A 72089-nucleotide genomic window follows, 5' to 3' on the forward strand; every position below is an offset into this window, starting at 1 on the left:
AGGCGAAATGATGAAGAAGAAGAACCTCAAGAAGAAGAAGAATCTCAAGAAGAACCAGAGGAGCAGACAAGAATAGAAGAGAAGACTCCATCCAGATATGTCCAAAAGAATCATCCAGAAACTCAGATTGTGGGGCAGAAAGAAGCAGGAGTACAAACAAGAAGGACACTTGCAGAAGCTTCAAGCTACTTGGCTCTACTTTCCTCCATTGAACCACAAAATGTGAAAGAAGCATGCAAAGATGAATGTTGGGTCAAAGCAATGGATGAAGAACTTGAGCAAATCGAAAGGAACAACACTTGGGAATTGGTTCCTAGACCAAAAGATAAGAATGTAATAGGAACAAAATGGGTCTTCAAGAATAAGTTAAATGAAAATGGAGAAGTAATTAGAAACAAGGCCAGACTTGTTTGTAAAGGGTATGCACAGCAAGAAGGAATAGATTTTGAAGAGACCTTTGCTCCTGTGGCAAGACTAGAGGCCATCCGAATGTTCCTTGCTCTCTCAAGCTTTCAAAACTTCAAGGTATTTCAAATGGACGTGAAATCAGCCTTCCTGAATGGAGACTTAGAAGAAGAAGTATATATTGAGCAGCCAGATGGGTTCATTCTTGGGAATGATCCAAACCTTGTATGCAGATTGAAAAAGGCTCTTTATGGGCTCAAACAAGCCCCAAGGGCTTGGTACTATCGGTTGGACAAATATCTTCACCAACAAGGCTTTTCAAAAGGATCAGCAGATAGCAATCTCTATATAAAAATTGAAAATAACAAATTGCTAATTCTTGTTGTTTATGTAGATGATATTATTTTTGGCAGCAATGAAGAGACTATGAGTCAAAACTTTGCCTTGGTTATGCAGAAAGAATTCGAAATGTCACTTCTTGGAGAATTGACATATTTTCTTGGATTGCAAATCCAACAAAATGAAGGAGGTATCTTCTTGTCTCAAACCAAATACCTCAAGCAGATCTTGAAGAAGTATGGCATGGAAGAGTCAAAACCAGTATGTACACCCATGGTTACAGGATGCAGCCTCAGTGCAAATGATGAATCAGCAGCAGTCCACCAACCCACTTATAGATCCATGATTGGGAGTTTGCTTTATTTGACAGGTACTCGACCAGATATTACACATGCAGTAGGAATGGTTGGAAGATTTCAAGCCAACCCAAAGGAAACTCATCTTCAGGCAGTCAAAAGAATCTTCAAATATCTTCAAGGGACCCAAAACTATGGCTTATGGTATCCTAGAAATACTGATCTCACTCTTCATGCTTACACAGATGCAGATTGGGCTGGAAGTGTGGATGATAGGAAAAGCACAAGTGGAGGTGCTTTCTTCATGGGTTCCAGATTAGTATCTTGGTTCAGCAAGAAACAAAGTTCGATTGCCTTATCTACAGCTGAAGCAGAATATGTAGCTGCAGCATCTTGTTGTACACAACTTCTTTGGATGATGCAGACCTTGCAGGACTTTCAAATCACTTGCACTCCACCTGTCTCTATCTTATGTGATAATACAAGTGCAATCAGCATTTCAAAGAATCCAGTCATGCACACAAAGACCAAGCACATACCAATCAAGTACCATTTTCTTCGGGAACAAGTGCTTGAACAGAAGGTCAAGTTGGAGTATGTTCCTTCTAAGGAACAAGTTGCTGATATTCTCACAAAACCACTGCCCAGGGAAACTTTTGAATATCTCAGACAAAAGCTGGGAGTAGTTAATGCTTCATCCTGTTGTTGAAATTTGTTTGTTCTACAGAAAAGTTGGTATACGCAGGTTACGGGAGTAATAGGAGCGTATACACGCGGATTCATGGTGGGAAAGTCGCGTGTATGCTGGACGCTTGTTGCAGAAAGAATATCCGCGTACATACGCTGTTTTATACAGGAGAAAACGCGTATGAAAAGTTCTGAACAGCAAGGGAAAACTCTGAAGTTCTGAACAGCAATAGGAATGTCAGAATTATTCAGGCACAGTTTCAGGGAGTGCAACAGGCACAGGTTCAGGGGGAGCAGCTCAAAAGTCTCATAAAGCATTGTTGGCATTCAGATGTTTTTGGTTGTTGGTTTCAGGAGAAGGAGCTCAGAAAGAAATTCTAGTTGCTGATCTAACAAGATGTTTATCAGATGCTGCTGATGTCTTTCCTAAGTCTTGGTCTAGATCTGTTGTCTCTATGTCATGTATCTCTCTTGTCTCTTTTATGGTGTCAAGGTCATGTAACGACCTTTGTTGGTTTCCCCACTATGCCTGGGATGAATGATGAAATGTTCATGTATTATCACGGTTAGGTGGATGAGTCAATATTGATGTATCCCCACTTGGTTGGGTGGATGAGTCATTTTTTTGTATATCCTCACTTAGTTGAGAAATGGATGTATGTATGAGTCTTTGGTGATAGTGACACTTGGTGTGGTGTGTGGTGGTTGCCATCAAGTCCAAAGGGGGAGATTGTTGGCATTATGGTTCAAGTGTTGTCCTTGATGGCAACTCACTCAATGGATGGTACAGGTGCTCAAAGGATAGTACAGGTGATGGCAACTCAATCAGAAGACAGATCTCAGTACAGCATGGCAAGAAAGCTCATACACGCTCTTTCGTTAAGCCCAAGTCGCGTGTACACGCAAGTTAGATTCAGAAAAAGCGCGTGTATGTGGAAAGGTTCCTTTGGTTCATGGTGGTTAGACCTTGGAAGTTGTGCCTATGATTTCGGACCATTATGTCTCGACGGGCGTGTCGATCCCTAGTTTTAAAGTTGATGGTATTGTGTTACTATGGTTTTGGCTCTTGGTATTGAGAAAGGCCTAAGGCTATATAAGGAGAAGAAGATCATTAGGCAAACATCCTTTTTCGACAAGGCATGAATATCTAAGAGAGAAAGAGATCTGATATGCAGGTTCTGAGTTGGTTGATCTGAGCTAAGGAGAGATCTCATCGGGTGATGGTGAACTAGATCTAAGGAGAGATCGGGATCAAATGGTTTGAAATGCACTATCATGTTGATTATGCGTATTTCTAGATCTGCATATTGTCGCAATGTTACGTTCTGAGTCTAACTAATATCTGGTACAGCTGCAAGTTGAGAAAGTTCATTTTTAGATCTGTACGCAGGTTGGCTTCGGTAAAAGCGCGTGTATACGCGGTTTCTGCTCATTAAAGTAGCGTATATCTTTTGAAGCTTGATTTGGGTTTACAGTGGGATCTGACTGTTATTACAGAGTTCTGTAGTCTGCTCTGTGTTCTGGTAACTGGTGATTGACAGGGTTCAGTGGTTCAGTGATTCAAAGTTGGTTGTTTTATGCTTCAATGATCTGTTGTGAAAATTGAATGAATTGTGGTCTTCAGATTGTAATGTTGTGCTTCAGGAATATCCAAGTCTGAAAATGTATGAAAAGTGATACCTGGAAGAAGTAAGATTGTAGGTCAGCACCTACATACTAGTATTTTGGCTAGTACAAAAGAAAAGGGGGTTGGAGCTCCCTTCCAAGGAAGTTTGGAGAACGAGAGAAGGTTGAAGCCTTCTGCAGGTTGTAGCCTGCGTACTGGTATAAGGCTGCACCAGTACAAAAGATTGTAAACTGAAGTTTCATATTAAGAAAGATAGAGACAACTTGCAGCAGGTGGTTTTCACCCACATTGGGTTTCCACCTTATATCTTGGTGTTCATGTGTGTGGCTTTTTATCTGTTCTGTTATACTGCACATGTTTACTGTTAATATGATGAATAATGTCCTGATGCACTTAATTGAAGAATAAGCCAACTAAATTGTGAGTTTTCTGCTTATACGCTGTTTTACTTCGTCACAGTAGCGTGTACACGCTGGTTCACTTAGCTGAAGTAGCGTATATGTTTTGGGCATTTGAAAAGTTTGATTAATCTGATAATACTGATTCACCCCCCCTCTCAGTATTATTTCCAACAGTATGGGAAGCACAAGGGGTCACAGACGACAACATTAAGAAGGCTACATTGGTGAGCGCGCTACATGATCATGCATTGAAATGGTATATCAAGCACTCCAATGATTACCCAAATGCAGGAATAGCAGAGATCTGGAATGCGTTTAACATAGAGTTTAGCCGGGCGAAATCAGAGACATAGTCAATCATCAGATTTAAAGAGATCACGATGCTTCCAAGCGAGACCCCCTAGGATCTAGATCAACGAGTGAAGAGTACAATTTGCGAGGCTAACATGACGCTCATAGACACATAGAATCACACATGGTTTGTGGTGTCTCTAACATGGCACTTGAGGATGGCGCTGTCACAACAAAAAATTTCTACCCAAGCCGAAGCATTGGAAATGGCGATGAGGTTTCATGAAACACCAATACAGTATCTGGGGCTGGGAGTTCAACAAATCCACGTACAACTACAGAATCTCTGCTTGGAAATGCAGAGCTTGAAGAAGGATAGGGCACCGCGACCAGAGGCCGCGAGGAATTGTGGTGCATAAAATCAAAAGGCTAGGGCCATGACAAGGACCACTGTCCAGTATTCATGAACTACTTGGCAAGAGGGGGACCAATGCCGTTGAGACTAGAGGCACAGGAAAGGCCGAGTGCAACACCCATGTTATGGTGCACGATCTATCAGATAGGAGGAAAACACACGATGAATAATTGTCATTTGTTGCAGAAGTATACGCAGACTCCCCAATAGTTGTTTTGTAATTTTTGTAGGTCGGTGGGCCACAACGAGCGTACTTGTCGTAGCTATGAGTTAATGATGGATCGGACCCTCGCCTGTCGGATGCAGACAGAAACACGAGCCCTCGACCCATCGGCGGGGATGGCACACACTAGATTTCAGTGGCGAGGTCGTGGACAAGGAGGAATGGGGCCGTGAACAGTTAATTTTTTACAATTGCAGAGGACCAGGACACTACGCCTGTGATTGTACCAACTAGATGAGAGTATCCTGTTCATATTGTGCTCAGTTTGATCTTGAAATGGTAGATTGTGCTACGTTGATTACACAAATGCGTGAGAAAGGGATACTCTGGCCTCCTCTAACTCAAAATATTCAAATGATGAGGTCTGAACCGCATGAAGAAGACCCAAATGTGAACATGGTGCTTAGAAGCAGTGCAACCATAGGGGAGGATGAGGGGAAGCAGCCCAAGGAAGATATATGGGTTCACAAGGCTCCTACAAAGGACCCTGATTTTGACTTAGAATGCACAAAGGAGACATTCATGGAAGATAAGAAGAGCTTTGCGGAGGCCTCCACTTCAGGTAGTAAGGATAAACCAGAGCTAGGGATGGATCCTTATATGCTTACTACCTTTTTGGAGACATGCATGAAACTGTTGCGCGAAAATAAGGCAGTTAAGGGACTACCAGGAGTTGAACACCAGGCGCGCAGGGTCAAGAGAACCGTGCATAGTCCAAAAATTGGGAAAGCATACATTGCACACCGGAAGGGAAATGAGATTGATAGCACAGATTGGCGAGTATGAAATGGATCAGGTAATCCTAGACCTAGGTTCTGATGTGAATGTATTACCAAAGCAGACATGGGAACGCATGGGCAGGCCCGCATTATAGTGGTCCCCTATTCAATTACAAATAGCGAACCAACAGAAGATTTTTCCCATGGGGAGGTGTTGTGGTCACCAACAACCCCCCTCTTTGTTTGATATTAGCAATAACTTCAAGCAAAGGGCGACCCTTAACAAAAAATCCCAAAAATATTTTTATCAAAATTTTTGTATTTAACTCCCTCAAAGCTATATCGCATCGCAAAGAGAGAGTGAAGCGTTTTCCTATGCGCATAAATAACCTGCAAAGAAGCGATGCGAAATTCATCGCATCTTATATTTTGAAAGCACCCTTAAAAGAAAACAAAAAAGAATCGCCGATGGCCGATATGCGACGTTGCATATCGCAACATCGCATAAGCAGCGCACAGTGATCAAATGAAAAATGCGATATTACGATCTGTGATATTATGACCTGCGATCTTGCGATTTGCGATCTGCGATGAATGAGACTATTAATTGCTGCGATGCGAATCGCAGAAACCACTCATCGCAAAGTTTCTTTGGCATGATCTGTAAACCCAAAATTGAGCACGCACCTTAAGGGAAATTAATGATTACACGCCTGAGTATCCAAGGATGAACGTGTTGCATTTTTCGAAGAGTCAAGTCATTATGAGTGTCATGATTATGCATTCATTAGAACTTAAAGTTTTCATGTCAATCTTTTCGTCATTTCTCTTTTCCTTTGCGTAAACTGCAAGGCAGCAACTAATATAAATCTATATGCAGGAAACATCCAAGGAAAAGGGGAAAGCGCCAATACTAGAAGAACAGAGAGGAGATGCCTTCGCAGATGGATGCCACATGCAGCAGGGCCACGGATTCCAGAGTATCACTCAACATACACTGATGAAAATAGACTATCCAAGACTCAGAGTCAAAGGCGCACAAAAGCAGCATGTTTGCAAAAGATCCTGAAGCTCAGACTGGGTAAAGCAAAAAGAAAAACGCTAAAGAGGGAGGACGCTCCAGAAAATCCTGGAACAAAGAATGGAAGATTGTTCAGGCAACGAAATCCCTAACTCATTGAGTCATTCACACGGCCGGAAACCGAAATAGCAACAACACAATCAGTTTGAAAGAAATCTGGGTTATACTAAGTATACACACAGCAAATACACCCAGCCAGAGGAAGATTTTCAAAAATATCTTCTAGTTTGTCAGAAAGAGGTGCCAGCTTTTGTTATTTCTAATTTTATCGCTCGAGCAAAAGAAAAAGACAACCAGCCGACTCTTTCCTGACGAACCTTGCATTGCTTACGACACTAAGGAGCAGATACAGAAATGGTTAGAAATTAGATTCAATTTTTAGAAATAAATTTGTTTTAGTAAAAGGGCGGTCATTTGAAGTCGTTTCCTAAATTTATGTAATTAAGATTAGTTAGTTAGTAGTATTTAACCCTTCTCATGGCATTTGGAGAAGGGTCCGGAAATTTGTCAAAAAACTTGTCCTCAGAACATGCACTTTTGCACCCTCGGAGGGGGTTTTTGATGAATGGATGGATCGAGATTTATTTATGTTTGCATTTTAATGTCTGCTACTGATGTTGCACTTCTGTACTCTTAGTAGATGTTAGAAGTAAGTAGAGATAAATCGTTATTGCTTGAAGTTTGTGAGTGAAATCAGTCATAAATGGTACTTTTATCTCTTGATTAATTTCTGCTCATATTCTTAGAGTGATATACAGCTGATTTTTTTATATGTTAATGTATGAATATGTGGATTACCATTTGGCACTTTTGTACATGGAGTCATTTGTTTGTGTTTGACATATGAATAAACTGTTATGCGATATGCTGTTCACAACTGTTTTGCCTAACTTCTTATGCAGAATGGTTTATCTTAATTGATTTATATTCTTATGATAGCTCAATGATCTTTATTACCAGTTATTGTTATGAAATCTTTTTAGATCGCATAATGAAAGAATTCTACCCCGGGTTAGTATAGATTAGATGTGTTTTTTTTGTTAGATTACTGTAGTATAGAGTCAGTTTAGAGTTTAGAATTAAATTAGCTTAAAAATTACCTCTAAATTAGCATCATCAAAATATACACACACACGCACATCCTTTAGATTGGGAAGCTGGACCCATTATCCCCAGTCGGACCCGCTACACCAAACGGGCAAGGAGCCGCCAACCAAGTTCCGGATTGGGTGGGTATCCCCCTTGTTGTTGACCCGATTTCTGGGCCCTCAACATATTTGGCACTAGAAGGAGGGCACGAACTATGAATGGCAACTAAGTCAAAATCTAAATGCCATTCTGAGAGTAAATCACCCTCATCAACTCCCCCGACTTCTCCAGTACGGTTAAACCCGGAGTTAGAAGTCGCTCGAGTATCCACCGCTACTACCTACCCTAATATATCAGACCAACTTATCATTGAACCCCCGAAAATTCAAACTTTGATTCGTAAACTCCAGGGATTCTCTATTTTTTCTCAGAAGTCTGATAAATCTCACAGCAGCATGACTTCGCAGTACAATCCTGCTCATCCCCTGACCAGATTGAAGAGTGAGAAATTTGGTATTCAACCAAGTCAACTCCCTCTCCCTACTAGGAAAAGAGCAAGGAAAACACCACCAGAGTCTGACCGTGAGACTCTTTCATCTACTTCGTCCATTTCAACACCCTCACCGCGAAGTCAACCACCCACATCCTCATCCCAAATCACTCATCCATCTTCCACAACACTTCCTCTTCAATCATCAAAGATCATAATACCTTCATCTTCTCAGCATCAGGGATCGTCTTCTGCACTCTCATTAACTAGCGGCTCAACGATGGCCCAGTCTCCATGGAACAATCCTGGGGCGGTTTTAATGCCTCCACCCCTGAGCCCAATACCGGCCCATCCTGAGAAATGGCTACCTAAGTTCAATCCAAAAACATGCATGCTAGCTGAAGAGCATATCAATAATTTCATGCTTTCTGTTAATCTCAACGGAGTTACCAACGAGGATGCTGTTGTCCGGCTTTTTCCTTATACAATGCAAGGAACAGCCGGGTCATGGTACTTTTCGTTACCTTCCGGGTCCATCACAAGTTGGGACACTTTTCAAAGTCAATTCCTCACCAAGTTTGGCGATGACAGATCAACAACGACATTGATCATTGACCTATCTAATCTTAAAGCTGAGGCTAGAGAACCCATTAAAGATTTCAATTTACGGTTCAATAAGATCCTCAACAAAATTCCCACTGCTTCTCAACCCAACGAAGAAGTAAGATGTGAATGGTACATCACGGCCTTACCATCAAACTTGGCTATCTTCGTAGATAGGGCAAACAAGACGACCTTAGTTGAAAACTTAACTGAGGCGTTAGCAGTAGAAAAACGCGTAGTTTCCCTAGAAAAGAGATCTGCAATAGAAGAACGCAAATCTAAGAAAATCTCTTTCAAAGAAGACACCAAGAAGAAGCAAACGAAAGATCCTTTCGATATGGAAGGATTAAAAAAGGTGTTAAAGGCCATGTCCAATGAGATGATTGACATAAGAAAACAAGTAGCAGAAACTTCTTCAAAAAAGCCCTACAGATCTTTTAAAAGAAATCCTCCCATGGAGGTGAAACCACCCAATGCTGTCTCAAACGTCGAATCTGAAGAAGAAGAAGAAGAAGAGAATACCACTGAAGGGCAGACCGATGATGAAGAAGTTGCGGAACTACAAGGAATGTGGGATTTCATCCTCCCACAAGAAGAGGATCAAGAAGCATTTCCTGTTAGCACACGAAGCAAAAATCAACTTGATCCTCCCCAAACTACCCCTAAACAGAAAGGCGCAAGCCCTGCAACAAAAGATAAGGTCGCATCAAAGAAAACAACTGCTAGGGCGACCCAATTTAGTCGAGTCCAATCAGATCAAGCACCTCCATCAAGAACACTGATAGTGTCGGATGAAATGGAGTATAACATTATCGATGACATGAAAAATACTAGGGCTAATATCACTCTTTACGAATTGAGCAAATTGAAACATCAACAGAAAATAATGATGAAAGAATTACATGCCGTGCCTACTACATCTTTACCTATAGCTGTAGCTTCCCACAACATGGGAAGACATCCAACCAACATGATCAATAAGATTGATCCAAATGACATTGCCTTGATTGGAGGAAGGTCAAGATCCCATACTCCTCCTTTTCTTCTCACTTATGAAATTTTCAATAAAAACGTGCACAATTGCCTGGTTGATTCTGGTGCTTCAACGAATATTCTACCTAGATCAATATGTGATAAATTGAATGTTCAGCCACAAAAATCCGCAGTGCGCATAGTTCAACTTGATCGATCTCAAGTCGAAGTGATTGTTGAACTTAACCAGGTGACCATAAGATTGTCGTCTAACCCGAAAGTATGCCAGGTTATCGACATTCTAGTAGCTGATATCCCTGAATTTTATGGTTTAATTCTTAGCAGGGATTGGTCCGAAAAACTCCACGGATATTTCTCAACCGACTGGTCGCACATGTGGTTACCCTACTGTTAACACCCAGGTTGTTCCCTATGACTCCCAAGGGAATACGGCCGGGGTAACCACTAACCAATCTTTGGATTACTGTGCCTAGCCACACTGTAATCAGAGAGGGCTCTCTCTTTATAATTTGTCTCTGTTTTGAAATGATTTTAGGCTAGTTATTATGCTCAGGTTTTTGGTTTATGTTTTGGTTGAGGGATATCTTTCTGTACTTGGAGTGTGCAATCTGCAGATAAGTTTATTTCATTGGGCAATGGAGTCTGTGGCTATAAGTGTTTAGAAACCTTGAGGTGATTTACTGAGATTACAGGGCCAATTGAATATTTCATATAACAAAGTTAGATTATGATGGTGACATGTAAACAACCAGTGAAAAGCATTTAAGAATTTTCCACTAAAGTTGGGGTGTGGGGAAGAGATAGATGCCTCAGGAGCAAACTTGAATTCCTGAAAATATTTATCACAGTGAGAGATATAGCTTGAAAGTGTAGCAATTAAGAATTACACCTTATTTACTCTATCTGGAAGAAAACATTTATAACAGCTTAGATTGAGTTCAGGGTAATCTGTGATTAAATCCTGGAACTATTCTTTTACTTTGCCATCAAGTGTAAAGACTCAGAAACATGAAAGAAAATAAAAGACTAGAAAACATATAACACAAAGGTTAAAAGAAGACTTATTGTGCTATGAAACATGCAGGAATCCTATAACATTCAGCCAGCCACCACAGTGCATCAAGGAACACAGAGCTTTAGAAATTCCATCCACCTTTTGTATTATTTCTCTGAGAGTTGTACAACATCAGAAGTATAGAAATGAAATCAACAACAACCCCTTGCAAACTCATGCGAAGGGGACTTTATAGAAATGTTTATACAAAATATCTCAGGCATTGAGTCATCTGAGAGAGAAATATCTTCATTACTTCGTACAGAAAAAGTAGAAAAGAAGTTATTACAGCTTTGAATGCAGCATAACTGCTCTTTAAGTTTGTCAGAGGATATTTTGACCTTTGGAGGTCAGTGAGTCGGTTGAACCGCTTTGCTTTAATGCTGGAAAATGTGTCTTTACATTTGCTGCGCTGTATTTTCTCGGCCCTGCCACCTGTGACTGTGCTTACTGCTGTGGTGACCGAATAGCCCTGCTGAGTTGGCTCAGCCTTTAATCTTTCCTCTGTATGCTTATCTACCAAAATTTTCCCTGTGTATGATCACTTATAAATTGAACGAAACATAACATTACAGGTTCTGGCTTGATAATATTATCTGTGTCAATTTATTCCAGACTTCCTGTGTGGGCAATTGGTGCTTGACAATTGCCTCTATGGTTTCATCTGCTTCTGTATATTTATAGAAATTTGGAGGCACATCGAACAGATGATTGATCTCGTTCATGATAAAAAATAGGTTTTCCACCCTATTATATAGAGTCTGCCTTGATGCTGGCCCTGATTCTGCTGAAGTGCTGGGCTGTCCTGCAATTTGACTTGCAGCAAAGGCATTGACCCATTTAGCATAGTTTTCATGGGTAAGCAATCTTCCCACACTTCTTAGTAGGCTGGGGAGGCCTCTGTTTTGCAATACCTGAAACCTGTCCATGAACTTGTTGATTTCGGTCTGCATGTCTTGGGTTCTCCTTTCTAATGTTCCAACCAGGTTTCTTAATGTCAGGACCCTTTTAACCATTGAGATTGTCTCAGTCCTGTGAGCAATTCCCATGGTGGTCAGTTGAGAGCTTGTCCTGTTATTCAATATGTTGATCATCCTATTGGCAGCATCAGGCATGTTGGCAAGGCTTGCTCTTGCTCTGTGTATTTCCCTATTTGCCTTTGTAATGAGTACTGACTGTTCATCTATGGTCTCAATGAACTGCCACTGATCAGTAATGGACTGGCCAATATTGGCCCAAAGGACTGTTTTGAGCTCTGCTGTCACCTTATCTAGTGTGATCTCTTTCTCAAGCTCAGTTATTCTCTTTTTGAGGGCTCTTATATCTCTTTCCTTCTCAGCCACATTCTGTTTGCTTTTGTCATATCTTTCATTTAGTTTAGCCAAAGATTCTTTGGCTTGATTAAGCTCTAACATTTGAGCTTCCAGGACTTGAATTTCGTTTTGAAGCTTCTGCATATCCAGACTATGAGTCTGCTCTGTTGTTGGTGCAGCTGTCGATGTAGTTGGTGCTGTAGGTTCTGTTTGCTGAGGAGGAGGGGCAGTAGTTGGAGCAGCTTCCTCAAGGTTGATCACTTCAGGAGGAGGCTTGGAGGTTTGCCCTTCTTCTCTTTGTTTCAAGGCTGCCTGTAGTGCTGCTTTTGCAGCCTCCGATTCTCCCAGCTTTTCTTGAGTTTGGATTAGCTGCTTATACAGAGATATCAACAAGGTTGTGGCCTCTTGATCATGTCTTTGCTGGGCAACATCATCTGTTTGAGGGTGAATTGTGGCTGGGAGTTTGATCTTTCTCCTCAAGGCTGCCATGTCTGCATCCCTCAATTTTAATATCTCTTGTATGCCCTTGATATCGTTGGGATCATGCCCAATCTCTATGATGATGTCCTCTAAGGACCTTATTCTGTTGTCCTTTGCCTGGGATGACGCTCTCTCCAACTCTAGCTGAGAGGCTGTATTGTTAAGGCTATTTTGTAGCCTGTAGTTATCCAATGTTTGGTCTGCCAAGGAAGCATAGACCATCTCACCCGTTTGTTTATGCAGTTCTATCTTGTCCATTGGGTGGATATCCCTGGCAAGGACTTCCAGGTTATTCCTCAAGTAGTCAGAGGCAGATTGGGGCTGCACTGCTGTTGGCATAAAATGACTCATGATCATTTTGCCTTCCTGCACATCATATGCAGACATGAGTCTTTGTTGATTGGTGGGAGCCATATTTAACAGATGGTTATACAACTGTATTTTGATGGGCTCATTTCTCCTCTTAATGTCAATGAACTGTTGTTTAATGCTGGGTCCACCTTCCCTTTGCTGATTCGAGGAACTCACTTCTCCTCCCATTGCTCTATCCTGTTCCTGTTGAAAGGAACTTGCTGATGCCTCCCTGCTGGGTGGGACCATACCAAAAGACTGTCCTATTGGCATTTCTTCCTCTGAGAAGGGATTGATTCTCTGTCTTTTCTCCCCATGAGTTGCTGATGTTGTAAGGGGAGTCTCTCTGTCCCTTTTCCTGCTTGTATCCTCCTTTTGTGGAGTTTGGAGGATTGATGCCTCAGCTGAAGTTTCTTGCCTTGGAGGCACAGTTTGTTCAGTGGATTTAGGGGCTTCCACTGTTTTCTCTTGCTGGACAGGCTGTTCCTGCCTTTGTTCTTCCTGTTGTTGCTGCACTTCTCCCTGCTGCACTAGTGTTTCCATTTGCTCTTCAGTCATTGGAGGTGGCTGTTCCACCTGCTTTTCTTTGCCTTTGCTGGATGTCTGTGGAGTATTCATGGTAGCTTGCTGATGTGTTGTTGAGGATGAGGCAGCTGCTCCAAGTTGTCTTTTATATGAGAGGGGGACCTGTCCACAAGTTTCTAAGTCAGCTTCTTTTTGAATATTTCTAGCCTCTCTTTCTAGCAGCTCTTCACTAGTAATTTCCTCTTCTAGGGTACCCTTTTCCCAGCTCAATGCATTGGCATACTGCTCAATCTCAGGCAGCCTCATATGTGAATAGGTACCCAATTTGTATCTTATCCTCCTGAGGGAAACAAAATGATTGGGGTCATAGGGTATCCACTCAAAGCTAGTTTGCAGTTTGAGGGCCTCTAGGATACTATTTGCCTCTTTCCATCCCTCCTCTTTTTTGTTATATAGGAAAGGGCCCAGCTGGCTCCTTACCTTCAACTGTGCCTTCTTGTTCTTACTTTGGAAGTGGAGGTAGTCGGCATTCCCAAATTGCCTGAAATATTCTAGGGCAAAAATTCTCATAGGGACATACCTTGGCAGCCTGTAAGGCTTCAACTCACAGCCATATACTCTGATGACTGTGTGGTCTTGGTAAAAGTACCAATTACCAATGCTGTAGGTTTTGTTTAGATGTAGAATTCTCCTCATGTCATCAGTTAACCTTGGAGGAGAAACACCATACAATAATGTCATAGCTGGATGAATGAACAAGTCTATGAACTCACAGTATGTGTATGGTGATACAGAGGTGCAATGAAAAATAGAGGTCCAAAACACAACTGACCTGGATTCCCCTGGGCATTAACTTGTTTCAGGGGAATGAGGAAGCTTCCTGGTTGATAAAACAAGAATAGATGGTAAATGTACGAAGTGTATCTGAATAGTCTTTCCCTTTGCAGATTCATTAGCTGGTCATGGATCCTATCTGCAACATATGTGGCATAGTCATAATGTACAGCTGGAGGCTTTCCAGGAGAGAATATAGACAACATTGCCATTATACTATCATCCACATCCTCCACTCCCTTGAACCCTAGGACATAGCTGATCAAATCCACTAGCATTCTGCCCAATTCATTTAAGTATGCATATCCAATAGGAGGAGTTCTGATGGCTTCAGAGCCTGGTTGTATAAACAGCTGGTTGATTTTGATGACCTGGTCATTTGACAACTTAGTCCCCTTCTTTATCAAGTTCTGCATGTAGAGGGGGGTCAATGGTTTTGCAGTGTGGAAATGCAGCATCTCATTTATGCTCTCTGGGGTGATATGGAACAGAATTGAGCCTGTGGGGCTGAGGACAGCTCTTTGGCATGGATCATAGCACTCCTGGCATCTGTGGATCAATTCTGGCATAGGATTTACCTGGGGGAGGTTGTAGATGGGCAAGTTTGAGTCCCAAATCCCTAGGATGTCAGCTCCACTAAGGTGCTGGGATTTCAACTCATTTAGCAAATGAATATTATATTTAGAGCCTATTGGAAACCAATCTAACATTTGATAATCCATATCTCCCAGAGCTTTCCATTCTAACTCCCTATGAGGGGTATTGAGAGGCTTGATGTTCAGTGCAATTGGAGTTTCCATGGTCTATTAAGCTTCTGTTTTGCAGGTGAACTGGTTGAAGTAAGCAGAACAACACAGAGGTGATTCCTTATAATGAAAGTGTGAATTTCAGGGACCAGAGGGTGAATTGAGCACACAGCAATTGAAATACTGTTTAACAGATTGATAAAGATAAATAGCAGGGCTGACCAGAACTTTTCTATGGTGAATTTAGCCAGCAGAGGTTTCTAGCTCACGGTTGCGCGAGCTACCTGTGAATTCCGGTTGTTTTAGTCAAATGCAGGTTTTGTAAACTGTTGGTTGTCTTGTCAAAGGGAAACAGGTGCAGGTTACTGGATACTAGACGGTAAATTCAGAGTTTCAACACTCCCTTAACAGTTTGTTCGAAGAAATTTGGACAAAAACCAAGTGCAGAGAATAATTTCGAGAAATACCTTGCGGTTTGTCACTGATGGTTGCAAATGCAGGTACGGCGGAGGCGCCCGTGGTTTCAGAGTTGAACGGTGCAGGTTGGCACTGGTATGGTCGTCAAATTCATGCAGCAATAACAACAGTCTCTTTCGGCAGAAGTAGAAAAAACGCAAAATTTTGGCTTAAAATAGATTTTTGGCAATATTGGCGCGCTTTTGGGATGACGTCAGCATGACGTCATCAGGTGGGGTCGGAGTCGGATGACGTCAGCATGACGTCACCGGGTGATGTGGCAGGTCCTGGTTGGTCCATGGATGAGCTGAAGTGGCGGACATGTCAGCGTAGGGACGGACGAATGAGGTGATGCGACGGCGGGGTGGCGGCGACGTGGCTCTGACGTAGGCATGACGTGGGACCAGCAAACTGGGCGGTAATTGCAATAGTGGTTACGGTTTTTCTCGGACCGCTTACGATACGGCCCCGGTTTTGTCAGAGGCCGCTTCGAGAGACTCGAGAGGGTGACGCGTGGCCGAGGACTGACGTAACCCTTCGTCATTTTCTCGGGCGCTAACTGTCGGGCGTGGGGGCTGCTCCGATATCAATGAGGGCCGTCGGATCATATGGGCCCGATCCGACGGTTGACGGAAGGGTGATGTGATCGAATAATACGGAGGGGGGGCGAGTTTAATTTATTATTTGTTTTGGAATATGCGCCCGGCGGAAAACATTAGGATATGGGTTTCTGTAAGGTTTTCAATGGATTTTGGAAAATCAAATATATGCGCCGAAACTTTGGAAAAAGCGGTAAAAGGTGGGTTTTGGGTTTTTTCATAATTTCAAAGGGGTTATGGGTAGGAGGGGTTTTTACAAGGTTTTTTCTTTACAATCAAAGGCTTAATGGGTGGAATGACTTCAAAGAAGGGAGAGGGGTAAGGTTTTAGGTTCATCAAAGTGACCAGATGCCAATTTGATCCCTGACAGAGGATTTATTGGCTATAATGCCAAGGGGAGGGATATTTATACAAAATTTGGGGTTTATACACCATGGTGTTAATACTAGTAGGGGAAAGGTAACATAGGGGATTTACATAGTAGAGTTAGAGTTAATATGGGGGAAAATGTGAATGAAGGGGAAAATCACTAAGTTTATTTGAAACTTACTTAGTTTAGGGAGTAGATCAAAATGAAAAGAGTTTTAGACAAGGAATGTGGCTTCTGAAAAGATTAAGAACCACCATGAAACCATAATCTCTCCCATGAATCTCAGCTGATGAAGGAGTGTTAGTAATGAAATGGAAAGGGGAAGAAGGGAGGTTAGACATGCTTCTTGCTTGCTGCAACTTGATGAAGGATGACACCTTCTCAATTCATTGATTTTGCTTTGGTAAACAAAGTTAGCACACATGCAACTTATAAGAAATGACCCTTCTGCAACCCCAACTGCCTACCCATCTATTTGCCTAGCATTTTTTATTTCTTCTTGGAGGGTGCACTTGGACTTGCAGACCCTTACTTGCCTTTTCTTTTCTTTGGCTTTTTCTTTTGTTTTTCTATCTACTTCTACCCTTATTTCTTCCAAGGTCCCAGATTAAGCTGTTGGGAGCCTTTTTTCTCTACCTAAACTACTTGTCTGCCAAGATTAAACAGTTTGGACAGACTCCTTTCTCTATTCTACAACTGAAAATTTAAAACATGACATGATCCAAATTAGACTGTTGGACCATCCATCAAAATTTGAGTCCATACAAAGCTATAAGCACATATTGGATTCTCTTGGAAATATGTGATCTTTGAATCATCAAAGCAGAGCATATTTGGACCTTTTCATAGCCAATCATGAAATATGAAACCTATTGGTATAGGTAGCTAACAGTGGCTCCACATGGGGGTGGTGTTTCATTTTGAAAGACCAAGAACAGCAGGTCAGATTGCCTTGCTCCTTGACTGCTCTTGCCAATCTTGAAGTTTGCTGTTTTGAAATGCCAAAATTGTGTGCTTCTCTTCTTGGTAGACCTCTGATTCTATTCACCTTTCGCTGGTAGTTTAAGAAACTTTGAGAAATTGCATTTTTATATGTTGACAGAAAATAATATATACATCTGGATATGTACAAGAAAAACTCAGGGTGTACTTATGGGTGATATTCAAAATAGTGCTTCAACATCCTGCCATTCACAGGGCCTTCATCCAAATCAGTTTCATTGAGACTCCTAAGGAAATAAGTGTTGTTTCCTTGTACTGCTTGGACAGCAAATGGTCCTCTCCAAAGGGAATCAAATTTTCCATGTTTTCCCTTATCCTCTCTTCTTGAATCCCACTTGAGGACTTTGTCACCAATGTTGAAATCTTCTGCCTTAGTTCTTCTATCAAAGGCCTTCTTTAATTTTTCTTGTAGAACTTGAACTCTTCTGAAAACTTGGTCTCTAGTTTGCTGTAAACATATGATTTGATTGATTCTTCTTTGCATATCATTTGGTTCAGCTTGGCTTTCTTGAAGAAGTTTCATAACAGGCACTCCTAGTGATGAAGGAAATTTGGCCTCTAATCCATAAACCAACTCATATGGGCTAGTCCCAATTGATCTTTTGGTTGTTAGTCTATCTGCCCATAGGGCATTCACAAGCTTCTTATGCCAATTCTTTTTGTTCTCTTCTAGTACTTTCTTTATGATGTTTACCAGACTTTTATTTGATGACTCAGCAAGGCCATTACCTTGGGGATAGTATGCAGTAGAATGGCCCAAGGTGATGTGAAATTTATGGCAGAAGTTCACCATTTTCTTGGATCTGAAAGCAGCAGCATTGTCTGTTATTATTTTATCAGGACAGTCAAATCTAGCCAATATGTTGTTCTCCAAGAACTGAATGATAGTGGAATCATTTGCTTGTCTGCATGGAACAGCTTCAATCCACTTGGTGAAGTAGTCTGTGGCTGTCAAGATCCATCTATGTTGGCCTGAGGATGAGGGGTGAATTTCCCCAATGAAATCCAAGCCCCATTGTTGAAAAGGTCTCTCTGTTGCAATAGGCCATAAGGGAAGTGGCAGCAACTGTCTCTTTCCCTCAAACACTTGACATTTATGACATGAGGTGGTGAATTTCTTGACATCAGAGAACATGGTGGGCCAGTAGTACCCAGCCCTTAGTATTTTATCCACAGTGGACTTCCAGTACAAGTGTCCACCACAGTCACCTGCATGAAATTCCTTTATGATATTGTCAGTTTCATTCTCAATTAGGCAGTTTAGCAATATTCCTTCATGGTTTTTCCACAATAAATTTCCATCCATAACACAAAATTTAGAAGCTTTCATTTTTAAAAACCTACATTTAGTTCTGGACAATCCTGGGGGAGCACACAGGTTTTGCAATACATAACATATATCAGAGTACCAAGGGGATTGTTCAAAGGCTACATTGATCTTTGGAGTCGCCAGCTCCGGTTCACTGTCCAGCTGGTTAATGTCTAAGGCTTGGAAATTTGCTTCTGTCATTAATTTGGCCAAGCCTTGCCCTTTTATTAGTTTTGTAGGTTTTATCTCAATGTCAAATTCCAAGATGTTGGCAATCCACTTTCCTCTTCTGCCCTCTAAATTTTCTTGGGTGAGAATGTCTTTGACAATAGGACTTGGCACATATGCTATAACATGGGAGGAAAGGATATAAATCCTAAAGTCTTTAATGGCTTTGACCAAAGCATAAGCTTGCTTTTCCATGATTTGATACTTTAAAGGTGCATCTCTAAGAGCTTTGCTAAAGAAAGCAATTGGCTTCTCATTTCCTTGGTCATCTTTTTGCAATAAAACAACAGCAATAGTATGCTGGGAGGCAAAAGAGAAAATGATGAATTCTCTGTCAAATCGAGGATTAGTCAGCACTGGTGTTTGGGTAAGGGCCAGTTTTATACTTTCAAAGGCTTGATTGGCTTCAACAGTCCACTTGACTTTTGAATCCTTTTTTAGCATGTTATTTAATAATCTGATTAGTTCTGCTAAGTTTGGGATAAACCTTCTTAAGAAATTGATTTTTCCCAAGAATCCTTGCAACTCTTTGACATTTCTTGGGTGGGGCATTTGTAGGATAGCCTGTATCCTATCTGGGTCAATTCTAATGCCATCTTTAGAAATGATGTGGCCCAACAGCTTACCTTCCTTTAAACCAAACAGGGATTTCTTGGGATTTAAGGAAATTCCATATTTTCTGCATTTTAGGAAGATCTGTCTCAAATGTTTTATATGTTCTTGGTCTGATTTTGAGAAAGGTGTAAGGTCATCTAGGTAAATGACTAAAAAGTCATGAATCTCTTTGGAAAAAGCAATATCCATTGCTCTTTGAAAAGTTGCCCCTGCATTTTTCAATCCAAAAGGCATCTTTACATATTTGAAAGTTCCCCATGGGGTAGTGAATGCTGTTTTATCTTGATCATCAGGGTGCACCAGGATTTGATTGAAGCCTGAAAATCCATCCAGTAATGAGATCCTTGAGGCCCCTACCACCCTTTGGAGAATGTGATCCATCTTGGGTAAGGGATAGTTGTCTTTGAGGGATACTTGGTTCAGATTCCTTAAGTCCACACACAGCCTAATTTCACCAGTCTTCTTTCTTGTAGGGACTAAGTTGGAGATCCATTCAGAGAATCTGATTGGTGCTATGATGCCAGCCTTGAACATTTTCTGTACCTCTTGTTCCATTGCTGGGAGAAGCATAGGATTGATTCTCCTCAATTTTTGTTTAAAGGTCTTTTGATCAGGTTTGAGAGGGATTGTATGCTGGATAACAGAGGTGTCATAGGACTTCAAGTCCTCATAACTCCATGCAAAGACATCCTGGAACTCTTTAAAGAGGTCAATGTATTTAGGCCTTTGGTCAGGAGGTAAAGAAGCAGACAATTTAATTATTTTGGGTTTGTCAATTGTGCCTATGTTGCATTCTTCAATGGCTGCATTTAAGGGCTGTATTTTTGGTTTTCTGGGGATATAATTTGAATCAAAGATATCCTCTAGTGGGGTTAGGCCTGCTGGTAGAAAATTATCTTTCAGCTCTATGATTTCAGTTTCAGCATTGGCCACTTCCTCACCATTGATTGATTGAATTTGCTGAATGTTGTCTTCGTTGAAAATAGTTGGATTTAGCATTTGTTTTGCTGTTCTAGGTGATATTGGGTGAGTAATCTGTTGAAACTGTATTTGTGATGGACTTGCTCCATCAAGTATTTGTGATTGACTTGCTGTATCAGTGTCAATATTTAATCCTGCAAATTCTTGCTGTAGGGTTAAAAAATGGTTTATTTGCTTGTCATCCTCAAATACTTGCCAATCATTAACATTGTTTGGAATGGAGGGTCTGTGTTTTACCTCAGCTGTAAAACAATGATGAGGCTCAAAAGGCAGCTTGCAGGTACTTGCAAAGGTGGCTAAACTATGAGCATGTAGATTGTGGGTTCTAGGAATTTTAGTGATTTGGAATTCAGAGAAAGAGTTTAGTACCTCAGCAACAGCAGACCTATAAGTCCTTAGTCTTTTGTCATTGGTGACAAAATTTCCCTTAACTTGTTGGATAACTAAATCTGAATCACCCATGATTGAAACCCTGGCAGCTTGTAAGAACTTTACTAACTTGAGGCCTAGTAAAAGAGCTTCATATTCTGCCATGTTATTAGTACATCTGAAGCTCAATCTATAGGCTCTGCCTTCTGCATGACTATTTTCTTTATTGTGTACCCAAACTCCAGCTCCTGCCCCTAATTTGTTGACTGAGCCATCAAATTCAAGGAACCATAGAATATCCTGTTGGGAAGGAGATTTAATGATCTGTTCATGGGCTGGCAATGTGAGTAAAAGTTGTGGTTTTTCACCTAGCTTGTCTTCTAGGACAGTTTCATCATTTGATTGGGTATGCTTGATATTTAGAACAGCAGCAGTATCTAGTGTTTGATTGACTGTTGTTTCATGGGTGGTAATTCTTTTATTTAAGTCTTCCTCCTGTATGAGTATCTTGGTTTCAACCTCACCTTTTGAGGGAGTTGTGGTGCCATTGAAGAGAATGTATGAGTCTATGTCTGAATGGACAGCATATATAGGAAAGTTTTGAGGCTTTTCTTCACTGCTGACCATGTATTTCATGAGTGTTTCTCTGTACAGTCTTTTTGGTTGCCCAAAAACAGAGATGGTGGCATATGACATGTCTAATTGCAGGGAACCTTGGAGTTTAGCTCCCCAAGATCTCGATAACAACATCCCATACTTAGGTGGAATATCAGCAACTACCACATCCATTAGGATTGTCTTGTTTGGGTATTGAACCAGAGACACACATAAATCTTTTATGAGACCTAGACACTTGACTTGGCTGGAGTCAAAGGAAAACAGGTCCTTGTATGGTCTTGTTATGTCTAGATTCAATCTTTCCATGACTGCTTTTGGCATGAGATTGTGAGAGGCACCTGAGTCAAACATTGCATTATTTTATATTTTATCATGAATATGTAAACTGACATAGAAAGGTAATACCCCTGTGACTACCGTTTTTCCATCCACTTCTGGGCCAAACAGTAGTTCAGGGGTGTCATCCAGCACATTGACATCATCTTTGTTGCTAGTGAGTTGAAGGGACTTCTTGATCTGTAGTTTATAGATGTCATGCTTGGCTAGTTCTGAAAGCGGGATTGCTACTTTTAGTTTGCCAATTTCAGTTTCTAGGTCAAAAGGTTTTTCAGATTGGGTCTTGGGGTTATGGATAACAGTCCCTTCCTTGTTCATTAGATCTTTTTCTTGATTTTTATCTTGACTTTGGGACTTGCCTCTTTTACTCATCTCTTGGGGAGTAACATTTAAATTAGGATGAGAAGGTGAAGTGACCACGGGCTGCTGTTTTGAGGACAGTGGTTCAGTGATCTCTTCAATAATCACTTCTTCTTCAGGTGAATTTGTTTTGTCATTAGGTTCTATGACTATAAATCTTTCAAGCTACTGATTATCCTTTATCTTTTCAGGCTGGTTTACATTCACAGTTCTGCTCCTCAGCTTGTATTGTTTATGGACTTCATAAACAGCAGTATCATAGCCTTGTTTGAAGTCAAAGGATTCACCTGATTTAGTTTGGAACAGTTTGATTTCATCATCCTCATGATCTTCTTGTGTTAAGAAAACTTGACTTTCACCATCTAGACCCATTAAATTAATCTCAGGATCTTCATTGGGCTCTATTGATGTGGAAGTTTCTGCATAATTTTCTTGGAAAGGGGGTCTTATGTCTTGGTCAGCACTGGTCTTGCCAACATTTGGGTTTTGAGTTCTCCTAAAATTTGGATTCCTAGGAGGGTTGTTTTGTGGTGGTTCCCATGATGATTTTCTTTCAACTGATTCCACTCTGTCCCCTAATCTTTTCATTCCATTGAGTATTGCATCCAGCTTTTGATCAAAGGCAGAGGGTTCCTCTTTGAAAGCAGTCCTCTTTTCCAACCTTGCCCTGTTTCTTTTGGCAATTAGGTTGGCTTCCACTGTGACAACAACCCTTTGGGCCTCTGCAAGGGATTGAGGATCTCTTTCCTTCAACTGATAGGCCATGTCAGGGTCAAAACCATCAGGGAATTTGTACAAGGCTAAATCAGGAGGAGGTCTTAAGTTTTGTGGAATCGCGTTATATACATTGTTGAATCTTGCACAATACTCCAAAACAGTCTCTTGGGGACCTCTTTTGATAGTGTCATATTCCCCAAGTATGTGCAGATGATCTTTCTTCTTCTCCCATCTACTAGTAAAGGCTTGATACAGTTCATCAGGAGTTGTGATGGAATTTGCATTCAGGGATCTAAACCAAGTTCTTACATCCCCAGTTAGGCTTTGAACAAACATCCGCATTCTGACACTGTCATCATCTATTTCATAGGTCTCAAAATGGTCTTGCATCCTCTTAGCATGCTGGACAGCTGTCAGAGGGCCGTTGGAGTCAAAATATGAGATTTTGGTTTGGTAATCTTGGGGTAGGGCTGCAGCATTAGCTGGTATCTGCAAGGGTGCATATCTGTTAGCCATATTTACAGGGTTTAGAGGATTAACAGGGGCAGCTGGGATAATAGGAACAGTGGGTACCACAGGGGTGACAAGTAGGGGTGAACCTAGAGTGTTGGTCAAGGGGATATGTGCAGTGGATGAAGATGTGAGAGGAGGACTCTGAGATGTGGACGGTGAACTAGGGGAATTAGGGGTAGACCGGAAGAGGACCTTGCATGGGGTAGAGATAAGGCTGGGATGATCTGAATCTGATGTTAAATCAGCAGGCTGCTCCTGCCTTTGCTGCCTCCTAATGTTTCTAGGGATGGTATTTGGATTATCAACAATGATGGGTGGATTAGGTCAGGATTTTCCCTAGTATGCCGTGGATTTTTCTTGGGAGCCAACTTCTAACTGTTTTTTAGGATTTTATAGGAAGTTTTTATATCTGTAAGGACTGGATAAAGATTTTGGAATGACTATATGTATTTCAAAGCTGAGATGAAGATTCACTGAAAGAGCTCTTCCCTAAAACTGTCAATGTTACACAGAAGCAGTTTTAAAGGCCTCCTGACTTGTTTCAGGCTTGATTTCAGGCTTTGAGGGATGTATAGAAATTGGAAAATCCTAAGAAGTCCCCAGTGGAGTCGCCAATTATGTTGGCGACCAGGTTGTTCCCTATGACTCCCAAGGGAATACGGCCGGGGTAACCACTAACCAATCTTTGGATTACTGTGCCTAGCCACACTGTAATCAGAGAGGGCTCTCTCTTTATAATTTGTCTCTGTTTTGAAATGATTTTAGGCTAGTTATTATGCTCAGGTTTTTGGTTTATGTTTTGGTTGAGGGATATCTTTCTGTACTTGGAGTGTGCAATCTGCAGATAAGTTTATTTCATTGGGCAATGGAGTCTGTGGCTATAAGTGTTTAGAAACCTTGATGTGATTTACTGAGATTACAGGGCCAATTAAATATTTCATATAACAAAGTTATATTATGATGGTGACATGTAAACAACCAGTGAAAAGCATTTAAGAATTTTCCACTAAAGCTGGGGTGTGGGGAAGAGATAGATGCCTCAGGAGCAAACTTGAATTCCTGAAAATATTTATCACAGTGAGAGATATAGCTTGAAAGTGTAGCAATTAAGAATTACACCTTATTTACTCTATCTGGAAGAAAACATTTATAACAGCTTAGATTGAGTTCAGGGTAATCTGTGATTGAATCCTGGAACTATTCTTTTACTTTGCCATTAAGTGTAAAGACTCAGAAACATGAAAGAAAATGAAAGACTAGAAAACATATAACACAGAGGTTAAAAGAAGACTTATTGTGCTATGAAACATGCAGGAATCCTGTAACATTCAGCCAGCCACCACAGTGCATCAAGGAACACAGAGCTTTAGAAATTCCATCCACCTTTTGTATTATTTCTCTGAGAGTTGTACAGCATCAGAAGTATAGAAATGAAATCAACAACAACCCCTTGCAAACTCATGCGAAGGGGACTTTATAGAAATGTTTATACAAAATATCTCAGGCATTGAGTCATCTGAGAGAGAAATATCTTCATTACTTCGTACAGAAAAAGTAGAAAAGAAGTTATTACAGCTTTGAATGCAGCATAACTGCTCTTTAAGTCTGTCAGAGGATATTTTGACCTTTGGAGGTCAGTGAGTCGGTTGAACCGCTTTACTTTAATGCTGGAAAATGTGTCTTTACGTTTGCTGCGCTGTATTTTCTCGGCCCTGCCACCTGTGACTGTGCTTACTGCTGTGGTGACCGAATAGCCCTGCTGAGTTGGCTCAGCCTTTCATCTTTCCTCTGTATGCTTATCTACCAAAATTTTCCCTGTGTATGATCACTTATAAATTGAACGAAACATAACATTACAGGTTCTGGCTTGATAATATTATCTGTGTCAATTTATTCCAGACTTCCTGTGTGGGCAATTGGTGCTTGACAATTGCCTCTATGGTTTCATCTGCTTCTGTATATTTATAGAAATTTGGAGGCACATCGAACAGATGATTGATCTCGTTCATGATAAAAAACAGGTTTTCCACCCTATTATATAGAGTCTGCCCTGATGCTGGCCCTAATTCTGCTGAAGTGCTGGGCTGTCCTGCAATTTGACTTGCAGCAAAGGCATTGACCCTTTTAGCATAGTTTTCATGGGTAAGCAGTCTTCCCACACTGCTTAGTAGGCTGGGGAGGCCTCTGTTTTGCAATACCTGAAACCTGTCCATGAACTTGTTGATTTCGGTCTGCATGTCTTGGGTTCTCCTTTCTAATGTTCCAACCAGGTTTCTTAATGTCAGGACCCTTTTAACCATTGAGATTGTCTCAGTCCTGTGAGCGATTCCCATGGTGGTCAGTTGAGAGCTTGTCCTGTTATTCAATATGTTGATCATCCTATTGGCAGCATCAGGCATGTTGCCAAGGCTTGCTCTTGCTATGTGTATTTCCCTATTTGCCTTTGTAATGAGTACTGACTGTTCATCTATGGTCTCAATGAACTGCCACTGATCAGTAATGGACTGGCCAATATTGGCCCAAAGGACTGTTTTGAGCTCTGCTGTCACCTTATCTAGTGTGAGCTCTTTCTCAAGCTCAGTTATTCTCTTTTTGAGGGCTCTTATATCTCTTTCCTTCTCAGCCACATTCTGTTTGCTTTTGTCATATCTTTCATTTACTTTAGCCAAAGATTCTTTGGCTTGATTAAGCTCTAACATTTGAGCTTCCAGGACTTGAATTTCGCTTTGAAGCTTCTGCATATCCAGACTATGAGTCTGCTCTGTTGTTGGTGCAGCTGTCGATGTAGTTGGTGCTGTAGGTTCTGTTTGCTGAGGAGGAGGGGCAGTAGTTGGAGCAGCTTCCTCAAGGTTGATCACTTCAGGAGGAGGCTTGGAGGTTTGCCCTTCTTCTCTTTGTTTCAAGGCTGCCTGTAGTGCTGCTTTTGCAGCCTTCGATTCTCCCAGCTTTTCCTGAGTTTGGATTAGCTGCTTATACAGAGATATCAAAAAGGTTGTGGCCTCTTGATCATGTCTTTGCTGGGCAACATCATCTGTTTGAGGGTGAATTGTGGCTGGGAGTTTGATCTTTCTCCTCAAGGTTGCCATGTCTGCATCCCTCAATTTTAATATCTCTTGTATGCCCTTGATATCGTTGGGATCATGCCCAATCTCTATGATGATGTCCTCTAAGGACCTTATTCTGTTGTCCTTTGCCTGGGATGACGCTCTCTCCAACTCTAGCTGAGAGGCTGTATTGTTAAGGCTATTTTGTAGCCTGTAGTTATCCAATGTTTGGTCTGCCAAGGAAGCATAGACCATCTCACCCGTTTGTTTATGCAGTTCTATCTTGTCCATTGGGTGGATATCCTTGGCAAGGACTTCCAGGTTAGTCCTCAAGTAGTCAGAGGCAGATTGGGGCTGCACTGCTGTTGGCATAAAATGACTCATGATCATTTTGCCTTCCTGCACATCATATGCAGACATGAGTCTTTGTTGATTGGTGGGAGCCATGTTTAACAGATGGTTATACAGCTGTATTTTGATGGGCTCATTTCTCCTCTTAATGTCGATGAACTGCTGTTTAATGCTGGGTCCACCTTCCCTTTGCTGATTCAAGGAACTCACTTCTCCTCCCATTGCTCTATCCTGTTCCTGTTGAAAGGAACTTGCTGATGCCTCCCTGCTGGGTGGGACCATACCAAAAGACTGTCCTATTGGCATTTCTTCCTCTGAGAAGGGATTGATTCTCTGTATTTTCTCCCCATGAGTTGCTGATGTTGTAAGGGGAGTCTCTCTGTCCCTTTTCCTGCTTGTATCCTCCTTTTGTGGAGTTTGGAGGATTGATGCCTCAGCTGAAGTTTCTTGCCTTGGAGGCACAATTTGTTCAGTGGATTTAGGGGCTTCCACTGTTTTCTCTTGCTGGACAGGCTGTTCCTGCCTTTTTTCTTCCTGTTGCTGCTGCACTTCTCCCTGCTGCTCCATCTCTTCTTGTTGCTGCACTAGTGTTTCCATTTGCTCTTCAGTCATTGGAGGTGGCTGTTCCACCTGCTTTTCTTTGCCTTTGCTGGATGTCTGTGGAGTATTCATGGCAGCTTGCTGATGTGTTGTTGAGGATGAGGCAGCTGCTCCAAGTTGTCTTTTATATGAGAGGGGGACCTGTCCACAAGTTTCTAAGTCAGCTTCTTTTTGAATATTTCTAGCCTCTCTTTCTAGCAGCTCTTCACTAGTAATTTCCTCTTCTAGGGTACCCTTTTCCCAGCTCAATGCATTGGCATACTGCTCAATCTCAGGCAGCCTCATATGTGAATAGGTACCCAATTTGTATCTTATCCTCCTGAGGGAAACAAAATGATTGGGGTCATAGGGTATCCACTCAAAGCTAGTTTGCAGTTTGAGGGCCTCTAGGATACTATTTGCCTCTTTCCATCCCTCCTCTTTTTTGTTATATAGGAAAGGGCCCAGCTGGCTCCTTACCTTCAACTGTGCCTTCTTGTTCTTACTTTGGAAGTGGAGGTAGTCGGCATTCCCAAATTGCCTGAAATATTCTAGGGCAAAAAGTCTCATAGGGACATACCTTGGCAGCCTGTAAGGCTTCAACTCACAGCCATATACTCTGATGACTGTGTGGTCTTGGTAAAAGTACCAATTACCAATGCTGTAGGTTTTGTTTAGATGTAGAATTCTCCTCATGTCATCAGTTAACCTTGGAGGAGAAACACCATACAATAATGTCATAGCTGGATGAATGAACAAGTCTATGAACTCACAGTATGTGTATGGTGATACAGAGGTGCAATGAAAAACAGAGGTCCAAAACACAACTGACCTTGGATTCCCCTGGGCATTAACTTGTTTCAGGGGAATGAGGAAGCTGCCTGGTTGATAAAACAAGAATAGATGGTAAATGTACGAAGTGTATCTGAACAGTCTTTCCCTTTGCAGATTCATTAGCTGGTCATGGATCCTATCTGCAACATATGTGGCATAGTCATAATGTACAGCTGGAGGCTTTCCAGGAGAGAATATAGACAACATTGCCATTATACTATCATCCACATCCTCCACTCCCTTGAACCCTAGGACATAGCTGATCAAATCCACTAGCATTCTGCCCAATTCATTTAAGTATGCATATCCAATAGGAGGAGTTCTGATGGCTTCAGAGCCTGGTTGTATAAACAGCTGGTTGATTTTGATGACCTGGTCATTTGAAAACTTAGTCCCCTTCTTTATCAAGTTCTGCATGTAGAGGGGGGTCAATGGTTTTGCAGTGTGGAAATGCAGCATCTCATTTATGCTCTCTGGGGTGATATGGAACAGAATTGAGCCTGTGGGGCTGAGGACAGCTCTTTGGCATGGATCATAGCACTCCTGGCATCTGTGGATCAATTCTGGCATAGGATTTACCTGGGGGAGGTTGTAGATGGGCAAGTTTGAGTCCCAAATCCCTAGGATGTCAGCTCCACTAAGGTGCTGGGATTTCAACTCATTTAGCAAATGAATATTATATTTAGAGCCTATTGGAAACCAATCTAACATTTGATAATCCATATCTCCCAGAGCTTTCCATTCTAACTCCCTGTGAGGGGTATTGAGAGGCTTGATGTTCAGTGCAATTGGAGTTTCCATGGTCTATTAAGCTTCTGTTTTGCAGGTGAACTGGTTGAAGTAAGCAGAACAACACAGAGGTGATTCCTTATAATGAAAGTGTGAATTTCAGGGACCAGAGGGTGAATTGAGCACACAGCAATTGAAATACTGTTTAACAGATTGATAAAGATAAATAGCAGGGCTGACCAGAACTTTTCTATGGTGAATTTAGCCAGCAGAGGTTTCTAGCTCACGGTTGCGCGAGCTACCTGTGAATTCCGGTTGTTTTAGTCAAATGCAGGTTTTGTAAACTGTTGGTTGTCTTGTCAGAGGGAAACAGGTGCAGGTTACTGGATACTAGACGGTAAATTCAGTGTTTCAACATAAAAACTCCCTTAACAGTTTGTTCGAAGAAATTTGGACAAAAACCAGGTGCAGAGAATAATTTCTAGAAATACCTTGCGGTTTGTCACTGATGGTTGCAAATGCAGGTACGGCGGAGGTGCCCGTGGTTTCAGAGTTGAACGGTGCAGGTTGGTGCTGGTATGGTCGTCAAATTCATGCAGCAATAACAACAGTCTCTTTCGGCAGAAGTAGAAAAAACGAGAAATTTTGGCTTAAAATAGATTTTTGGCAATATTGGCGCGCTTTTGGGATGACGTCAGCATGACGTCATTAGGTGGGGTCGGAGTCGGATGACGTCAGCATGACGTCACCGGGTGATGTGGCAGGCCCTGGTTGGTCCATGGATGAGCTGAAGTGGCGGACATGTCAGCGTAGGGACGGACGAATGAGGTGATGCGACGGCGGGGTGGCGGCGACGTGGCTCTGACGTAGGCATGACGTGGGACCAACAAACCGGGCAGTAATTGCAATAGTGGTTACGGTTTTTCTCGGACCGCTTACGATACAGCCCCGGTTTTGTCAGAGGCCGCTCCGAGAGACTCGAGAGGGTGATGCGTGGTCGAGGACTGACGCAACTCTTTGTCATTTTCTCGGGTGCTAACTGTCGGGCGTGGGGGCCGCTCCGATATCAATGAGGGCCGTTAGATCATATGGGCCCGATCCGACGGTTGACGGAAGGGTGATGTGATCGAATAATACGGAGGGGGGGCGGGTTTAATTTATTATTTGTTTTGGAATATGCGCCCGGCGGAAAACATTAGGATATGGGTTTCTGTAAGGTTTTCAATGTATTTTGGAAAATCAAATATATGCGCCGAAACTTTGGAAAAAGCGGTAAAAGGTGGGTTTTGGGTTTTTTCATAATTTCAAAGGGGTTATGGGTAGGAGGGGTTTTTACAAGGTTTTTTCTTTACAATCAAAGGCTTAATGGGTGGAATGACTTCAAAGAAGGGAGAGGGGTAAGGTTTTAGGTTCATCAAAGTGACCAGATGCCAATTTGATCCCTGACAGAGGATTTATTGGCTATAATGCCAAGGGGAGGGATATTTATACAAAATTTGGGGTTTATACACCATGGTGTTAATACTAGTAGGGGAAAGGTAACATAGGGGATTTACATAGTAGAGTTAGAGTTAATATGGGGGAAAATGTGAATGAAGGGGAAAATCACTAAGTTTATTTGAAACTTACTTAGTTTAGGGAGTAGATCAAAATGAAAAGAGTTTTAGACAAGGAATGTGGCTTATGAAAAGATTAAGAACCACCATGAAACCATAATCTCTCCCATGAATCTCAGCTGATGAAGGAGTGTTAGTAATGAAATGGAAAGGGGAAGAAGGGAGGTTAGACATGCTTCTTGCTTGCTGCAACTTGATGAAGGATGACACCTTCTCAATTCATTGATTTTGCTTTGGTAAACAAAGTTAGCACACATGCAACTTATAAGAAATGAAACTTCTGCAACCCCAACTGCCTACCCATCTATTTTCCTAGCATTTTTTATTTCTTCTTGGAGGGTGCACTTGGACTTGCAGACCCTTACTTGCCTTTTCTTTTCTTTGGCTTTTTCTTTTGTTTTTCTATCTACTTCTACCCTTATTTCTTCCAAGGTCCCAGATTAAGCTGTTGGGAGCCTTTTTTCTCTACCTAAACTACTTGTCTGCCAAGATTAAACAGTTTGGACATACTCCTTTCTCTATTCTACAACTGAAAATTTAAAGCATGACATGATCCAGATTAGACTGTTGGACCATCCATCAAAATTTGAGTCCATACCAAGCTATAAGCACAGATTGGATTCTCTTGGAAATATGTGATCTTTGAATCATCAAAGCAGAGCATATTTGGACCTTTTCATAGCCAATCATGAAATATGAAACCTATTGGTATAGGTAGCTAACACCTACAACGGTAAAACCGAATCAAATAAAGGTTGAACGAGAGTTGCACCAAAAGTACATAGTGACAGAATTGGAAGGAGAGAACGAAGCAATAGCATACAACAGCAGTATCATAGGCAATTACTCGGTAGATTCTTTCCTCGGCAATTTCAATGCTCACACCTCACCTTACTTAGAAAATTCAGTTTTGTCCCAAGTGGAAAATTTTTCCCAAACTGATGATTCAAAGTGTTTTAATTTTTTAGATAACTCTGTAAATACGTCTTTATTTTGGAAATTATATTTTGATGGCTCTAAATCTAACGAGGGAGCAGGAGCAGGATGCGTTCTGATTAGCCCAGATGGAAACAAGATCATGCTTACATGCAGACTTGAGTTTGATTGCACAAAAAATACAGCGGAGTACGAAGCCTTGGTGCAAGGCCTATACAAAGCAATCGGGTTGAATGTTAAGTATCTTCAAGTCTTTGGAGATTCTGAAATTTTCGTCAAGCAGGTACGTAACACCATACATTGCCTGTCAAGTCATTTAAAGCACTATCAATCTTTAGTTCAAGATCTGACTTCACATTTCATAGCATTCAATATTTCGTCAATCCCAAGACTCCAAAATGCGAGCACAGACCTGTTAGCGAACGTAGCCTCTAGACTTATTCCCTCCGAAGATTTCAGTCCAGATAGGTTTTCAATAGAATTAATCTTTAGACCATCCATCCCTGACAACATCACCAACTGGAGAGTATTCAACGACGATCCAGACATTGTAAATTTCCTCACTTTTGAAGGCTCCTACTCAAATCAAATAATGGACGAAGACCATCATGATCACCAAATTCAGCAAAATAGCACTGATAATGCTATACCTAAATCGGTGGTTAAGTTAGAAGAGTTATATGATTTGAAAAGTCGGTTTAAAAGGTCTGCTAATTCTAAACTCTACAGTTCAACTCTGAACTATGAATTAGTGAACCTAGGAACCGATCAGAAGCCGCAAAACGTTAATATAGGCCAATGCCTAGCCCCTGAAGAAAAATCAGCATATATCCGTCTTCCGAGACAATAAAAAAACGTTTTTGCATGGAATTACGATGAGCTGAAGACATACAACACTTCTATCATTCAACACACTATCCCTATGATTGACAATGAAAAACCTGTCCAGCAGAAGCTTAGAAAAATCCACCCCAACTTAGAAAATCAGATAAAGACTGCGCTAAATAAATTGTTGAGAGCCAGAATAATTTTCCCCGTCAGACACTCCAAATGGGTATCCAATATGGTGCCCGTTAGAAAGAAAAACGGAGATATCAGGATCTGTATTGATTTCCGGAATCTCAACAAAGCCTGTCCCCTCCCACCTATGGAGCAAATATTACAGGCAGTAGCGGGCTCAGAATTAATGTCTTTCCTGGATGGATTTTTAGGATACAATCAAGTGCTAGTACATCCCAATGATCAGTTGAAAACCACATTCCGAACCAAATGGGGCACATACGCATATCGGAAGATGCCATTTGGTCTGATCAATGCCGGCGCTACCTTTCAGAGAGCCATGGACATCGCGTTTAAAGGTTTAGTCAATAAATCGGTAGTGATTTACCTAGATGATATAACAGTGTACTCCAAGAAGCGAAGCGAGCACCTTGTAAGTTCGAGCTAAAGAATGCTGAACTCAATTATTCAGACGTGGAGAAACAGACATATGCTGTTTTCAAAGCGATCAAATATTTCAGACCTTTCTTACTTAAGGCCCACACCAAAGTCGTAGTACCGTTTCCAGCAATAAGAAACCTGTTAGTACAGAAGGATGTGGGCGAAAATAGAGCAAATTGGATTACCGCTTTACAAGAATACGATCTTGAGATCAAGACAACAAACATCGTAAGAGGTCAAGACTTCTGCAAGATGTTAGCTGGAGCATCGCAAATTCCTGAGAACTCATCTGAAGAGGTACATACATATGAGGTAAGCCTAAACGACGCAGAATCATTATATGCGGACACCATTTATTATCTTAAGAACGGGTATGCTCCATCACATCTGGATCACACCAAGAAAAGAGCTCTGAGATTGAAAGCTAAACAATACCAGCTCATAAATGATGTTCTGTTTAAAAGGAATTACGATTCTGTACTTCTTAGGTGTCTTGAGAAAACTGAAGCCGAAAAGGTTTTGCAGGAACTCCACTATGGACCAGCAGGTGGACACTATGCTGGAGAAGCTACTGCGCATAAGATATTATGTGCAGGATACTATTGGCCCACGCTGTTCAAAGAATCACACAATTACGTAAGGAAATGCCAAATCTGCCAGACTGCTGCAGGGAAACAAAGGAAATCGTCCATGCCACTACAGCCGGTTAACATCGGGCAACCATTCAGCCAATGGGGCTTGGACATAATAGGTGAGATCATTCCTCACTCTTCTAAGCAGCATAGGTATATCCTCACGGCAACAGATTATTTTACTAAATGGTTAGAAGCAGTTCCTCTCAAGATAGTTAATTATGAAAACATTATTGAATTCATAGATCAATTTATCATCACTAGGTTTGGATTGCCAACGGCCTTAATGTTTGATAATGCATCATACTTTTCTGGAAATGCAATGACTGAGTTTGCACTTAAAAGAGGATTCAAATTGAAATATTCTGCCAATTACTATCCGCAAGGTAATGGGTTGGCTGAATCGACAAACAAAAACCTAATCAGGATTATTAAAAGAACAGTCGACCAAAACCAAAAGAATTGGCACAAAGTGCTGGTAAATGCTTTATGGGCAGATAGAATTATGAAGAAAGCTTCAATCGACACTTCTCCCTTTAATTTAGTTTATGGGAAAGAAGTGGTTCTTCCAACTCACTTAGTCATTCCCTCTTTGTCTTTAGTACAACACATCGATGAAGTATCTACTTCCTCCTTACAATTGAGACAAATGGAGATAATCAAACTAGAAGAACGACGAGAACAAGCTAAGAAAACCCATGCTCATCACCAAGCGCTAATAAAATCCTCTTTTGACTCAAACATCATAACCAGAAAGAACTTTCAGATGGGAGATTTAGTTTTGAAATGGGATAAGGCTCATGAAGAAAAGGGCAAACATACGAAATTTCAGAAGTTGTGGCTTGGTCCTTTTCAGATTGTAGAATTCATAGGCCCATCGACGTTTGTGTTGCAGGATTTGGCAGGTAGAAGAGATTCTTTGCCTGTGAATGGACAGATTCTTAAAATGTATTTTCCATAGAAGATCATTCTTCTATTCTTTATAGGATAGTTTTAGTTTCTTTTATTTTGTTTTTCTCTTTCTTATAAATAAAACCGGTTGTAAATGATCATTGAAAAGGATTCATGAAAGAGCACACCAACTCTCTATCAGATTTTGATTTCACTTGTACAAATAGCAAAACTTTTCGAAAAATGTGATTTTTATTATTGACAAATAGAGTTAACTTTAACCTGAATATGATATTAGTTTCAACCTCTCAAAAAACTTTGATGAAAAAAACCTTTGGTAAAAAATTGTTTTATGTCAGCATAATGAAAGGTATCATCAATAATAAAATAAATATTCTCTGTAAAGATGTTGTTTTCAAACTCTATTATTGTCGTCCAGAGCTTTCTTAAGGAAAAATAATGACTTCCTCCCTGCTAAAGGAAACCGCAACATTCAGAGGAACAATATGAGAAAACACTATATCTCAAAGAATAAGAGGTCTCATCACGAGCCGACTTATCATGATCACAGATATTATAACTTGCTGACTTTGCCAATACTGTCTATCAAAACAGGGCAAAGACTCAAAGATTGTTGCAATCAAAAGACAAGGGGTCTCATCACGAGCCAGCTTGTTTAGCAAAAGTGTAAATCAAGTGAATGACTGTGTCATAATTTGGCCACCAAACCAAGACATTGTTATTTAGAGAATAAAAAAGGAAAAAGTGTCAAAAATGATTTTTCTCTGAAATGTTGTAAATAACCTCAAGCAGGAAAAAGGATCATTGCTGGATAACATGGTAACCTTTTTGAGGCTATGGACGCTTGCGGGCAGCAGAGGCTCTACCTACGACAAATGAGCATATTTTAAAGCCAATACGCAGAGAAGACTTTATTTTATCTTTAAAAAGGACCGAGTAATGTCTGGTATGAATGCAAGAACTAAGCCTAAGGAAGCAGACAATTGGAATAAAAGAAAGGTTGAGACAAAGTATCATTGACAGGATAAGGGGTAATCTACTCTATTTGTCCATAACAAAATTTAGACATATGAAATTTTTTCTGTTTCGGAAGTGGAAATGTCAATAGAAAAGCAGAGATAACTGGTTCTTCACAGTGAATCACCATTGTTGTGGTCACCAACAACCCCCCTCTTTGTTTGATATTAGCAATAACATCAAGCAAAGGGGGACCCTTAACAAAAAATCCCAAAAATATTTTTATCAAAATTTTTGTATTTAACTCCCTAAAAGCTACATCGCATCACAAAGAGAGAGTGAAGCGTTTTCCTATGCGCATAAATAACCTGCAAAGAAGCGATGCGAAATTCATCGCATCGCATATTTTGAAAGCACCCTTAAAAGAAAACAAAAAGGAATCGCCGATGGCCGATATGCGACGTCGCATATCGCAACGTCGCATAAGCAGCGCACAGTGATCAAATGAAAAATGTGATATTGCGATCTGCGATATTACGACCTGCGATCTGCGATGAATGAGACTATTAATTGCTGCGATGCGAATCGCAGAAACCACTCATCGCAAAGTTTATTCAGCATGATCTGTAAACCCAAAATTGAGCGCGCACCTTAAGGGAAATTAATGATTACACGCCTGAGTATCCAAGGATGATTGTGTTGCGTTTTTCGAAGAGTCAAGTCATTATGAGTGTCATGATTATGCATTCATTAGAACTTAAAGCTTTCATGTCAATCTTTTCGTCATTTCTCTTTTCCTTTGCGTAAACTGCAAGGCAGCAACTAATATAGATCTATATGCAGGAACCATCTAAGGAAAAGGGGGAAGCGCCAATACTAGAAGAACAGAGAGGAGATGCCTTCGCAGATGGATGCCGCATGCAGCAGGGCCGCGGATTCTAGAGTATCACTCAACAGACACTGATGAAAATAGACTATCCAAGACTCAGAGTCAAAGGTGCACAAAAGCAGCATGTTTGCAAAAGATCCTGAAGCTCAGACTGGGTAAAGCAAAAAGAAAAACGCTAAAGAGGGAAGACGCTCCAGAAAAGCCTGGAACAAAGAACCGAAGATTGTTCAGGCAACGAAATCCCTAACTCATTGAGTCATTCACACGACCGGAAACCGAAATAGCAACAACACAATCAGTTTGAAAGAAATCTGGGTTATACTAAGTATACACACAGCAAATACACCCAGCCAGAGGAAGATTTTCAAAAATATCTTCTAGTTTGTCAGAAAGAGGTGCCAGCTTTTTTTATTTCTACTTTTATCGCTCGAGCAAAAGAAAAAGACAACCAGCCGACTCTTTCCAGGCGAACCTTGCATTGCTTACGGCACTAAGGAGCAGATACAGAAACGGTTAGAAATTAGATTCAATTTTTAGAAATAAATTTGTTTTAGTAAAAGGGCGGTCATTTGAAGCCGTTTCCTAAATTTGTGTAATTAAGATTAGTTAGTTAGTAGTATTTAACCCTTCTCATGGCATTTGGAGAAGGGTCCGGAAATTTGTCAAAAAACTTGTCCTCAGAACATGCACTTTTGCACCCTCGGAGGGGGTTTTTGATGAATGGATGGATCGAGATTTATTTATGTTTGCATTTTAATGTCTGCTACTGATGTTGCACTTCTGTACTCTTAGTAGATTTTAGAAGTAAGTAGAGATAAATCGTTATTGCTTGAAGTTTGTGAGTGAAATCAGTCATAAATGGTACTTTTATCTCTTGATTAATTTCTGCTCATATTCTTAGAGTGATATACAGCTGAGTTGTTTATATGTTAATGTATTAATATGTGGATTACCATTTGGCACTTTTGTATGGTGGAGTTATTTGTTTGTGGTTGACATATGAATAAACTGTTATGCGATATGCTGTTCACAACTGTTTTGCCTAACTTCTTATGCAGAATGGTTTATCTTAATTGATTTATATTCTTATGATAGCTGAATGATCTTTATTACCAGTTATTGTATGAAATCTTTTTAGATTACATAATGAAAGAATTCTACCCCGGGTTAGTATAGATTAGATGTTTTTTTTTTGTTAGATTACAGTAGTATAGAGTCAGTTTAGAGTTTAGAATTAAATTAGCTTAAAAATTACCTCTAAATTAGCATCATCAAAATCTACACACACACGCACATCCTTTAGATTGGGAAGCTGGTCCCATTATCCCCAGTCGGACCCGCTACACCAAACGGGCAAGGAGCCGCCAACCAGGTTCCGGACCGGGTGGGTATCCCCCTTTTTGTTGACCCGATTTCGGGGCCCTCAACAGGAGGTTGCAAGGGGTAACAGTGGATGTTGAAGGCGCGAGCACACATATGGACTTTGAAGTAATAGAGATTGTTGATGACAGTAATCCTTATCCCGTGTTGCTAGGAATAGACTGGGCCACTGATATGAATGGGGTCATCAACCTGAAAAAGCGGAAGATGATATTCAAGAAAAATTCCCTATGCATAGTAGTTCCATTAGACCCAGTCGAAGGAGCGCGCTGCACCGAACCAGTGCGGGACAATGGAAGCGACGATGAGCTGGATTGTATCTACAAGATAACTGCATGAGATCAGGATTGGGTGAATCTAACTGTAGATGGAAGGATCTCATGGGAGCACGCAAGTCCCTACACTGCGGATTCAGACGAAGAAGACGAACGCTGGCACAATTAGTTGAATGAAGTGACAACATTGAATTGCAACATGATGACTAGATCACTGCGTTGCGTAACAAGCCAGGTCCGAGATATTCCAACATATGATGGATTGACAATGGTGGATGAATTCTTGAGCCAGTTTGAAAGTGCAGTACTGGAACAACAGTGGTTTGATGCATTGAAGTGGGTGCTGTGCACGACACTTGCGCGCTAGTGGGGAGAACATCAAGGAAATTTTGAAAACTGGCACAGATGTAGAAGGATGATGCGCCTACGATTTGGGAAACCACAACTACGGATAGAAGATAAATACGATGGATGAGATGACCCACATGTGAAGCTCGCAAAATGGACCAAGGCCTATGGGGAAGAACCTTAGCCTAAATGGGTACACTTATTCTACCATACCTTGGATGTCATACCCATGAATTGGTATACTAATACAGAAGTCCGACATGGTATGGGAAAATGGGATGTCTTGCGTGATGGATTTTTGTTAACATTCACATTTGAAGGCCAATGGTCGGATACTGTTGATGACGCGCTACAAGCCACAAAACCCGCCATCTTCAAAATATCACATGAACCACGACAAGTAGTTCAACTAGCATGGGCAACCCAGTTAAGGAGTGCCCTAGAATGTAATAATGTGCAAGTAGAGGAGGATGATGAGGATCCCCGAAATATTAATATTCCAGAAATTGAAGGGAGTCGCGAAGTTCGAGGACCATCAATTGAGGATCTTGACATCATTTCATTGCTAAAACCAAAGCAGGTAAACATTGGTACAGACGCGGAGCCAAAGTATGCAACACTTGGGGACTATTGGGATGATGCTACGGCAGATAAGGTCGCCGAGTTACTCCGCGAATATCAAGATTTGTTCTCAACCAAAATCATGGACTTAAAGGGGATCATTGGCGACTTAGGGATGATGAATATCACTTTAAAACTAGACGCGAAGCCAGTTAAGCAGTGACCTTACTGTTTGAATTCGAAGTATAAAGAAAAGGTCTGAAAAGAATTAGAAAAAATGCTTGCAGCCGGAATCATTGAACCAGTGGAAGAATTTGACTGGGTGAGTCCTATGGTAGTACAAGAGAAAAACAGAAGGGAAAAATTAGAATATGTGTGGACCTTAGGAAGCTTAACGACGCCTGTGTTCATGATCCATTCCCGACACTGTTTACAGATGAAGTATTAGAGAATGTTGGAAGTCAGGAAGCTTACTCATTCATGGATGGCTTCTCATGGTACCATCAGATCAAGATCACATCGAAAGATAGGAGAAAGACAACCTTTGCAACCGAATGGGGCTGTTTTCAATACACTGTTATGCCCTTTGGTCTGAAGAATGTGCCAATGATATTTTCACGTGTTGTGGTGGCCGCATTCAAGGAAGACATCCACAAGTTCTTGGAGGTCTATTTGGATGATTAAAATGTATTTGGGTTAGTTAAACGCCATATAGCAAGCTTATGTTTGATGTTGGATACTTGCCGATGACACCAGATTGCGTTGAATCTTAAAAAGTTCACCTTCCTCGTCCCCTTTGGAAACTTGTTCAGCCATGTGGTCTGCAAACAAGGCCTAATGGTGGACCCTGTGAAGATTTCCGTTATTCTCAATCTGGAAGCGCCGCAAAGTGTCAAACAACTATGTGCTACTTTGGGGCACACTAGTTACTATAGAAAGTTTGTCAAGAGCTATGCAAAAATAACATCGCCAATGGAAAAAATATTGAAAAAGGACACTACATATTGTTGGAATGATGATTGTAGGAAAAGTTTGGATGTTCTCAAGGAGAAAATGGCATCTGCTAGCATCCTCGTCTTCCCAAAATGGGACGTAGAATTTCATGTACATGTTGATGCACTGTGTATTGCACTGGGAGCTGTACTTATGCAAGAAGGCATGGAAGGCGTGGATCAATCGATTGCATGCATGAGTTGGCGACTGTCTAAAGCCAAAAAGAGCTATTCTACTACTGAGCGTGAATGGTTGGCAATGGTATACGTGCTTCGAAAATACTGACACTATTTACTTGGCGGGCACTTCAAGATGTATACTGATCATTCCGCGTTGAAATACCTGGTGAACAAGCTTGTGTTGGGGGGGTGCATATGTATATCATTGTTACTATTTCAAGAATATGACTTCGAGGTCATCGTAAAGCTGGGATGCCTAAATATAGGACTAGATCACTTATCACGAATTTAGACAGACGAGGAGCCAACAAATTTGGAAGAAGGACTACCTAATGCACAACTCTTTGCAGTACGCGTCGCAGATGGCCACTTCAAAGATATAATCCATTTTTTAACCACAGGAATTGCATCGAAGGAATATTCAATCCAGTAGAAGAAGGAATTGGTGGTGCGTGCGGCGGACTTTCCTGTCATTGCGGGGCACCTCTACAAATGGGAAATGATGAGATATTGCAAAGATATGTACCTAGATTTGAACAAGGAACGATCCTCGTGGAAGCACATGGGGGGGTTGCAGGAGGACACTCTGCAGGACGCGTGATGACACAGAAGATTCTTCACGCTAGGCTATGGTGGCCAACCCTACATCAAGATTTGAAAGCACACTTTCGGGCATGTGACATATGTCAAAGGATTGGGAAACCATCACAAAGGGATGAGATGCCACTCAATCCACAGATGACGCTGCAACCATTCGAAAAATGTACAATCGAATTTGTGGGACCAATCAAAACTCAACAGAAGATGGGTGCACACTACATCATCACTGCAATAGAGTACCTAACTCGATGGGCGGAAGCACAGCTGGTTAAGGACTTCACGGCCGCTACAGCTGCGAAATTTTTGTTCGAAAACATGTTAACATGGTTTGGTTACCCAAAAATTTTAATGGGTGACCACGGAACGCACTTCCTGAATGAAACCATTAGCGCACTCACCGAGGAATTCCAGGTGTATCATAAACAAAGTACATCATACCATCCATAATCAAATGGGATAGTAGAAGCATTCAACAAAATTATGGAAACCATGCTGACGAAAGTATGCAATGTGCAGCGAAACGACTGGGACCTGCGCATACCTACCGTATTATGGGCATATAGAATCACGTGAAAAAAATTGACGGGTCAGACACCTTTCAGGTTAGTTTATGGAAGGAAAGTAGTCATGCCAATGGAATACATCGTACCTAGTTTGCAGATAGCAGTAATTACAGGCATGTCAGACCGCGAAGCCTTGGAAGAGAGACTCGCACAATTGGAAGAGCTCGAGGAAGAATGGTTTCTAGTGGGATTCCATTAGTAGGTATAGAAACAACGCGAGAACGACTGGCATGATTGCCATATCAAGTTGCATACATTCAAGGTAAATGATCTAGTGTTTCTGTATGAAAGCAAGTTCAAAAAAATTTCCTGAAAAATTCCGAATGCATTGGTTGGGACCGTATGTGGTAAAGGAGGCCACAGACAGAGGTGCGGTCCAACTAGTCAAACTTAATGGAGAACCCTTCCCAGGAAGAGTAAATGGCAGTTGCCCGAAGCCTTACATAGGTGGGTCGCTTGTTTGACTAACCAACCAAAGCACAGTCTTCGCGACCTGAGAAGCTGGACAAAGGTGTGGGACTATAAACATAGGTACTAGAAGCTGACATCAAAGTAGAAAATCAAGTCAAACGCAGATGATTCAGAAGCAGAAATGGAGCAGATCTAGACGAAGACAGCATGGTGCGTTGTGGACCTTTGCACCGCACAGGCATAGTTGATGGACTTCGCGCAAAGATCACCATACTAGCTGAGTGACTCGGGATGAGTCACGATGATTGTGTTGGGGGCTTGTTGGGCAGCAGATCCCACCATAACATGTTTTTGGGGCTTGAAGCCCAAATTTTGGTCAAGTGTAATGTAAAGACCCCGCAAAAGGCAGGCTTGGAGCGCAAGAGTCTAGGGTTGTCCACCCTAAGATAATGTAATTTAATGTAAAGTGTGTCGGCCTACCCATGGTCCGCGGACCATGGGATTGTATAAATAAAGTGGGGCTCTAAGGGGAAAGTCAGTCTAAGTTTTGATAAGTAACAGATAGATGTGAGGGCATGGTTAGAAGATAGAGGTGAATCTGAAGTGTATTGGGTCATAGTAGTAGATAGAGGCTTTGCAGCTGAGTGAACAGAGGCCTAGTAGAATCCAAAACTAAGTGCGCAGACCCCTACAACTGAGTGCAAAGAGGCCTAATAGAATCCACAACTGATTGCGCAGACCCCTGCAGCTGAGTGCACAGGGCAGAGTCAGGTCTGTAACTGAATTGAGTATTAATAAAGATAATATTGATTCATAATATTATGCATCTGCTTGTAGATCTGTTTTTCTATGTTCTGGTTATTCTTTATGCATTTATATTATTTTCAAGTACGTGTGCTAATTTGAAAGTGGAACAAGTAATAAGAATATTGGATCTGCACAAACTATGTTAAGCACTAATATAATAGTAAGGATCGGATCGGATCGAATCAAAATAATAGGAAGGTGTGCTTGGGTTGCAAAGAATAGAAAGCTACGTGGAGCAGTGCAACGCGCAAATTAGGATCACAAACCTCCAGAACCCTCATTAAGACATCCCTAGGGTGTGGAAACTTGGTTCCAACACCCTCCCATACTACTTCGGGTGAGACCTCAGTCCGCGCTCCGTGGACTGTTGCCGAAAGGGCCAATAGTATCGAGATTTTCTTGGCTAAACTCATTGTTGAACCTGGGTTAGGCCCCACGTAGCCAACAACAGGTGTGATGATCCCAGAGGATAAGAGAAATTAGGGTTTTTATTCTTGTTCTTAGTCTTTTTTCCCTCTGTCCATGATTTGCTAGTGTGTCTATGGTATATTTTTCCTAATTGTCATGCTTAACTGACTGCAATTCTCTCTTGATTTGGTTTATGTGTGTTTGAAGCTTGTTTTCTTTCTAGGGTTTCTAGGGTTTCTAGGTCACCCTCCACTTATTGGTTGGTCTGCTTCTCAAAGATTGATTACTCCTTTCAAGAGTCTTCTACATCAGGACAAATTTTACAAGTTGCTTTTGGTTCTTTGGTGTAAATTTGTTTTCATTAGTGTTGAACCCTATTGATGCTTTAAAGATTGCTTTACTTCCATTGTCAAGTATAGATCACAAATTGTTTTCTTTAGTTGAACTAAAAGAACATGTTTTTTTTCATTTTTATGTTTTAGAAAGTGAAAGTGTTTGTCATTTAAGTATTTTTGAGACATTCCTTGCATTCAAAATCATAAATTGAAAGAGATCTTCATGTTCAGTGAGTTGCATTTCCCTTTACTTTTTTCATTCATTTGCATTGATTGAATCAAAGTGAAAGGAAAATCATTATTGCATCTTAGTGAAAGGAAAGTGATTTTCATTTCTATAGGATTGCATTTTTGCATTGCATTTGTTAGTGGAATGAGAGATTAGATTTCATTTTTATATATTGCATTGGGAAGAATTGTGTTGATGCATTTTGAATTGTTTGATGCATTTCTTGATTGTTTCTCTTCCTTTGTTAGCTTAGCCTTCATTGAATGAAAAGGTTTCATTTTCATCATTTAGTTGCATTTTAGGAATAGGTGACATCTTTGAGCCATAAAATTGAAACTTAATTCAAGATTAACTTAAAATTTACCTCGATTAACCTAAGGAGCATTTATCACTTAACGAAAATATCTATAGGTCTAGGCTAGATACTTGTTCTAGCGTCCTTAAACATAACAATTTTCGTTAACTACCTGTAGTGTATCCCGAGGGTGAAATCTTGTCCAAGTATGGAAGTATATAGAAGGTTCTCCAGTACTTTTGGGTATATCAGAGGTGCTTCAGTGTCAAAATTATATAGGGACGCTCTCATCAAACGGTTCTGCATTAGACTTTGCTAACACTAACTTGTGCTCCTCGTACCATCGTCTATATCTTGGGAGACCCCATTAGGTTGCTATTCTTTAGCCACAGGTAACTGAGTCAACTACATTGTAAACGTGATACACTGAAAATTCAGGGAGATTGTTCACCATAAGTTAAGTCCTTGGCTTCGACTAGGGTGTATATTGTGGTAAATGGATACTTGGTAAACCCTATTGCCTAGTTTTTACCCATTTTGATTTATTTGTTGTTTCGTGTTAATAAAATTAACTACCAACGATAACATGCAGAACCCATGTAGTTGCTTCTTGGCCCAATATTGAGTAAATCCTTGTAAATTTTAATTCTAATCAACCCTCAATGAATCATCTATCCTTCTTCTACTCTTGAGAGAAAGTCATAGTGGCTAAAACATTGAGTTCACCCAAAAATTCCCCTTCGTTGTCTCATACTAAAGGGTCTCCACAATGATTTCTCCAGAAATCGCAGTCACTTGAATCTTAAAGCTTTGAACTTGGGATTTTCGCAAGCATCCAACCCCTTTCTTCTTGTCCACCACCTTTAGATTCCTTGTCACCTCAAGAATCTAATCCAAAAACCTGTGAGAGTCCGTAGAGGTTTGTTTTATATATGCTGAATACATTATTTGATCCTGTTGTGACATCTCCTTAGCATCCTTACAATCCTTATGATCAACCTAGCGTTCCTTCAGAGTTATCTCCTCGTACATATTTGATTCCTCCTCGCTAGTTGTTTCCACCTATGGATTCAGAAGGTGAGATCCCAACCTCTCCTTAAGGCCATCCATAATTTTCTGATACTCACACTCCTCATGTTGATGAAGAGAAAGAATATGACTTTCCTCCAGAAGGATTTTGTTTTACGGGAAGAGTCCCATCTCACACACTTCTTGAAACCAATGGGCCTATGCTTCCACATGGTTATACAACCTTATCTCAGTTAGTTTTAGGAACTCCTAGTGCTTCATCTTTGTATCAAAATCCTATTTGGTCGTCTAATACTAGGCCCACTACTGGTCCGTTTATCCCAAACACGACCTCTCAAATTCCTATACAAGCTGCTATCACATCAGTTCCATTTCAATCGACGATTCCATCACAATGTGTACTGTCATTTCAACCTTCCATTCTGGTACAACCAACTTTTTTAGGTCATGCCTCCATAAGTTCCTCCACCCCTCCGCCACATGGGAAAATGTACCACTGCCTGGGGGGGAAATTCCAAACATTCCTCTTGTGTCAGGTGGAACCCATGTGAGTGGATCACAACCTCACATGGTTGCAGTCAATCAACCTTATTATAGTAACCTCTTTATTCCATCCAGGGTAGGTAATATCTAGTATCAATAGCCTTACATGGCTCAGATACCACTCTAATAGGCTTATGTCCCATATGGTTCACAAGCCTTGCAAAATCCATCTTATATTCCATAAGCAGGACCTTATGTGAAACCTGGTCAATCTACTATTCCTAGTGCATATGGTCAAAACCCATATGGAACTTACCAATACCCACATGGTATGCCTCAAGGAACTATCCAACAATCGTTACAGCAACAAGGGAAACCTTTGCAACAACAAGAGCAACCTTTGCAACAATATCAACAACCTTTACAACAACAAATGTAGTTTGTCCAACACCCCACTCAACCCTTGTATCTACACCTCAATCCTAGCCAGATGGATAGGGATATCTCTATGTTGTAAGATAAGATATTTGTGGATCCATTTACAGTCCATCTATTTGCATTAAGATCTCCCTACATGCCTCAAATTTTTTCTAACAAAACTTTTCTTAACCTGAAATTCATGTCTTAATATAATTTGATTTTACAAAGATATTGGTTCTAGCATCCCCAATTGTGGCTAAGGTGAGGATTCCAATCTTCCAGGAAGGCCAAAACATCTTCATTAGTTTTCTCATCATGATCAAATCTTAGTCACCATCCTAAGACATTGCTTACTCGATGGGATTGGGGTCTATTAGAAATATATTCGCACAACATTATGAGCCTAGAGTTTGTTGCAAGTGTCCCACTCAATTCAAGAGGAGGAGCCTCACTAAGACCTTGCATTTTGTCGAGGAACAAAAATATATTGGCTGAAAAAATACATGACATACGCTAAAACACAGGAGAGGCTAAGACTAATGAGAGGGGACCATTATAATAGGAGGGAGCAATTGTAATGTGGACACAATTATATAGAACCCTATCTAAATTATCGACAGAGAGGGCAGGGGAGCTAAAACAAGGAGGGCATTTTTTATACGAGGGATAGAAAGAAAAATTGTAGACAATTTAACCAAATAGAGGGAGGACAAAATTCTTAATTGAAGGGGATATCACTTGAAATGGAAGCTTAAAACTTTTACTTCTAAAATTTGAGTAAAAATATGTTTGTATTCAATTGTTAGTAGGAGGATATCAAACAATTCCTTTTTAAACTTGATGGGAATATGAATAAGATGGTGGAACGGATTGCCTCAAGGAATCCTAGAGTTGAGTAAGTGAGAGAGTTTGTAAGTCCCTACTTGATCCTATCAAGCTTATTTTGATTAGTGTTTGGTTAACCTAAAAATATTGACTTATAATTATTAAGTAATATTGATATATACCCACACTTGTGAATTTATAATTTTATTTTACTGATGTGACTTTTTATTATTTGTCATTATTTATTATTAATCAATTCCCAAGTTTTTCTAAGTTGTCTTCTCCAATTTATTTTTGAATTAAATATTCGTATTTCATTTCCCAAGGTGTCTTCTAAAATTTACTTTTGGATAAGATATGACCTTCTCTAGTTTATTTCTAAATCAAATATCCATATTTCAAGGTGTCTTCTCAAATTTACTTTTGGATAAGATATGGTATTCTCTAATTTATTTCTAAATTAAATATCAATATTTCAGTTCCAAAGGTTTTCCAACTTGTCTTCTCCAATTTAATCCTAAATTAAATATTAATATTTCCATTCCCAAGGTGTCTTAAATTTATTTTGGGATAATATATGGAAAGGAAAGTCAAGGTCATTAAATTAAAAGTATGGGGGATTGTTTATGGAATTTGTTAGAAAATTATATATTACAGAGCAATGGAACACATAGAATATAGCAGAAATATAAACACAAAACACATAAAACTACAGAGACACAGATATACGTGGTTCACCCAGTTTGGGCTACGTCCACCCGAACAGCTAGTCCTTCCTTTCTATTATCTAGCAAAATGAAGAGACACAACCTACCGCAGATCCGCTGTAATATCCTCTGTTTTCTCTCATAGTCCTACCTCTTTGTTTCTTGCTTGGAGAATACACATCTATTATATAGCCTCAATACAATGCCATCATACAAAGAGAGGGGTTGCCTTCTAGGGCAAAAAACCCTAAATTAAACATAATTTCTACCGTCAGATCATCATCCTAATGAACAACCCAAATTGACTAGAAATTACTATACTTTTACAAGGAAATTTTACATCTATTTTTAGCTTCGGGGGCCTGCCGGGGGACCACTGGCCCCCAGACCCCCTAGCCGGGGGGAATCAGCCCCCCCTATTACACAGTAATTTGTCACTGTCCTCATCTCAGTCCCTCTGCTGTGTCATGTGTTAAGTAAACATGTTCATATCTTCCCACTGATGTAAGAAGATTAAGAAAATTCTCTCTAATGCTGAAGATTGACCCTTTTTGACTAAGTTCCCGCATCATCGCTAGCAAACCCTTAAAATGCGTGACAGTTATCTGTCATGCACTGTATTATTGTGACATCATTGCTAGTCCCCAGTTCATGACCCGCGACGATCCAGATTTGGCGAATTTGTTCCAATAGTAGGCCTTCTGGATGTCGCTAGACCTGGTTGTTGGGTCAGTTTAGGTCACCTTTCTGCCTCTAGGGTGGTGGTTCCTCTTTTTGTGCTGCCTTCCTTGAGGATAAGCTCCCTCTCCCTCATTTCATGGAGACTCCTTCTCCTATAAAATCACTCACCATTGCTATGATCTGCTAGTTCCTTAGTTTTGTAGTTCTTTTGGTTGGATAGTGTTGCTAGTGCTTTTGAGTTTGGTAGATAGATTTGGTGTGAGTGTGACAAGTGTGGGATTGTTAATAGCTTGTAAGAGGTTGTGGAGTGCCCTTAACATTGTATTAAAGCTTGTAATTGAGGGAGAGATATTGTCTGTTGGGAGACCCATCCTAGAAGAGTGAATGCTTGAAGAAACATACTAGCTAGACCCTCCGAGAAAGCTTGTGACATCAAGACTTGGTTGTAAGCTTTGTTCTTGATTCATTATTAATAAAATCAATGATGATTTCCTATGTTTTGTATGTAATTTACTTGATAGCTGATGATTTCTTGACTTTATGAGTAAATAGATCATTGTTGTTTCCCAGTTACGTGCTTTGTCATTGTCTTGTGTTGTTTTAGGTTGATTGCTCATTAAGGAGAAGGAAACAGAAGTTGGAGCAGTGCAACTGAACGTCATCAGCCACCGGTTTGAGGTAGGCCTCCAACAATGACTATTTAAGGGAATCAGTTGTTGTTTTGTCTTTTTTGTGACTAAAGCCACTCTAGGGCTAGAGGGGTTGCCTCTGTCTGCAAAGGGAACACTTTCCTGCATCACACCCCCAAACCCTCGCGGGGGGGGACAAGTTCAGCCCCGTACCCCCCTGCGTGGAGGGGTGTACAAACTTCCTGGGGTATACATCCGGCTAAAACAAAAACTTCTAAATAATCATGCTCCACACCCAACAATCTCCCACTTGGAGAATGATTGTAGCAACTCCACCGCTGCTTCATTTGCTGGACAATGACTCCTCTTTGGACCTGGCTGTTTCTCATCTTCATCGTCATCCTTGAAGACCAATTGAAACTGAGCATATTCTCAGTTTATCCCTGGTTATAACTTTTGTTAGCATATCTGCAGGATTATGGCTAGTGTGTATCTTTTCCAGCTTCAACTCTCCATCTTTCAACATTGATTGTATGAAGTGGTACTTGAGCTATATTTGTTTAGTCCTTGAATGAAACGCTGAGTTCTTTGCAAGATTAATGGAACTTTGGCTATCACTGTATAACGTGCCCATATCACGCTTCTTACCCAATTCACCCATAAACCTTTGTAACCAAATAATTTCTTTACTAGCCTCTGTAGCAGCAACATACTTTGCTTCTGTTGTTGAAAGTGCAACAACACTTTGGATTTTTGAAACCCAACTGAAAACTATTCCACCTACAGTAAATACATATCCTGTAGTGCTCCTCCTGTTATCTCTGTCACCTGCCATATCTGCATCAACATATCCCTGTAGAGAAATGTTTGAACCACAAAAGCATAATGCTTGATTTGTGGTACCTTTAAAATATCTGAGAATCCATTTCACTGCCATCCAATGTTCCTTTCTTGGATTGTTCATGTACCTACTTACAACTCCCACTACATGTGCAATATCAGGCCTTGTGCAGACCATTGCATACATTAAGCTTCCTACTGCTGATGCATATGGAACGTTAGACATATAATCCATGTATTCTTGGGTCTTTGGGAACATTTCCTTACTAAGTTTGAAATGGCTAGCAAAAGGTGTACTAACTGGTTTTGCATTGTGCATATTAAATCTTTTCAACACCTTTTGTATGTACTCATTCGAAGACAATGTTAATTTGCGATTTTTCCTGTCTCTAGTTATTCTCATACCAAGGATTTGTTTTGCAGCTCCCAAATCCTTCATTGCAAATGAATTTGCCAATTTTCTTTTGAGCACATTATTTATTTCCTGCATGTTACACCTTGCAACAAGCATGTCATCCACATACAATGACAATATAATATAGCTGCCATCATTTTGTTTTTCAGATAAATACAATGATCAGAGTGACATCTAGTATAACCTTGTTCAGACATAAACATGTCAAATTTTAGATACCACTGCCTTGGAGCCTGTTTTAAGCCATACAAGCTCTTCTTCAACCTGCACACTCGTTTCTCCTTCCCTTTCACCTCATAACCTTGTGGCTACTGCATATATATCTCTTCCTCCAAATCCCCATGGATAAAGGCTTTCTTTACATCTAACTGCTCAAGATGCAATCTTCAACTACTACTAGACTTAAAATAGTTCTGATTGAAGTCATTTTAACAACAAGAGAAAATATTTCATCAAAATCAATACCTTTCTTCTGTGCAAACCCCTTGACCATAAGTCTAGCTTTGTACCTTTGTTTTCCTCCATCTTCTTCCTTCAGCCTGTAAACCCATTTATTCTACAATTTAGTTTTACCTGCAAGCAACCTGACTAACTCCCAAGTCTGGTTATGCATTAAGGAGTCCATCTCTTCTTCCATGGCTAGCTCCCACTTCTTCCTGATTTCAACCTTCATTGCTCCTTCATAACATTCGGGTTCACTAGAATTAGTTAACAATAATTAATATAATGAAGGAGAGTATCGTTCAGGGGGTATACTTATCCTGGTAGATCTTCTAACACCATTTTCAGGTGTTTGGGGTGCCTGTTGCTGTTGTGGTGGTTGCTATTATTATGGTTATTGATTATTATTAATTTCAGGCAACTTTACTTTTTCAGTGATCTCATCAAGAACTATGTATTCCTTGTTTTCCTTTTCCTGCAACTGATTCTTATACAAGACATTTTCATTGAATATTACATCTTTTCTCCTAATGATTTTCATAATCATATAAGAGATAACCAAAATCATTAACACCATATCCAATAAATGTACATTTCTTTGATTTTTCCTCAAGCTTTGTTCTATTTTCTTTATTAATATGGACAAAGGCCTCACAACCAAAAGGATTTTAAAATAATAGTTTACCATGCTTCCTCTGGAACACCACCATCCAAGGAACTTGAAGACCCTCTGTTTATTAGATAAACAACAATATCTACAACATCTACCCAAAATTGTAAAGGCGATCCTACATGTAATCTCATGCACCTTGCACGCTCCATGATTGTTCTGTTCATCCTTTCTGACACTCCATTTTCTTCTAGTGTTCTTGGAACTATCTTCTCTTTACGATTTCCATGCTCTTAACAGTAACTATCAAAATCTTTGCTGCAATATTCACCTCCATTGTCTGATTTGAGACACTTCAATTTATTTCCTGTCTCAATCTCAACCAAAGCTTTCCATTTCTTGAAAGTATCAAATACATCAGATTTATTCTTAATACAATAAATTCCAAGTTCTTCTAGTTGCATCATCAATAAAAGTAACATAATAATGAGAGCCACCGAGAGATGATACCTGAGCAGATCCCCATACATCTGTATGCACAAGCTCTAATTTTTCACTCTTCTTTTCTTTCCCAACTCTAAGAAATATGACTCTCTTCTATTTTCCATAAATGAAATTCTCATAGAAGTCCAAATCAACATTCTTCAAACCTGGCAACAAATTCCTTGAGTGAAGAATCTTCATCCCTTCTCACTCATGTGTCCGAGCTTATGATGCCATAGTGCTGCATTTGCTCCTTTGGAAGTTAAAGCATTAACAGAGTTAGAAATACCATTGCATAAATACAATGTACTAAACTTTTCACCTTTTGCTATTACCAAGGCTCCTTTGGTGACCTTCCAAGCTTTATTTGTGAAAGTTGTCACACAACCTTCACCGCCTAACTAGCCTATTGAAATCAATTTTTTCTTCAGATCTGGAACATGCCTTACCTCCTTTAGTAGCCATTGTTTTCCATTCTACTATTTTACAAGAACCTTATCCATTCCAACAATTTTACAGGGTTTATCATCACCCAAACGGGTTTGTCCAAAATCTCCTTGAACATAGTCATGAAAATATTTCTTATCAGGTGTGGCATGGAATGAGGCCCCTGAATCTACCACCCAAGAATCAATAATATTTTTGAAAGAAAGAATCAAAGCATCTTGTAACACCTCACTTGTCACATTTGCTTCATGATTGTTTTCTTGCTGTGCATCTCCTTCTTTTCTCTTCCGAGATCTACAGTCTTTCTTTAGGTGTCCTTTCTTTCCGCATTTCCAACACACTATCCCCAATTTGGACTTGGATCTACCTTTCCTTGATTTACTGTGATATCCTGAGCTCTTTCCTCTTTCCATTTTTCTTCCCCTAGACTCTGCACTTAAAGCATTACTTGATGTCTCACCAGAGCTTTTCCGTCAAATTTCCTCGCTAAGGATAACACTGACAACATCATCAAACTTTAGAGTACTAGATCCAGAAACAGAGTTACTAATGGCCATTACTAAACCATTCCAACTTTCTAGTAATGAGCACAAGAATAACAAAGCTCTAACTTCATCATCAAAGTTTACCCCTACAGAACTTAACTGACTTGTAACAATATTAAAATAATTTAAATGGTCTGCAACAGATCCACCTTCCGACATCTTCATATTAAATAACCATTTCATAAGAAATACCTTGTTTGAGGCCGAGGGTTTTTCATATAGTTTCACCAACGCCTTAATCAAACTCTCTGCCGTTTCCTTCGAAATGTTGAAGGCGACCAACGCTGCGAGGCCAACCGTACTGTTCCGAGTGCCTTTCTATCAAGAAGGTTCCATTCTTCATCTGTCATACCCGTCGGCATCTTTGTTTTTCCGCCCAATGGTAGGTACAGATCTTTCTGATACAGATAATCTTCCATCTGCATCTTCCACAGTGAGAAGTTTTTGCCGTTAAATTTCTCGACCCTAAACTTACCATCTTCCGCCATTGCTCCCACTCGAACTAGGAACCCTTCTCTCTTGCGAGTTTGTTAGCCAAATAGACCTTCGGTTCTGATACCAATTGTTAGAAAAATATATATTATAGAGCAATGGAACACATAGAATATAGCAGAAATATAAACACAAAACGCATAAAACCAGAGAGACATAGATATACGTGGCTCAACCAATTTGGGCTACATCCACCCCACACAGCCAGTCCTTCCATTCTATTATCCAGCAAAATGAAGAGACACAACCTACAATAGATCCGCTGTAATATCCTCTATTTTCTCTCACACTCTCACCTCTCCGTTTCTCGCTCGGAGAATACACATCTATTATACAACCTCAATACAATGCCCTCATACAAAGAGATGGGTTGCCTTCTAGGGAAAAAACCCTAAACTAAACATAAGTTCTATCGTCAGATCATCTGCCTAATGAATGGCCTAGATTGACTAGAAATTACTATACTTTTACAAAGCAATTTTACCTCTGTTTTTAGCTTCGCGGGGGGGGGGGGACAAGTCCCCCCCCCGCACCCCCCCCGCGTGGAGGGGTGTACAAAATTCCTGGGGTATACATCCGGCTAAAACAAATACTTCTAAATAATCATGCTCCACACCAAACAGAATTAATGGTAGGTGGTTGAGGTGGGTAGGAGGAAGAGACATAAAGGTAACGATGATGAGAAGAGAGAGGAAGATCCTTGTTCTTTATTTTTGGCATTGGAGGATATTATTTTGGGAGGAAGAATATGGAGAAGGAGAGGGGAGAGAATGGATAGAAATCAAACTTTGATCTATTGGATAGTATTGCTTCTAACTTGGACACACTATGATTGTTGTTGGACTTGGGCTCGAAGGCTAATCCCAACATGAGCACCCCAACCAAGCCACTAGATCAAGTATTATTCTGAGCCACTAGATCATGTATTCTTTGGTTTTTTGTTTTATGTATGTAAATTGATACAAATAAAATTCATTACATGTTTAATATGTTGTAAATCAAATTTTATTTGTATGTTATTATTATCAAATACTTGTTGAGATATAAACATGTTATTTTTCTTCTCATTATTAGTAAATTAAATGATAAATTTGGTTATTGTTATTAAATTAAATGATAAATAAATTTGGTTTTAGTTAACCTTAGGTCTTGGGTCTTCATAGAGTTCATGTTCTTTCCCATGTCCGAAAACAAATCCCTTCTTCCTCAAACACTTTTCCTCTGCTACTTTCTCTGCAATGCAATAGGGGCGACCAATTATTGAAGGCATACAATAGTCTTTTCTAGATCAAACATAGTGGAAAACTATGAAGATGAATTCTAACCCAAAGCATAGGATGGTCAGGATAGGAAGACCGTGGCCTACCCCTTCATTGAAAATGGAAATAAGAAGACCAAATAGGTAATGTGAGATTGGGTGAATCACATAGTCTTCAAGAGATTGGTTGCTACAATTTTTCTTGATAGAATTCAACATAACCAAAATCATTCTTGTTTCCATGTTAACAAAAGTCTCCAGATGAATTTTATCAGACAACGACAGTAGTGGACTATCATTACGAATTACGATGTGAGGTTAATGACCTTGCATTATTAGTACAATTTGCGACAAGCATTGTCACGTTGCCACCATTGATTACTTGAGGTGGCAGTTATGAGTCCATGTTGATTCTACCCTCACATACATTGAAATTATTTATTGCTTATTTAGATGATCCTTGGGTCCCGCCATGATAGGGGGAATGTTAAGTACATTAACATTCACCAATTTATTTTAGATCATTTTAATTAAATCAGAAGATTATTTCATAAATACTTTGTCAAATAAAAAGTTGTGAATGATAGATTAAACATATGTGAAGTCTCCTTAAATCATGCTAATATGAATTTAACAAAAAATACATTAACATTAACATTAAATTAATAAAATATTTATAAATAAATTCAACTTTATTATTTTATTAATTATGTCGATAAACATGTTTGTTTCGGAATAGGCCTTCCAAAATTTTAATTTAATTATCATTAATTAGTAGGTGGATAGTACAAATTTAACCTTCATGAAATATGCTCGAATATTCATATCAGTGTTCATAAATCAAAGTTTAATATTTATATCCAAGTTAGTTATTGTTTTTTAATTAATTAATATCAAATCTAATTAATTAAAGAAAATGCCATATCAACATGTGTCCTACTGGCATTGTTAAGCCATGGTATTGTAATTAAGGTTGTTTATAAGATAATAATTTCCATCTTAAAATGATAGTGAATATATTACTAATATTATTACCTATTTAAAATCCATATATGTTTAACCCATATGTTTATTCTGTTTATAATTGTTAATAATAATTTAAATTAAATTTATAATTGTTATTTTTATGATTTTTTTAATATGAGAAATGTGAAATGTATCATTAAATGTTTTGATGTTTATCATCGATTGATGCATAGCTATGTTTAATATGAGAAATGTGAAATGTATCATGAAATGTTTTGATGTTTATCATCGATTGATGCATAGCTATGTTTACCAACTATTTAATTTATATGGTTATGTTAGTTATTATAAACCAACCTATATCCATGTTAACTCCGGATCATCTAAATATGTCTCAGATTTCTTGTCATTTGAATTTTAAATTTGCTTAGTTAGCTCAATTTGTGGAGATGATAAATATTGTTAATAACTTTAATGATGAAAAATAATGAAATACAATTTTTGAATATAAAGTGACAACGTAATAATGTTGAATGATAGAAAATGTGAATAATAAGAATATAGTCAAATTATTATAAATAGTTTTCATTATGATTAATCTCAAACTATTTCATTCTACTATTCCTATTGTCACCCTTGTTACTTTTGTGATCTTTTCATATTGATTATATGAAAATGACATGTTAGATAACAAAACATTTAAATCTTTAGCTCAAGCTATTGTAGTGAACATCATACCTTGCCTCTCTTTCTCTCCAATATTAATAGGTTGAATTACTATATCACAAAAATAAATGTACATTGTCAATAATTTTTTGTGCTTACACAGAAATCAATGCTAATGTTAATTCAACCACTTTAAAATTAATGTACGATCATACATCCAAGTTACATCAAATTAGAAATCAGCATCTACACTAAAATCAATGCATCTAATGAAAGTAATAAAATAAGATTAGAAAACAACATTTACGCTCAAATCAATGCATCTAGTGCAAGTAAGGAGATAAGATTATAAACCAAAATCTACACTGAAATTAATACATTTAGTGAAAGTAAGAAAATAGGATTATAAACCAACATCTACACTGAAATCAATGCATCTAGTGCAAGAAATCAAATAGGATTAGAAATCACCATCTACACTAAAATCAACGCATCTAGTGCAATCAATCAAATAGGATTAGAAATCACCATATACACTGAAATCATTGTCACATTGCAACCATTGATTACTTGAGGTGGAAGTTATGAGTCCATGTTGATTCTACCCTCACATACATTGAAATGATTTATTGCTTATTTAGGTGATCCTTGGGTCTTGCCATGATAGGGGGAATGTTAAGTATATTAACATTAACCAATTTATTTTAGACCATTTTAATCAAATCAGAAGATTATTTCATAAATTCTTTGTCAAATAAAAAGTTGTGAATGATAGATTTAACATATGTGAAGTCTCCTTAAATCATGCTAATATGAATTAAACCAAAAATACATTAACATTAGCATTAAATTAATAAAATATTTATAAATAAATTCAACTTTATTATTTTATTAATTATGTCAATAGACATGTTTGTTTCGGAATAGGCCTTCCAAAATTTTAATTTAATTATCATTAATTAGTAGGTGGATAGTACAAATTTAACCTTCATGAAATATGCTCGAATATTCCTATTAGTATTCATAAATCAAAGTTTAATATTTATATCCAAGTTAGTTATCGTTTTTTAATTAATTTATATCAAATTTAATTAATTAAAGAAAATGTCATATCAACATGTGTCCTACTGGCATTGTTAAGCCATGGTATTGTAACTAAGGTTGTTTATGGTATTGTAACCAAGGTTGTTTATAAGTTAATAATTTCCATCTTAAAATGAGGGTGAATATATTACTAATATTATTACCTATTTAAAGTCCATATATGCTTAACCCATATGTTTATTTTGTTTATAATTGTTAATAATAATTTAAATTAAATTTATAATTGTTATTTTTATGACTTTTTAATGTGAGAAATGTGAAATGTATCATGAGATGTTTTGATGTTTATCATCGATTGATGCATAGCTGTGTTTACCAACTATTTAATTTATATGGTTATGTTAGTTATTATAAACCAACCTATATCCATGTTAGCTCTGGATCATCTAAATATGTCTTAGATTAATTTGGTCATTTTAATTTTAAATTTGCTTCGTTACCTCAGTTTGTGGAGATGATAAATATTGTTAATAACTTTAATGATGAAAAATAATGAAATAAAATTTTTGAATGTAAAGTGACAATATAATAATGTTGAATGATAGAAAATGTGAACAATAAGAATATAGTCAAATTATTATAAATAGTCTTCATTATGATTAATCTCAAACTATTTTATTCTACTATTCTTATTGTCACCCTTGTTACTTTTGTCATCTTTTCATATCGATTATATGAAAATGACGTGTTGGATAATAAACAATTTAAATCTTTAGCTCAAGCTATTGTAGTGAACATCATACCTTGTCTCTCTTTCTCTCCAATATTAATAGGTTGAATTACTATATTACAAAAATAAATGTACATTGTCAATAATTTTTTGTGCTTACACTGAAATCAATGCCAATGTTAATTCAACCACTTCAAAATTAATGTGCAGTCATACATCCAAATTACATCAAATTAGAAATCAGCATCTACACTAAAATCAATGCATCTAATTAAAGTAATAAAATAAGATTAGAAAACAACATTTACACTCAAATCAATGCATCTAGTGCAAGTAAGGAGATAAGCTTATAAACCAAAATCTACACTGAAATTAATGCATTTAGTGAAAGTAAGAAAATAGGATTATAAACCAACATCTACACTGAAATCAATGCATCTAGTGCAAGAAATCAAATAGGATTAGAAATCACCATCTACATGAAAATCAATGCATCTAGTGCAATCAATCAGATAGGATTAGAAATCACCATATGCACTGAAATCATTGTCACATTGCCACCATTGATTACTTGAGGTCCCGCCATGATAGGGGGAATGTTAAGTACATTAACATTCACTGTTATGAAACCAGCTCAAGAAAATATAGAAAAGATAGATCAACGCCTTAGAATTCAGCCTCTTCGAGGGGGCAACCTCCTTTACATTACATAAATGAACAATTCTCTGATGATTCAAATGACAAAACCTCCTTTCTATATATAGGAGTCTAAGGAGTCACAATATAATCCAACCGACCTAACAATAATAATATAAAGCCACAAAAATAACAATAGAGGGATTCTATGGGGCACAGAAATAACAATATGGGGGTAATAGGGGCACAACAATATAAATAAGGGGTATAACTATAATAGTAATGGGGTAATCACTAGTATTATAGGGACCCAACATGCCCCTCTCCTTCAAAAAAGTGTTGTCCTCAACACTTGAGTAATTCTGGATACTTCTGCATAAAATTCTCATCCTCCCATGTGGAATCTTCAGCGGATAAGTTCTTCCACTTGATAAGATACTCTGAAATTGATCGATTTCGTAGCTGTCGAGTTCTTGTTTCTGTGACTGCTTCTGGTTCCAATATAATTTTTCCTTCCTCGTCAAGTTCTGGCAATATTGTTTGAATTGGGAGCTTGTCGCCTATAACCTTCTTTATACATGAAACATGGAAAACTGGGTGCAATCGAGAAGCTGCAGGAAGCTCCAATTTGTATGCCATAGTACCAATCTTTTGCAACACCTTGTACGGACCATAATACTTTGGTGATAGTTTATTATCCTTCTTAGCTTGCTTTAGGGACATTTGCTTATATGGTTGTAGCCGTAGGAATACCCAATCACCTACATCAAAACTTCTTTCACTACGATGTTGATCTGCATGTTGTTTCATTCTATTTTGTGCCAACACGAGGTTATCCTTTAAGAGTTGGAGGACTTGTTGTTGATGTTCGATGTGATGTTCCATTGCCTGAACCTTAGAATTTTCTCTTAAATATGATGTGATGGATGGTGGTTGATACCCATAAAGTGCCATAAATGGGGTCATTTTTGTTGCTGTATGGAAGGAAGTGTTATACCACCATTCAGCTAGAGGCAACCATTTGACCCATTGTGTCTGTTTATCAGATACAAAGCAACGAAGATATCCTTCCAAACATTTGTTTACTATCTCAGTTTGCCCATTAGATTGAGGACGATAAGATGAGCTATGAGCTAACTGAGTACCAAGACAAGAAAATAATTCTGTCCAAAAATTTCCAGTGAAAATGGGATCTCTGTCACTTACAATAATCTTTGGGTTTCCATGTAGCTTTTGAACTGTTTCCATAAATGCAGTAGAAACTGTACTGGCCTTAAATGGGTGTGATAATGCACAAAAGTGTGCATACTTGGTAAGTCTGTCAACTACCACCATGATGACACTCTTTCCCTCAGACTTGGGTAAACCTGTGATAAAATCCATTGAAACCTCCTCCCAACATTAGCTTGGAATGTATAAAGGTTGTAATAGACCCGATGTCTTAATTGTTTCAACTTTATTTTGTTGGCAAACCAAACATTCCGCCACAAAATTTTGAATATCTGATTTAAGGCCATCCCAAAAAAATTCCTTCTTAACCCTGTGGTAAGTTTTTAAAAATCCTGAGTGCCCTCCTAAGGGAGAAGTGTGCAATTCCATAAGAATCTTTTGTTTTAGCTGGGAATTCTTACAAAGGTATAAGCGATCTTTGTACCATAATGAATCATTTTGCCAGCTAAATGTATCTGAAGTACTGGAATTTTGTTGTAGCTTTCGAATAAGTGCCCACACTTCTTCGTCATTCTTCCATTCCTCCCTTTCTTCGTTTATCCAATCTGGTTGGATAATAGAAATGGCACACAACAATGCTTCCACATCCTCATCCTTTCTTGAGAGTGCATCTGCCACCACATATTGCTTCCATTTTTTGTAGATGATTTCAAAGTCATAACCCAACATCTTTGTGACCCACTTTTGTTGCTCTTCAGAGGATAATCTTTGTTCTAAAAAGTATTTAAGGCTATCATGATCTGTTTTTACCTTGAAGTGTCTTCCCATCAGGTAGGGTCGCCATTTCTTAAGTGCATGGAGTATTGCCAACATTTCCTTCTCATAAATAGCTTTGCTTAAGAACTTTCCCTTGATTGGATGACATTCAAAAGCAATGGGTCTTTCATCTTGCATTAGAACAACACCAATTCCATTTCCTGAAGCATCACATTCCACAATAAAGGTTTTTGTGAAGTTTGGTGTAGCTAAGACCGGTGCTTGGCACATTGCCTCTTTAAGATGTTCAAAGGCCTTTGTTGCTTCCGGAGTCCATGAAAATGAATCTTTCTTCAATAATGTTGTTAGAGGTGCTGCTATTCTCCCATAATTCTTAACAAACTTGCGATAATACCCTGTCAACCCAAGAAATCCTCGCAGATGCTTTATGGATGTGGGGATTTTCCATTCCTTAATGGCTTTAATTTTGCTAGGGTCTACCTTAACTCCTTCATGAGATACAATATGACCCAAATATTCCACCTCCTGGACTCCAAAGAAACATTTGGATCTTTTTGCATATAATTGTTTCTCCTCCAATAGTTGTAGCACCCTGTCAACATGTTCAACATGATCCTTCCAAGACTTGTTGTAGATTAGTATATCATCAAAAAATACTAACACAAATTTTCTAAGGAATGGTTTGAAAATTGAATTCATCAAACCTTGAAATGTTGAAGGTGCATTGGTAAGGCCAAAAGGCATGACCAAAAATTCATAATGACCCTCATGAGTTATAAATGCCATTTTCGGAATGTCTTCAATCTTCATTCTTATTTGATGATATCCCGAATGAAGATCCAACTTGGTTAAGTAAATTGATCCATGCAATTCATCCAGTAATTCATCAATGACAGGAATGGGGAAATTATCTTTAATAGTGAGCTTGTTGAGCTCCCTATAATCCGGACACATGCGCCATGATCCATCCTTCTTGTGTACCAATACTACTGGAGCTGAGAAAGAACTTTGACTCGATTGAATTATACCAGCCTCTAGCATTTCTGCAACCATACGTTCAATTTCACTTTTTTGGACATAGGGATATCTGTATGGCCTGATGTTTGGAGGAACACTTCCTGGAATCAGATGAATAGCATGATCATGATCACGCATAGGTGGGATACCTTTGGGAGTCTCAAATACCTTGGAATGATTGTCCAGGGCTTTTCGGAGATTTAGAGAAATAGATGATTCCAATGTGGAAACATCTAGTGAACATAATTGTGCAATTACACCTATTTGCTCCTTTTTTAGAAGCTTAGTCATGCCATTAGAGCTGATTATCTTTCCTGGTTTCCATGCAATATCCCTTAATTCAGCTTCCTTTCCTTCCGTAGAAAATTTGATGAAAAGTTATTGAAAATTAAAAGCTATTGTACCCAAGGATTGTAGCCATTGGACTCCTAGAACAACATCAGCACCTCCCATTGGAATGGAAAGCATTGGGCTAGTCAATACATATTCTCCCATGGATAGCTTGATATTATGGCACTTTCCCGAGCAATTTATTGTTCCTCCATTTGCAATCATCACTTGACACTCTGGTGTTGGATATAGGAAGCAATTCAATTCTTTTGCTACCCTACAATGAATAAAATTGTGGGTGCTTCCTGAATCAATCAACACTATTACCTTTTTCTTCTTGATTTGTCCTTCTATCTTGATGGTTTGAGGAGTGGTAATTCCAACCAATGCATTACAAGATATGGTCGGATTTATTTGTCCTTCATCTAGGCTTTGTTCCTAGAATATATCCTCTTCTTTTGACCTTTCTTGCTCTTTTTCTTCTTCCTCTTCACAATCTATGTAGAATAATTTCTTCTCAGCACACTTATGACCTTTTGTGTATTTGCTATCACAATTGTAACAAAGCCCTTTTGCTCTTTTTTCTTCCAATTGTTGTGGTGTCAACCTTGTAGGTTGTGGAAGACTAGGGGCAACAACACTTCCATCTTTATAGTTGTGAGTGGTATGCTTCCTAGTTGCCATAATTTTGCTTTCCATTTTTCTTGCTAACCTGAATGCCTTCTCTAATGAATCAGGTTCCCAAAGGCGAACATCATGTTGGATATTATCCTTTAAAGACCCTATGAACACATCAATCCTATGCTCCTCTGGAATATCTTTTACCCTTATGTTCAATTTTTGGAACTCCTCAATGTGCTCCATTATTGAACCCTTTTGTTTGAGACTTATCAATTGGCTAAAAAAAGTGTTGCTTTTTTTATCCTCATAATGTGCTATCAATTCTTTCGTAAAAATTGCCCAAGTGATAAATTGTTTACGAGAACAAAGCCATTGATACCATACAAACTGATTTGGTTCCAAATATACAGTTTCCATACGTACCTTTTGTGTGTTTTGCACATTATTGAGATCGAAGAATTGCTCCATCTGTAATATCCATGTGGCAGGATCCTTGCCATCAAAATTCCTCATATCGATTTTTGGAATATGGTGATTCTTCGATCCAACATTAGCATCTATGGAATCATGATTAACATTTATTTTGTTCTCATCATGAGTTTCCTTTACTACCTTTTTACCATTAGTAAGTATTTCTTGTAGAAAATTTGTCAAATCTGTCTTCAAATCTGCCATGCCTGTCTTCAAATTTGTGTTCAAATCTATCTTCAAATTGTCCATCTTAGCTTCCATGCCATTCATCTTAGCTTCCACGCCATTTATCTTAGCTTCCACACCATTTATCTTAGCATCTGCTAACTTTTGTGAGCATGACATTTGTTGCACTTGTTCTTGTAATTTTGATATATCATGTAGCATTTCTTCCTCTTCTTCATGAGTCATGCTAGAGCTTTCAGGTTCCTTACTAGGTGTTTTCATTTTATTTCCTCGGGGCATCAGTTACCGATAATAATTCTCTACTATGCCCTTTGAATTCCTTCAAAATAAAATTTCAAACCAAGCTTAAGCAAAAATTTTAAAAAATCTACACACCTTTTTTCACTTTGTAGCAGCTCGATATTGCCTCTGATGTATCTCTGTACTTTCCAATCATCTAGTTTTGAATTTGTGACCTCTAGTAGGTCTCTGTGTCCTCTTTCCAATGCCACCAGTCTGATCCAAATTGGATTCTCCAAGAAAGAGTTATGCACAATCTCCCAAGATGACCTGATTATAGACCTTTCCAGAAGATTGAAGTTGTATGAAGTGCCACGTGTACAATTTTCGATATTTGGTTCTGAAAAATATATACAAGAAACTACAGACCGTCCTCTTTCTGTACCTTCTTACAAAATTTCAATCTGATTCCCATAGAGAAAGTTATGACAATTTTCCCCAGGTCACCTGTTTTGAATGTAATTCAGGAGTCTGCAAAAATACCAACTTCCTCAGATCATATCTCCGAAAATATCGCGCGAAAAGCTCTAAAATTCGGACCCACGGTTCAGCGCGATTTCTTCTCAAATGGTGTTTTTTTGCGACTTCTGAAACTTCATAGAAAAAAAGTTATAGCGAAAATGCCACGATGACCTGTTTGGAGCAGCGAAACCCTAGAATCCAAAGCTCTGATACCAAATGTTATGAAACCAGCTCAAGAAAAGATAGAAAAGATAGATCAATGCCTTAGAATTCAGCCTCTTCGAGGGGGAAACCTCCTTTACATTATATAAATGAACAATTATCTGATGATTCAAATGACAAAACCTCCTTTCTATATATAGGAGTCTAAGGAGTCACAATATAATCCAGCCGACCTAACAATAATAATATAAAGCCACAAAAATAACAATAGAGGGATTCTATGGGGCACAGAAATAACAATATGGGGGTAATAGGGGCACAACAATATAAATAAGGGGTATAACTATAATAGTAATGGGGTAATCACTAGTATTATAGGGACCCAACATTCACCAATTTATTTTAGACCATTTTAATCAAATCAGAAGATTATTTCATAAATTCTTTGTCAAATAAAAAGTTGTGAATGATAGATTTAACATATGTGAAGTCTCCTTAAATCATGCTAATATGACTTTAACCAAAAATACATTAACTTTAGCATTAAATTAATAAAATATTTATAAATAAATTCAACTTTATTATTTTATTAATTATGTCAATAGACATGTTTGTTTGGGAATAGGCCTTCCAAAATTTTAATTTAATTATCATTAATTAGTAGGTGGATAGTACAAATTTAACTTTCATGAAATATGCTCGAATATTCCTATTAGTATTCATAAATCAAAGTTTAATATTTATATGCAAGTTAGTTATCGTTTTTCAATTAATTTCTATCAAATTTAATTGATTAAGGAAAATGTCATATCAACATGTATCCTACTGGCATTGCTAAGCCATGGTATTGTAACTAAGGTTGTTTATGGTATTGTAACTAAGGTTGTTTGTAAGTTAATAATTTCCATCTTGAAATGAGGGTGAATATATTACTAATATTATTACCTATTTAAAATTCATATATGTTTAACCCATATGTTTATTCTGTTTATAATTGTTAATAATAATTTAAATTAAATTTATAATTGTTATTTTTATGATTTTTTTTAATATGAGAAATGTGAAATGTATCATGAAATGCTTTGATGTTTATCATCGATTGATGCATAGCTATGTTTACCAACTGTTTAATTTATATGGTTATGTTAGGTATTATAAACCAACTTATATCCATGTTAAATCCGGATCATCTAAATATGTCTCAGATTAATCTAGTCATTTTAATTTTAAATTTGCTTAGTTACCTCAGTTTGTGGAGATGATAAATTTTGTTAATAACTTTAATGATGAAAAATAATGAAATAAATTTTTTGAATGTAAAGTGACAATGTAATAATGTCGAATGATAGAAAATGTGAATAATAAGAATATAGTCAAATTATTATAAGGAGTCTTCATTATGATTAATCTCAAAGTATTTTATTCTACTATTCTTATTGTCACCCTTGTTACTTTTGTCATCTTTTCATATCAATTATATGAAAAGGACGTGTTAGATAATAAAACATATAAATCTTTAGCTCAAGCTATTGTAGTGAACATCATACCTTCTCTCTCTTTCTCTCCAATATTAATAGGTTGAATTACTATATCACAAAAATAAATGTACATTGTCAATAATTTTTTGTGCTTACACTAAAATAAATGCCAATGTTAATTCAACCAATTTAAAATTAATGTACAATCATACATCCAAATTACATCAAATTAGAAATCAGCGTATACACTAAAATCAATGCATCTAATGAAAGTAATAAAATAAGATTAGAAAACAACATTTACACTCAGATCAATGCATCTAATGCAAGTAAGGAGATAAGATTATAAACCAAAATCTACACTGAAATTAATGCATCTAGTGAAAGTAAGAAAATAGGATTATAAACCAACATCTACACTGAAATCAATGCATATAGTGCAAGAAATCAAATAGGATTGGAAATCACCATCTACACTAAAATCAATGCATCTAGTGCAATCAATCAAATAAGATTAGAAATCACGATATACATTGAAATCATTGTCATGTTGCCACCATTGATTACTTGAGGTGGAAATTATGAGTCCATGTTGATTCTACCCTCACATACATTGAAATGATTTATTGCTTATTTAGGTGATCCTTTAGTCCCGCCATGATATGGGGAATGTTAAGTACATTAACATTAACCAATTTATTTTAGACCATTTTAATCAAATCAGAAGATTATTTCATAAATTATTTATCAAATAAAAAGTTGTGAATGATAGATTTAACATATGTGAAGTCTCCTTAAATCATGCTAATATGACTTTAACCAAAAATACATTAACATTAACATTAACATTAAATTAATAAAATATTTATAAATAAATTCAATTTTATTATTTTATTAACTATGTCGATAGACATGTTTGTTTTGGAATAGGCCTTCCAAAATTTTAAATAATTATCGTTAATTAGTAGGTTGATAGTACAAATTTAACCTTCATGAAATATGCTCGAATATTCCTATTAGTATTCATAAATCAAAGTTTAATATTTATATCCAAGTTAGTTATTGTTTTTTAATTAATTTATATCAAATTTAATTAATTAAAGAAAATGTCATATATCAACATGTGTCCTACTGGCATTGTTAAGCCATGGTATTGTAACTAAGGTTGTTTATGGTATTGTAACTAAGGTTGTTTATAAGTTAATAATTTCCATCTTGAAATGAGGGTGAATATATTACTAATATTATTACCTATTTAAAATCCATATATGTTTAACCCATATGTTTATTCTGTTTATAATTGTTAATAGTAATTGAAATTAAATTTATAATTGTTATTTTTATGATTTTTTTAATATGAGAAATGTGAAATGTATCATGAAATGTTTTGATGTTTATCATTTATTGATGCATAGTTGTGTTTACAAACTATTTAAATTATATGGTTATGTTAATTATTATAAACCAACCTATATCCATGTTAACTCTGGATCATCGAATATGTCTCAGATTAATCTGCTCATTTTAATTTTAAATTTGCTTAGTTACCTCAGTTTGTGGAGATGATAAATATTGTTAATAAATTTAATAATGAAAAATAATGAAATAAAATTTTTGAATGTAAAGTGACAACGTAATAATGTTGAATGATAGAAAATGTGAATAATAAGAATATAGTCAAATTATTATAAATAGGCTTCATTATGATTAATCTCAATCTATTTTATTCTACTATTCTTATTGTCACCCTTGTTACTTTTGTCATCTTTTCATGTCGATTATATGAAAAGGACATGTTAGATAATAAACCATTTAAATCTTTAGCTCAAGCTATTGTAGTGAACATCATACCTTGTCTCTCTTTCTCTCCAATATTAATAGGTTGAATTACTATATCACAAAAATAAATGTACATTGTCAATAATTTTTTGTGCTTACACTGAAATCAATGCCAATGTTAATTCAACCACTTTAAAATTAATGTACTATCATACATCCAAATTACATCAAATTAGAAATCAACATCTACACTAAAATCAATGCATCTAATTAAAGTAATAAAATAAGATTAGAAAACAACATTTACACTGAAATCAATGCATCTAGTGCAAGTAAGGAGATAAGATTATAAACCAAAATATACACTGAAATTAATGCATTTAGTGAAAGAAAGAAAATAGGATTATAAACCAACATCTACATTGAAATAAATGCATCTAGTGCAAGAAATCAAATAGGATTAGAAATCACCATATACACTAAAATCAATGCATCTAGTGTAATCAATCAAATAGGATTAGAAATTGCCATATACACTAAAATCATTGTCACATTGCCACCATTGATTACTTGAGGTGGTAGTTATGAGTCCATGTTGATTCTACCCTCACATACATTGAAATTATTTATTGCTTATTTAGGTGATCCTTGGGTCCCTCCATGATAGGGGGAATGTTAAGTACATTAACATTCACCAATTTATTTTAGACCATTTTAATCAAATTAGAAGATTATTTCATAAATTCTTTGTCAAATAAAAAGTTGTGAATGATAGATTTAACATATGCGAAGTCTCCTTAAATCATGCTAATATGGATCTAACCAAAAAAACATTAAAATTAACATTAAATTAATAAAATATTTATAAATAAATTCAACTTTATTATTTTATTAATTATGTCGATAGACATGTTTGTGTTTTGGGAAGTTTTAGTGTTCTTGGATAAACGCCTAACCCTCTAGACTAGTAGCTTAATCTAGAAACAACAGTACACAACATTCTTTACCTTTTCTATAAACAAAAGATAAAATAAGAGAACATAGAACTTGATTGTAGCTTCCACTTGTTCCTTATCTCCCTTAACCGGTTCTGTTGCTCCTTCTTTTACTTAAGCCACTTGAGAAGTACCCACACACAGACAGAAACAAGAACCCATCAAAGCAAATGATAATGATCTATTGATTAAACATAGCATGTAATCAAGTACATGATAAGCATATGAAAGCATCAAAAGACAATACAAGCAAATCTTTGAACACTTTATTAGTGAAAGGAAGAGTTACAACCCAATTTGCTATATTCAACATCACTCCTCCAGTTCAATCCCATCCTCTCCTCACAACAAGAAAGACACTTTGACATCATTACAATACTTGCAGTCAAATCAAATCTCATGCCAACAACATCTCTCTGAAATTCAATAATTTCCAGCCCCTGATCACTTAGATGAGTGGTATTTTTATAGGTGAATGAAGGAAGTTATTCCATGAATGGTAATAATGAGTGCCCTCCTAAATTTAGAATTCAGTTCCATGGAAGAAGGGATAAGGGGATTGATGTTCCTTAACTCCCTTCCTCATCCAAATGTGAACTCAAAGGAGTGGATAACCTTGAGAAACTTCTAGAGGCATCCAATGGATAAGGAATCTTTCAAACCCTCATGGAAATTCACTCAAATTCGCTCAGCGCAGGCCAAAGAGGGACCAAGTACACTGCATAGCATCCTGACAGTGTATGGTTTGCATTGTAGCACACCCTAATGAAGGCCTACCTGCGTTGATATTCTTAGAGGCAGTTTCTGGATGTTTTCAGTGATGGAACTTCTTGGGAAGTGATGGATTCTGATGTTTAACTTCGTTAGGGCATGTAACAACTGCATTAGGGGTTGATGGGCCCTAATAGTATCGATCAGTGATGTGCCCAAATGGATCTGTAACAATTTCCCCCTAAAGCATGAAGTCGTAAATATATATGTCGAGTGAAATGATTTATCATGAGGAGATGAGGTTTTGAAACAGAAGGTGACCTGCATCAATTACAATACATATATCATGATAATTTGATTTTTTCTCATGAACTAGCTGAGGGAAGGCATACCCATGCTCAACTTATAAACTTTCATTACATGTAAAAATATAGTCGTCTACAGATATAGACCCATGAATGGTTGACCATGAATGTAAGGCTATTGTACATTTGATTTAGTACTCTTGAATATATCGTAGCCCGGATGGATGAAACTAGATCCGTGGTCTTCAATCTCGTCGAATCTTTCAGTCAAGTACAAGTCTAACCATGTGAATAGATGTTCTGAAGTCGAACATGGGAAGCCATCGTTTGATTACCAGCCAGTGATGTAAGCCTTAACAGACGCGAGAGGAATCATCGATAATGTTAATGACCCTCAAGGTACTACAATACATTTCATATGGTGTAAATAAATGATTTGATGTCAAACACCATACAAAGTCTTTCGGTCGAAGGCCAGTGATGTCAACTTATCGTCGGAAGTGAGAAACCTGCCATTGATGTATGCAAGCTTCAAGGTACTGAAGGGGTGTTTCTAAGTCAACTTCTTGGATGATGTGCTGATGTATACAAGAAGTGACTTGTCGCAGGAGGGCCCATCAATGACACAAAACGAGGTAAATGATTTTGGAGATGAAAAATCGTCTGACGACACAAGGTTCAGGAATGGTGGTCATGAAAATGAAGGTTTACGGTATTGCAAAGGATGAAGTTTGAACTAAATGACTTCTCTTGAACATGTCAATGACACTAAGATGAATTGGTAGCATTGACCCAAAACAAAGTAATGGATGGAATGATAGACCAATGATGTGATAACCATCAAGCTGAATGACCCAAACCACATAGTCACGATAATGAGGTGAAAGTGTCATGTTCAAGAGTGACTTGCTACCATAAAGTTTTCTTGGCTTTTTCCCATTTTCCCTAGTCTTTTCTAACCAGTACCTCTTTATTTTTATCAATCTTGAGGAGGATAACATATACTTGTTGTATAATTTCACCCTTCGGGCGAATCCATCGCTATTTGATGCTTTAAAGAGTCTAGCGAAGGTGAAACTCGTCCTTGTCTAGATGGACAAGTTTGTTGCTATTTGATTTTTTTTTTTAATGAGATTAACGACAAAGACAACTTGGTCCTTTTCATGTTTAGAGATTTTGAAAAGGGACGAAAAGAAAACTCCGCAAGTTCTTTTTTGTAAAATAATCTCTCAAGTCCAAAAAAGTGTAAAATAATACAAGAGAGATGTCGTTTCCAATCCTTTAATGAGATGGAATAGATAAGCACTCGACAATATTTTCATATTTAGAGTGTTGGGTTGTGTTATATTCTTTCCACGACTAGCCCACGTAGTTAACCGGGGGTTAGAGGGGGGGAGGTCACAGGGGGTTTGAGGGGCACCCATAACCCCACTTTATGGGGTCCATGATAGCACCTCAAAAAATTTTGGTTTTTGAACCTATGTTAGGTTGGATGAACCCACCTATGGTTTTGTGCATGATTTTCGCACATGTTTTTTGGACGCGATGGTTTTCGGTCCATGGTATTGGATGCTTTGGAATGTATAAATATGTATTGTAACATTGAAAGGAAAATAATGAAAAATCAAGTTGGTAGTTTCGGTTTTGGGATCCAGTGGGAAAATCTCTGTGTATATGTGTTATGCTCTCGCATTATTTATTTTTCTGTGTTTTATAATTCGTATGTAGGTAATTTCTGTACGGGGTTAAAACCTACATTTGGTATCAGAGCTGTTTTGGCTTCAAGGGTACGCCTTTGTTGCTGAGGGGTTTCGCTCGGGCCTGTGGTAGACCCTGTTCAGTGGGAGATTTGTGAGATCGATTCTAGTGGTGAAAGAAGATGGTGAGAAGTGGGAAGATAGAGATCGAGAAATTTAATGGTTCGAGTTTTGAGTTGTGGAAACTCAAGATGGAGGATCTGTTGGTGGATAAATATTAGTGGATCGCGGGAGATACAGGTACTAAAACAACGGGAGTGTCCGATGAAGAATGGAAGAAGTTGGATCGGAAGGAAAAGAGCACAATACGATTGTGTGTCTCAGATTCAGTATTGCTGAATGTATCAGGGGAAGCTATGACGAAGGCTTTGTGGGACAAGTTAGGGACTTTGTACCAATCTAAGTCTTTGGTAAATAAACTGTTCCTGTGGAAAAAGTTGTATAACCTGAGGATGAAAGATGGAGACTCGGTGACAGAGAATCTGAATGCGTTTAATACCATGGTAAGTCAGTTAGCATCTGTTGATATTAAAATTTCAGATGAAGATAAGTGCATCAGTTTGTTGTGTTCTCTACCAGATTCGTGGGATAGTTTGGTTATTGCAATAGGTAGAAATGCAACTACCTTGCAGTTTGATGAAATAGTCTCAGCCTTGCTGATGGAGGATATGAGACGGAAAAATATGGAGAGCCAAAATGGTGATGCCTTGTCTGTATGAGGACGGTCCCAGAACAAAAACAAAAATAAGTCATCGAGTGGGAGATCTAAATGTAGAGGGGGATATAAATCTCCAGGAAAACCTGTAAAGGTGGTGTGCTGGAAATGTGGAAAGGAAGGCCACTCCAAAAGGGCCTGTAAATCTAAAGCTCCTGACAAAGGAAAGGGATCTGATGAGGCTCCTTCTGCAGAGGCAAAAACCACCTCAAATGAAGGTGGGGATGTGTACTTGGCTTCTTCAAGTACACATGTAGATCATGAGGCATGGTTGATTGACTCAGGTGCATCCTTTCACTTCACTCCCCATAGAGAGTGGTTCTGCGAGTATGAGAAATATGATGGTGGTGATGTCTTCTTGGGGGATGAAAGGAAGGATAGAATCATTGGTCGTGGAAAGGTAAAGTTGAAGTTGCAAGGTGGAAGAGTTAGAACACTTCCGGGTGTTCTACATATTCTTGCATTGGCCAAAAATCTAATTTTTGTAAGCAAGTTGGATGATGCAGGTTTAAAAATAGTGTTTGAGAAGGATACCTGCAAGATGGTTCGGGGAGCATTGGTATTGATGCGGGGAGTTCGGATTGGAACTCTGTACAAGCTACAAGGTAGCACACTTGTTGATGGGTGCAACAGTTCTGTGGTTCCTGAAAGTGGAGCAGAAAATCTAGTGGTCTCTGGAGAGAAGACCATCCTATGGCATCAAAGGCTTGGACATATTGGAGAGAAAGGCCTTCAAATACTTCATGGTAAAGGTATGGTAGAAGGTATGAGTAATAGCTCTCTGGATTT

The sequence above is a fragment of the Pinus tabuliformis genome, chromosome 6 (genome assembly GCF_031772625.1).
Source record: "Pinus tabuliformis cultivar Carrire ecotype Pingquan chromosome 6, CPIR1, whole genome shotgun sequence".
NCBI lineage: Eukaryota > Viridiplantae > Streptophyta > Pinopsida > Pinales > Pinaceae > Pinus > Pinus tabuliformis.